General features: G+C 41.6%; 2 protein-coding genes across 2 annotated transcripts; both read right to left on the reverse strand.

Annotated features, from left to right (window-relative positions):
* Window positions 1-209: 209 nt before the first annotated feature.
* ROPN1L (rhophilin associated tail protein 1 like) lies at window positions 210-6,901 on the reverse strand. The gene is made up of 6 exons (XM_081919207.1): window positions 6,749-6,901; window positions 5,300-5,466; window positions 3,252-3,375; window positions 2,997-3,158; window positions 1,957-2,132; window positions 210-340 (listed from the first exon to the last, which is right to left on the reverse strand). The coding sequence occupies exons 2-6, from the start codon at window positions 5,428-5,430 to the stop codon at window positions 283-285; spliced, it is 651 nt and encodes a 216-aa protein (XP_081775333.1). The 5' UTR covers window positions 5,431-5,466; window positions 6,749-6,901; the 3' UTR covers window positions 210-282.
* Window positions 6,902-8,522: 1,621 nt separating this feature from the next.
* Window positions 8,523-53,912, reverse strand: MARCHF6 (membrane associated ring-CH-type finger 6). Its single transcript, XM_081920032.1, has 26 exons — window positions 53,717-53,912; window positions 43,918-44,014; window positions 40,984-41,057; window positions 40,270-40,413; window positions 38,756-38,828; window positions 37,443-37,611; window positions 35,652-35,844; window positions 35,167-35,228; window positions 33,852-33,884; window positions 33,376-33,427; window positions 32,245-32,303; window positions 31,396-31,476; window positions 30,410-30,478; window positions 30,240-30,314; window positions 29,192-29,326; window positions 27,578-27,697; window positions 24,947-25,047; window positions 23,665-23,802; window positions 21,573-21,774; window positions 19,813-19,882; window positions 18,118-18,299; window positions 17,143-17,277; window positions 16,404-16,493; window positions 13,610-13,742; window positions 11,400-11,535; window positions 8,523-10,862 (listed from the first exon to the last, which is right to left on the reverse strand). The coding sequence occupies exons 1-26, from the start codon at window positions 53,733-53,735 to the stop codon at window positions 10,772-10,774; spliced, it is 2,733 nt and encodes a 910-aa protein (XP_081776158.1). The 5' UTR covers window positions 53,736-53,912; the 3' UTR covers window positions 8,523-10,771.
* Between the last annotated feature and the right edge of the window lie 3,098 nt (window positions 53,913-57,010).

The following is a 57,010-nucleotide window of genomic DNA, read 5'->3' on the forward strand; positions in this document are numbered from 1 at the left end:
ACTCGTAATCTGGGGAACTGGGTTCACGTCTCCGCTCCTCCAAATGCAGCTGCTGGGTGACCTTGGGCTAGTCACACTTCTCTGAAGTCTCTCAGCCCCACTCACCTCACAGAGTGTTTGTTGTGGGGGAGGAAGGGAAAGGAGAATGTTAGCCGCTTTGAGACTCCTTCACAATTTCATGAACGTAAAGGACACTACTACAGGTAGCATATTATTAACTTAAAAAATCTGTACTTTATGTCAGATAATGTTATGTTATTCCACATTCTCTTAAGTCCTGATTTAAGGTTTCTTTAGAGGACGGAAATCTGCAACTCCAACCATATCGTCCTTGCGTGACCTAAATTACAAGAAAACGTATTACTTTTCATTATTAATGCCCAAAGAAACTTAATTTCAGTTTACATTCATTCTGTGGTACTTCCTCTCATCCCATTTGGATGCAATTCTAAGATGAAAACATTTGCATAAAATAAGAGGAACTCACGGTAATATTTTCAGAGATGTGTATAGTTATATTTCTATTCCACAAGCTAGATCCTCAAATCTCTATATGTATGTACCTTCTTGTTTACATTGTGTACATCATCCATAAGCTTGGATACCAGCATTATAATATAACAGCCAAAATAATATATTAATATTACCCTATTAATAAGGTGGGTTATAATGTAGCGAACTGTTAAGGTCGTATCATATCCAGCCTTTACTAAAAGAAAGTGTGTATTTGGAGGTGAAAAGTAGTTTGAATATATTTCTCTAAGCATGGCCATCCCCATAATTATATGCTAGATACCACAGTACTGCATAGATGTAATAGTCTAACATCTTGACCCATTGCAAATGTAACGGCCTGCCCCTGGGCTCACACATGGACTCAATTTTCTCTGACATGAGTTTAGAAACTTTCACTATTTTAGATTAACTGTGGCTAGCCATATCATCCAAATCCAGACAAACTGGTTAAACTGAACTACAGCAAGGGGAAATGAGCCAACTTCAAGCCATAGTTTGTGAAGCTGGCTTGTTTTCATTAACCATAGTTAAAATTAACCACACAAGCGTTTGGACCACACGCTACACTATGGTTAATCTAAAAGGGAAGCAGGAGGGCTGGGGAAGGACAGCAACAGTTTCTGCTTTGCGTTAGAAGGCTCCAGGTTCAATTCCTGGCATACCCAAGTAGGGAAAGACTCCCTGCCTGAAGTGTTTGAGACAATGCCAAACAGTATAGGCAATACTAGATGAACCAGTAGGACCCAGCTTTCTATGAACCTAAACTTCCAGTGTCCTAATTACCGCCATGCTGGAGGGGGGTGCAAAGAACATACACAAGCATGGGGGAGGCTAGGCACATTTTCATTACACTGAACCACTGCTTACTGTTAGATCTGACCGCAGCCAGTTTCCCAATCTCTTAACCATGGTTAAAAGATCAGGACAAAAGCACATTTTCTCCTATTGACTGCCACAATAATCTCCTTATCCCTTCATTTTTCAGCCTAAAGTATTGAGTAGAATTACGTTTGCAGCAACCCTAACCGTAGCTGACTTTAAACAGAATTTGAAACTGGTTTGCAAGCTAGGATTAAAAGTAACCATGGTTAGCATAAGCCTCAGTGCAGATTAATATTTTCCACTCTAATTTAATTCTCAATTTAAAACAGGCAAATATGATTAATATTTTTTAAATATTGTTGTTTTTGTTATTGTTGTTTTATTTTTTTTCTTTTGGTAACCAAGTTCTCAACCTACACTGTAAGAAGCTGCAAGAAGCAACTATAGGGGAAACTTCAAAGAGCAATTCTCCTTCAAAACTGGTGAAAAAATAATATGTTAATCTGCTCGTGAGAACCATAGCTTCAGGAGAACAAATAAAAAGAGCCTGCTTGACTAAAATGCCGTTCCAAGCCAAATCTGGATTGTATTACATTCAGACATCCAATTAATACTTACACTTGTTCTTTAAGAGCCTTGAGGAATTTCTCAGTAGATTCCTCTGTTATCTCCTCATCTAAGCTAGCCAAGTAGCTATAGATAAATGCAAAAGTGTCATATGGAATGCGAGCTGCTCCACCTTCTGGATCATTTGTAAGAATTTCACAGGCATATTTCATAGAACTGAGTAAGGACTGAAAAAGATAAAAAGCAAGCATACATTAGCAGCCATGCGCTACAATAAAGTGAAGTGATGAAAGTACATAGTGATCTGTGCATCGCCACTGCAAGAGCCACATCAAACACCAATGATATATTAGCAAAAAGTATGGAAATTGTGTAGAAATTATCACGTGTGATGATGCTGCATGTTTCTAATTTATTGCATCTGCCAGGAAGTCATGGCTAATTGCACAGAGATGTACTGGAAAACTGCACAGAAGCATGTGCCATCACCAGGCTGTAACAATCTACTAGGATTCACATGCTTTTTTCTACATGTTTTCTGATTAATGCATTCATAAAATCTGAAGCACTCCTCAGTTTACTAGTCTAATCCTAAAAGGTGATAGGTAATCTGTTTATAAGCCAAAAAAGAAACTCAGTATAACATTAAAAAAAAGAATGCCATCCAGTGCTACTATACAGGCATAATTGAATGGCACCATGGAATGAATCTGCAATTCAGGTACATATTACTCCTAATTTCTGCTATGACATGGTCTCTTAACTTCTACTCAAACTGAAAATTTCAGATAATTTGCTCTTGGTGAATATTAGGAACCAAATAAATGATACTGTTAAGGAAGAAACATGTCACCTCTGTAATGAATGATGAATGTGAAACTGTTTCCAAATTTTGAAAAGCAGATTTACAATACAAAATTTAAAAGTTGAAAAACTGTGAGCCAAGGGATGTCTCAAAATCCAGAGAGAGAGAGAGAGAGAGAGAGAGAGAGAGAGAGAGAGAGAGAGAGAACATAAATATAGGAATCTTGATCTTTCAAAATTCTAAACACTGCCAACAGGTACACATTATGTTTGACAGGCCTACATACCCCACCAAGAGCGCTACATGCAAGGGCAAAGAACTTCATCCATTCCACTCCTTCTGCAAAATTGCCCAGTCGAAGAAGGTTGCGGAGCTGTTCCATTGGCAAGCACAAGTTCTTCCACTTTCTCTGAAGGTCCGATATTTCCACAGTTTCCTTTTCAGAGAGCTTTAAAAACACATGTACATCATAAATAAACCATACGTAAACAGCATGAAAAGTTAAGTTACTTCTAAAAGAACATTCTGCAAAGACTTTTACCTGTTTATGCAAAATTTTAAGGAGTCCTGGAGTCAGACCAGTGTCATTTTTCTGTGTGGCTACTGGCCTTTCAAGACGGTCCTTCACAGGAAGAGGTTCTCCATTTGACAAAGCATAGAAATACCTATGATAGCACAAATGCAAAAATATGGTTCATGTCAAATAAATAAATATTCAAAATCAGTACATGAATTTAATGGTCAAATGTGTATAATGGTGGCCCAATAGGCCCTTTCAGGGAGAAAAAGCCATTTCCTGTTAGGGTGGAAGGGAGTAGGGAGACTTTTCCTCCCATAACGCAGGGAAACATGGATTTAAAATCCCATGGGATGAGACCCTGCAGGTGGAAAACTACTAACCCCTTGCCCAGATTGTCCGGAGCTTTGGGCTGGGTTGTCACCAATATGCTGATGACACTCAGCTCTATCTGCTGATGGATGGCCATTCCAACTTGGCCCCGGACACACTGATCAGATGTCTGGAAACTGTGGCTGGATGGTTTCGTTGGAGCCGATTGAAACTAAATCCTTCGAAGACAAAGGTCCTCTGGCTTGGTCGGGATGGTATGGGGATGAGGGACCAACTCCCTTTTCTTGCAGGGGCCCAATTAGTGCCATTGCCTTCCGTTAAGAGTTTGAGTTTAATCCTCGACGCCTCCCTTTCCACGGAGGCACAGGTTACAGCAACAGCCAAGGCGACATTTTTCCACCTTCGCCACATCAAGCAGTTGGCCCTTTACCTTTCCCACCTCACCTGGCCACAGTGATCTATGTGACGGTCACCTCCAGGCTTGACTACTGTAATTCGCTCTACGCGGGGCTGCCCTTGAAGCTGTCCCAGAAACTCCAGCGGGTGCAGAATGCTGCAGCGAGGCTCCTCACGGGGTCTCTGCCATGGGAGCATATTGACCCAGTGCTTTTCCAGCTGCACTGGCTCCCAGTGGAGTACAGGGTCAGATTTAAGGTGCTGCTTTTGACCTTTAAAGCCCTTCACGGCCTATGACCCTCTTACCTACGGGACCGCCTCTCCTGGTATGCCCCACGGAGGACCTTAAGGTCCATAAATAGCAACACCCTAGAGGTCCCGGGCCCTAAGGAAGTTAGATTAGCCTCAACCAGAGCCCATGGCCTTTTCAACACTGGCTCCGGCCTGGTGGAACGCTCAGTCTCATGAGACCAGGGCCCTGCGGGATCTGATTTCTTTCCGCAGGGCCTGTAAGACAGAGTTGTTCCGCTTGGCCTTTGGCTTAGAATCAGTTTGATCCCCTTCCCCTCTTTCTTTTTCCTTTCTCCTCCTGTGAAAAGGCTGCATCTTAATGTTTTAATGTTGTGTTTTAATATTGTTTTTTAAATTGTATTTTAATCAACTTGTTTTTATTATTGGTTGTTAGCCACCCTGAGCCCGGTCTTGGCTGGGGAGGGTGGGGTATAAATAAAATTTAGTAGTAGTAGTAGTAGTAGTAGTAGTAAAATAACTAAGTATCTCTCTCTGCCACAATTCTGCTACCCATTGGGAAACATTTATTTTCTCATTCTTAGAGGCTGTTCAGCTGCCATTGCACACCAATGCATTAATGTTGTTTAGGCCAAAATGCTCAAGACTGCCAATTTGGTTAGGACTTTGAGTGGGCTGCCATTTCTCCATCCTCAGGGACCGTCTTTTTTCAACTCACTGTTTTTATTATCATTTTGTCTAAGCGAGACAGTAACATTCATGAGCCAAACCTGCCAAATTGGCTCATAACCTGCTAAACTGAGCAGGTTTCTGTACACACAAGAATCAGGCAATGCATGGGGAGGTCAGTTCTGATTAGTGCTGGGTTCAGGTGAGTGAGAGTTCTCTGCAGGAAACATTCTTATGCACCTGGACCAAGCAAGACTGACAAAATCTTGTTCCTGACAACCAGTTGGCTGTTGGGCACTTTGGAAGTTGTGCAAGGGGGCTTTGCCTGTGCTGCCAGTTGGCCACTCCCACAGATATGCCATCCAATAGTGATTGTTATGTGAAGACATCTGGATCAGGGCCATTAGTTTCAGTTTTCTACTCACGCATAAGACCACTGAAGTACATCACGCGGTTGGGTCCTGATAGCAGCCTTGGTAAATTGTTTCATAATATCTGGCAGTTCAGGAGGAACATGGATCTGCTGCGCACAGAACATAACATCTGGAACAGGCATGGTTGTACTAGGTCCAAAACCAGAAAGCTAAGAGAACTAAAAAGAACATTATTCCTAAACAGATGATCCTCAGGACCCCTTTCAACTCTACAATTCTATGAAGCTATTTCAAGCTGTCTTACTTTGGATAACGAAAATTTACCTGGATAACTCAAAAGACATGTACTGGTCTTGCCACACCGCGTGATCTTCTTGAACATGGTAGCATTATCATCGCTGTTTGTCGATCCTCCCTCCCCGGTCAAATTTCCCCACACATACGTAATGATTTCCCTTTCTAGAACATTTCCTTCAGATTTGTTCTCAGCGCAAAATTTGTATATTACAGCATCAATACTAACACAAAAAGAGAGCAAAAGTCACAAAACATAGCTAATCAAGTAGATGCTTGTCTTAAAAGGCTGCAATCCTACATATAAAACTCAATCACGTGCCCACCTACTTGGAAGTAAATCCCACTGAGTTCAATGAAGTGTTAGGCTTGTTGCCATCATTTCTTAGGAATAAATACTATTGAATTCACTGGGAATTGCTTTCAAGCAAACATACTGGAAGACTGAATTGAAGTGTGTGTGTGTGTGTGTGTGTGTGTGTGTAAGAGAGAGAGAGAGAGAGAGACGCATTGTGTCTATGGGGTACCAGTGAGTGTCAACTACAGGAGCCTAAAGCGGACGGCTGATCCTGAAAATGTCCCTTCTTGTTCTCACGTCCAGCAGGCTTTTAAAAATAAGAATTTATGTGTGTAGGTTACGGACTGTTCTCTGCACCTATCATCTACTGCTTTCAACAAGAAAAAAGTGGCAAAAGGAGCTGACCCGTGTACAACTGTCCACTGTACACGATTAGGGGGGAGGGCTGTGATCGCACAGGATTAATCCTGGCTGTGCACACGGGCGTAGCCAGGATTTATGTTGGAGGCGGGCAGAACCTCAGTTAGGTAGGCATTTCTATTGATTTATTTGATTGGGAGGAGGGTCGCTGCCCCCCTTCGCTACTTCCGTGCATATATATATATATATACATATATATAAATATTCACACACACACACTTATATATACATATATATACCCACACACCAACAAACTGTGCCCTCAGAGTTTGGGAAAGAGACGGCAGGATTAATATCACAGTGACTTATCACAAATGGATACACACACACACACACACACACATATGTGTATTACATACACACACATACACACACATGTGTATTATACAGTTTTTTGCCTCGCGAATGTCTCCCCCCCCCCCCGCCCTCCGGAGTTGAAACGGCCCCCGGCGACTTGAGGAGAAGCGGCCGAAGCAGAAGCTATTTACCTCGCCGGGGCTTTTAAACGCCTCGCCCTCCCTCGCGCTCTTTCTCGAAAGGGACGAGGCGGCCCGCCGCCTCAGCCGCCGTTGAGTTGCTATGGCAGCGGGCTCGCGCCTCGCCGTCTCGTAGCAACCGCGAGAACCATAGAGAAGCGCGTGTGGGTGGGGAGGGGATGGTTGTTCGGCGGAACGCCTAGAGCGACACTTGAAAAGACGCGTTCCGCGAGGACGCGAAAGGAGCGGGAGAGAAGGGGGGAAAAACTCTATGGTGGAAACCCCTCAGGTGCTTCGCTTTGGGAGCTGGGATAGAAAAGGCCTTCGAGGTTCGGGCCGGAACTGCAGTCTCTGTGTTGATTCTGTGGGCGTCGGGGACGCAGGCGCAGTAGGAAGGGAAAGGAAGGTGCGTTTAGGTTGCTGAACTACCAAGGTGGGTCCTTTTTTTTGGGGGGGGGGTTGTGCATAGAAGCCGCCTCGAGTCTTGTCAGGGGAAAAAAGGCGGGGTATAAATATCATATAATATAAATACATATATATTAAATATAGCATATTTTATATATTTATAAATAATGTACTATATTATACATTCTCGTATACAGTATATGGCTTTTTTCAAAATAATGGGGTGCATTGGGGCGACTTCAAAAGCATCAATCAGCGCTCTCCCCATTCCTTGGAAGTAAGACAGAGATTCAAGCAATTGTTCACGTTTTCAATACTGCTTTGATCTTTAAGGAGGGCCAGTATTTTGTTTTAAAAAGTAAATAAAACATATTATAGAATCATAGAACTGTTGAGTTGGAAGGGATCCTGAGGATCATCTATTAAGTCCAACCTCCTGCAATGCAGAATTATTATTATTCCAATTATTATTGGAACTGAACATTGCACTTTGATGTGTGTAACCTTCACATTAATGGTGTTCACAGCAGAGACTTGCACACTTTTAAGGATCCCAGAACGGTGCCAGGAGAGATTACTGGAGCAAGCCTATGACAGGGCACATAAGTTTCCACACCTCGTAAATCCTGGTTTGCTGTCGCTTTTAGGTATGGAATTCTCTGAGGTGCTCACAAAACTCATCCATCCACAAGGATCCCTTGCTTCAAGGAATGGAAAAACTCAGAGAAAGGGAGACATAGGCAGGCGTCTCCACTGAAACGAATGGGGATAGCTACTTGCACAGAAGAGACCTGCATTCAGTCAGAATGCAGTGTGTCTCAAAATTATGCACTGTGTCTCAAAATTAATCTATACAGCCTTGAAGACTGGAAATTCACTCATGGCACCACAGAAAGTTACCATCCTACTAGCACTTGGCATATATATATATAGCTGAACAGCTTAATCTGAACACTGTTTTGTTCCTACAGTATTACCTTATATTTTGATTTACTGATGTCAAGCCCATGCCATTGTTTATGGTTATATAAAACCCCCCTGCAAATATCACCTTCCTTTGGCAAGTATTCTTGGGCTTGCAAACTTGGGCTTTTCTTCTTTTTCATTTTAAAGTACGTTTCTAGTCCTTGGAGGCAACAGCGAAACATATAGGAAATGGGTGGTGAGATATGGATAACGAGTATGAAGCACCCACCATACTTCCTTTCCCAGAAGCACAATACATAAACGTGGAGTAAGTGCACTTAATTTGTGGAATTGATACAAGTAAACAGAATCCAGTTTCATGTTGGCAGCCTTTGGTTCTACCCGCTCCACTCCCTTTAGAATAGAAAACACACAGCCCTGCTTTGTGCTGCAATAAGATAGCAAGTGCCAAGGCTTTTTCTTAATAAACTTTAATAATCTTTGCAGATCAGGTTGTCCGGGATAAAAACAAAAATTACAGGATACTGCATTTCTGCAAAATGCTACAGGAAAAAGCACAGCATCGCTGGCAATATCCCAGTGGTAAGACTGCTTGGATATTAAAAACAAAAACAAAGACCACCAATGACAGATAATTGTGCAACCAAACACATGTATTACCAGAAAATGCAGTATTTGGGGGTAAAATATGCTCCTGTACAGAAAAGTACACCGTTATAAATATTGAAATGTGTAATATTTGCATGTCCCAGAGGATCAGGCACAAAAGACTCAAAATTAAGATCTTTGTACAGTGAATTAGAAGTGTTTTTGGCCATCTCTCATTACTATGCTCTTTTTATTTCGAATTTTGTGAAATATTTATTTAGAAATAAACCTCAAGTGTATCAACACATTTTATAGCCCAGAATGTCTAAAATGAGGTAATGCTGCAAAATACCAACGATGGACCTCTTGTTAGATAGTCCAGTTGGATAGTCCAGTTCCACTTCTATTACACAATTCTACTATTCTACTGGGCATGAGCATAGATTGTCAGAAATCTTGACTCCAACCACCACCTCTGCCCCCCAAACATGGAACCAGAACAGCTCTCGACATATTTCTGCTTTTTCATTCAAGCACAAAGACATATCCTGAAGACAGTAGACAAATTCCTTGGTAATCTATTCAATACACATAATTAAATATACATGATGTTCAAGGACACAGTCCTGAGTGGCCACACAACTGCATAGCATTAATGTTTCTCAATACAATAAACCTAAATCAATTTCTCACTGTTTTTGAATAGGATGTTGTGTGTTTTAAGCACACAACTGAACTGTACTTAAAGCTTCGGCATAGTTCCTTTTGTCTGTCTCAGAACTATTTACACTAAAAATGCATGTCTACCTGCAGAAAATAAGTACACGTATAAAAATATGAGAACTGGTGAACTTGATTGGGGGGGCTCTTCCTTAGCGCTATCACTGTAAAGATCAGCTCTTTATTTTATTTTTGGTTCTCTTTCTGCTGTTGTTAATACTATAAAGGTTTTCTCCCATAGAATCTACTAATTTCCCCCCAAAACCTCTAGCATTACTGCCATGCAAAATTAATGCTAACCATTTCTAGAATTACAGATGTTCATTTTTAATATGATATGGTACAAAGTCCATAGTACAAATTGCAACTTTGGTTGTAAGGAGGTTTCAGGCCACTCAAGAAAAAAGGAGGGTCTTTCACAGCAATGTTCCAGCCTTTATGTTCTCTGTGCTCTTGAATAAACTTGTCAGATAACCTTCTGCACTATTCTCTAGAGAGTAAATAAATCCTTGTAAGCATTTAAACTGTATAGCTTCAAAGATGTAAAAAGGAAATATTGGCTTATGCATTGGAAATGCATTCTTCCACAAACCTCTCAATTAGCAGATTTAAGTATTCCTGCCACTTAGCTCTAATGAACTTTGATTTAAGTGCTTAGAAATTCATTAAAATTCTGTCTTTCAGTGCCAAGGAATTAATGCCTTCCAGCCAAACAAGCAATGCCAAAAACTGCTTGAAGGAGAAAAATTCATCTTGATTTACCAGTTACTGTACAGTATTATAAACTTACACATGGAAAAAGATAATCAGGCAATAGAAAATTTACATCAGCTTTGATGTTATATAAAATGATAAAAAAAATGAAGCTTATGTGTTCTTGCCACAGCCACTTCACTGCTGAATGTCATGGTCATTTTGTTTTTATATTGATGAGCCCCCAGCTTTGCAAAAATTACATTTGGGAAATGGCCAGAGCCACCATAAAAATGCAACTGTTGTTGTTTTTTTCTTCCCCAAAAAAGTGTCTTGCCTCTTGCAGTATTGCTTTGTGGCACATATGTCAACAGAACAGCAGTCCAAAACAAAGTGGCAACTAGATTTAATAAATTAATATTCTTTTAAAGATGTACAATGAACATTCATTTTTTAATTCAGGGTATTAGGGTATTGCTATTTACACATTTACAGATCTCAGCGCTGATAACTTCAGAAGTTGCAGGTAAAAGGTGCACAGCCTTGACTGCTTTCTGAACGCCATGAAAAAAAGTAAGCCAAAATTAAAAGATAAAAACCCAGCTGAGAGGATTGTTGGGACAGACACCCAAAGAATGAAGACCAGCCAATGAAAAAGGACACAAAGGCAAGGGAAGATCAAGTAATTCCATGTGAGCGTTTCTATTCTTGTGAAGACTGAGGGGGTGGGGCTGGTGTCCCTTGTTTTCCAGTTTTCCTTTCGTAATTCACAAGTCGCTGCCCAACAAGGTACCTATGATTTAAAAAACAAACGCACCATTATGTTTGGTCATCACAAATAGTGGGCAGAGTAAATGGGGAAGTATTTTATTTAAAATACTTTGCTGATGGAAAATTTGCTTGCAGTCATTAAGATCCCAATAGCAAGTATATAGAATACATTTTTAAAGCTTCTTATATAAAAGGAATGGACATTCAAAGTACAGATAGTTACGAATATTTTTATTTTGAACACCTGCTTGATCCCCTTTGCAAATTCCAAATGGGCAGGCCATGGCATACCAACATGAATAGCTTCACAGAATTTCTGGTTTTGAAGAAAAGCTTTCAGTGTTTCCAGCGACAGTGACATTATCATCTCTATTTAGACTCAGTAAATCTGATCTAGTATTCTGTCACCTCACTCTTCATCCCAGATACTTCAGAAAAGGTTTAAAATAACACTTTCACAATGCTCCAACATCTATCCATCACTTCTAGCTTCCTAAAACTTTAGCATACCAGTATTACTGCCCCAGAACTGATGAACTTTACTAATGTAGGTACTCACTTGTCATTTTTAATGTGTTCATAAAGGCGCTTGAACTGACGGACCTGGAAAGATAAGATCCCCATCAAAACCACCACCATGAGCAGAAAAGGATAAATTCGACGTTGCACTAGGTTTTGCATTTCAGGAGTGACACCTGCAAAAAAAGTTAACAAGAGCAAATGAGCTAAAGGTTAAAAGAAAGGCTTTACATTTCAAATATTGGAACTGGAGCAACCAACAAGCAAAACTACCAATATCAACCTCTTGATTCTTGCCTTTCATCCCACCAAGTGATACTGCATTATGCTGCAGGGCTTGTCTCTTTGCTATGGGTGCTCAGCGGCTGCTGGTTTATGTGAACAGAGAAGAATTTTTCCTGAAACCTCTTCTGCTTACTGGTATTTGGATTTTCATTAGCAAATAGGCTGCCAGAGTATCAGAACATTCCTGTCTTTGCAAAGCTGAATTCATAGAAGCTGGAGCTAATAAAATTTTGGCCTGTTTAATATCCAGTTTCATGTTTGGTTTATTACCGTGTCACACACCCCACATATTCTGTAGGAACAACCATATTTTATAATGGAAGCTCAGAACATGAACACATTTGTTGTTGCTCAATAAGCCATTCTCCACTGCGCCCTAGAAAGTTATTGCCACATACAGAACAAAGTAATGCAGTGTTTTCTGGGGAAGGGCACATTACTTATCACATTACTGACTACAGCCACACTGCAAATGCTGTAAAGTCTTCCAACTAGTATTTGTAATTTAGTTCTATGATTCACCTGAACAGCTCTGAAATGGAGAATACAAATACAAATAATTCTGAATCAACAATTCAATCTTGAATGCTGCAGCCATGTTTTTATTTGAGTGATTTTAAGTTCATTATGCATGGGATGCGGGGGGCGCTGTGTGTTAAACCACAGAGCCTAGGACTTGCCAATCAGAAGGTCGGTGGTTCGAATCCCCGCAACGGAGTGAGCTCCCGTTGCTCAGTCCCTGCTCCTGCCAACCTAGCAGTTCGAAAGCACGTCAAAGTGCAAGTAGATAAATAGGTACTGCTCTGGCGGGAAGGTAAACGGCGTTTCCGTGCGCTGCTCTGGTTCGCCAGAAGCAGCTTAGTCATGCTGGCCACATGACCCGGAAGCTCTATGCCGGCTCCCTCGGCCAATAAAGCAAGATGAGCGCCGCAACCCCAGAGTCAGTAACGACTGGACCTAATGGTCAGGGGTCCCTTTACCTTCAAGCTCATTATGTCCTAGATATACCATATTTTTCCGTGTTTCCCCCAAATTTTTAAAGTTTAAAATTGGGGGTTGTCTTATACATGGAATGTATACATGGAAAAAAATATTTCTTAATTTAGGGCTCAAAAAATAGAGGTTGTCTTATACATGGGGGCATCTTATAGATGAAAAATACGGTACTTCCAAGGTGACAAATGACAATGGGTGGAATTCAACATCACATTCTTCCAGTTCTTCCAGATGGAACAATCTCCCCTCTCCTCCCCCCATGTGTGGTTCAGGGGTTCTCCTGATGCCACCACCCCAAGCCCATTTCAGATATGCACACGGTGAGGGGAAAGGAGCCCAGTTGCACAAGCGGAAGCCCTTGTGCAGAGTTTCCACCAAAGATGCTGGTTTGGTGAATCCCATTCATTAGGTCTTTCTTCTGAGTAGGGCTGCCCAATATTGTGTTGACTCTGAACTCTAAAATACTAGCTATTTTGTGGTAGTAGCCCTACACCCCATCTGATTGTTGTTTATGTATTTTGTACAATTTCTGTATAAATATTCACATATTTAATAGGCTATCTTTGTTTACCTGAAATGATTCTTTTTAGGGCGATATTTTAGCCACCACCTTCAAATTTAGCACATATTTCTATTTCATTTTTAATGACCTAGAAGTACATTTCTTTGAAAACAAAAGCTGGGAATCTCTAAATTTCAGCTAAAGCCTACCAGCTGCTAAACAGCTTCAGGATCTATGTGTTGGCCAAAACTCTCCAAATGATGTAACATGATGGTTTTCACTGAAGCTAGCAAACAAAATACTTCTTGAACCTTTGGGCAAGATACAAAATGTGGTAAGTGAAGTACAGCTACCTAATGGACATGCTTGACAGAACACTCATTTGACATTCTCACAAAAGATTTCCCCCGATTCGTATCTTAAGCTGGGACCCACACAATGAAATCTGTATGCCCATCTGCACTTACCTAGTAAAGGTACAATACCAGAAGCTATGATGTAAGGTACACAAAGAGAAAGCAACAGAACTGAGATAACAGGCGCTGCAAGCTTCCGTATTATAAAGTGTAAATCAATATTCCTAATTCCATTTGCATAAACCTGAAAAAATAAGACCACAGTCAAGATGCATGAAGGACGGCTGCCCGGCCCCTGCCATTAAACGTATTACATACAAAAATCTCCATATTTATGATTAAGAAGGAATGACAGCATTATAGCATTAAAATATTAGCATTAAATGTGGCAGTTAATATTTTAATATCAGCATTAGCATGTAAACGATGGTTTAGTGCTATCTAGATGAGCTGCAGGCTGAAGCAAGCCCAAACAAATTACTGAGCCTGCATATCTCCCCCTCCATGCACAGCCAGGAGCAGTTCTGCAGAAAGTAGTTTCACTTACAAATTAAGGTTGGCTTGCTGCCTCCTACAAACCAGGAATCCTGGCTTACAACAAACTCTATTAGTTTATGAAGCCAGTTTCATAACCCATGAGTTGAAGTTAACTTGTTTTGAAACTTAATACAGTTTGCTGCAAGCCAGGAACTGTATCCCTGGTTCATAGGACTCAGCATTCTTCATTCTTTAAAAGCAAGGCTATTGTTTGCAGACACTTTGCTTGGGCACAATGTATCTCATCCACATAGAGCTAAACCACAGTTGAGTTTCCACGTTCGGTGGTACCTCTGGATGCGAACGGGATCCGTTCCGGAGCCCCATTTGCATCCTGAAGCGAACGTAAGACGCATCTGCGTGGATCACGATTCGCCGCTTCCATGCATGCACGTGACATCATTTTGAGCGTCTGTGCATGTGCGAGTGGCGAAACCTAGAAGTAACATGCTCCGTTACATCCGGGTCGCCGCGGAACGCAACCCAAAAATATGTAAGCTGAAGCGTATTCATCCCGAAGTATGACTGTATCACTAAACAGGTGTTTTAGTATATAAATCAACTAAAGCAGATTTGGGAAGGAGAGGGAGAGTTTTTGTGGCACAGGCAGAAACCTCTGTGCAAATGGGACAACTTGGTTGGACACAACCCATTATTTATGTCCTAATAATCAAGATCATTTTTTCTCCCAATATATAGAAATAAAAATATACAGTAATTAAACAAAAAGCTCAACACAGATAGAAACCCAAAATTGGGGGAGTGGGGACACCTGGGAACAGGGTATGTGTTAGTTGCTGCCTCATTTGTTTATATAAACAGGAGAAAAAATGTACAAGGAAACAAGCATGTGTCTCCAAGGAGCTGTGCATTCTGTATTATGGGCCCAATTCTGTGGCACTCCCAGTTGAAGTCAGACAGCTCCTCTTCCTATTGATCATCCAACACCAACTGAAGACTTTTTTTATTCCAGCAGGCATTTTAAATGAAGTCTTATTTTATAGTTTTAACTGACTTTTACCCTTCTGCATTGCACACCATTCAGAGATGACTGTAGTTAAGTAGTATATAAATTGTTCAAATAAAATAAATACACTTTAATAATTTCAAGTTGTTTTTAAGTCTATAATACGTGCTTCTTGGTACTGTAGATGCCTCCATTATAGTGCATATGTAAAAAAAAAAAAGGAAAGTATGTTTTGTACTGTGTGTGCAAGGTTTGGTTATGGCTTATACCATGTGGCCATTACAAAACCATTGTAAAATTACAATACAGTTGGATTTAACACATACTGGCATTTCAGTTTTTAAAATGATACAACCAAGGGTATTATATGTTGAAGATGCTATAATAAGGGTGATATTTTTCACATTTGCCATGTTCAGATGATAATGGCTTAACAGAGGTGTGAATAAACCTTCCCATAACCAAACCACGAAATCTACAGATATTTAGTTTCCTGTTATATCTGAAGAAGGAAACTGTGGCTAATGACTCTGCAGCAAGGCAGAATATGAAGTCATGGTTTCAAGTGGGCTTCTAGCTTATTCCAAAATTGTTTGTCAAAGTTTCCCAGTTCAGACAAAACTGAAATTATAGGTAATTTAAGACTTCCTCAGTTGTTTGCTAGGTTATACTGGGGAACAAAGCATCTAATTGAGCCAGGATATGATCATCTGAACAAGGTAACAGTAAAAGCAGAAATAAAACTTAGAAGGTATAGAGACAAGGCATGTTCAACTTATGGAATCAATAAGAAACATCCTTTGGGGAAAATATTTGATAAAAGTGTGCCTTATATAACGAGAAAGGTTTCTATAGTGTTAGTTGTTGCAATTGGTTTAACACTTAATTTGTTTGTTATATTTGCTTTGGAAAAAACCGAACCAAAGTAAAATTTACTTATATTTTCTCCCTGCTTTTTCCCTTAACACTAGTGACATCCCTTCTGTGAAAAACCTTTGTCAACTTTTGTCACATTCTCCTCTGAGTGGTAACCCATTGTAATGTTATGCTTTTGGAGAGTGGGGAGAGACGAGAGCTATTTTGCAGCTTCTTGGTCAGGAAAACACAGTTCCAAACTGAAAATTCAGTAATACTTTATGGGTATCAAGCCAAAGTCTCCCAAGCGAGAGAACAGATGCTAAGTTTTAGAGGTAGCTAAGGAAGAAGTAAACAGAATAAACCAGGGATAAGGGACCTAGAGTCCTCCAGATGTCATCAGCCACAGCCAATATAGCCAAAATGTAAGGGACGGTGCAAGTTGCAGACCAACAAGCTCTGAAAGGCCACAGGTTCCCTAGTATGGGCAATTTAATGGTCTGTATGTTTTGTTTGCCTCCCTTGCACCAAAGAAGCAGTTCTTACCTGTTCAATAACAGTTTTCAGCCACCACTGAGGGCCCATCAGAGTTATGGCAGCAATTATTTTGGCATGCAGAACACCAAGTGCCCAGTCCTAAGTCAAAACAAAAACAATTATTATTTCTATACCATCGTCCATATGCACAGTGATTATAGAGTAAAAGTGGGCAGGCTCTTACATACACACCCAAAACTGTTGCCTATAATTTGCTGATGTAGGGAATTTGCTAATACAGAGGAAGGGCTGGAAAATAGATGCAGGGACATATATGAAATGAATGTGTGTTATTTTCATCACACATACTTAAGAGTTAAGTTACAAATGTGAATGTCGCTTGATTTTTTTATCTTATTTGTATTGTACTGATTTTATGTAAATCACCTTGAATAATTTTTTGTGAAAAGGCAGGGAATATATAAAAATAACCCTATGTTCGCTTTGTTTGCTTTCAGTTACAATGAAGCTCACAGTAATCATAATAATGATTATGATAATAAATAATAATAATAATAATAATAATAATAATAATAATAATAATAATAGAAGATTATTTATACCCCGCTTCTGGCTGAGTTTCCCCAGCCAGTTCTAAAGCCATATTCATTAGTTTAATTTACTGCAAAAGACAACAGTTGAAACTATTGAAGTTTTATTCATTCATTCATTCTCCGCTTTTTTCCCTGGCGGAGCTCAGAAGCCTAATTTCTACAACAGCAATTAAAACGAAAAGTACAGAGCTAACCTGCCATGGGTAGAATAGCGGTGTCTGGTCCAGGGGAACTCTCAAAGGAGCAACAATAACCAGCTCAAACAAAAGTCCAAGCAAAAGCGGAACTACACCTGCCAGCAATATAGCAACTATTAATGTCTTCATTATCTAAAAAGTAAAAGAAAAAAGAGAAAACTTAATTTAGTGACACTTCAAAACCTTGTGTCTGTACTTACACAACATCACAATAAAACAGAGTGCAAAGAGAAACAAATACGCAGAACCAGATTTAGAAAGGATTTAGTGGTTCCCCTCTAGAGCAGTAATTTCTAAGGCAGCTGCCTCTGACAAAATGTATCAGAGAAAGCGCAGAGAGAGTAATGAAGGAAAGGAAGTCTACTTTCCTTCAGCTAGCACATATGAACGAGAGCTCACTAGGGTTCATACCCGGGGTCAGTTGTCAATGCTACAACTCTTCCCCAAAATATGTGAAGGCAAAGTAAGGAAGTTTGTGCTACCAGGTGCTGAGCGAGGTTCAGCACTAAACAGCCTTTGCCAAAGTCTCCACTCCAGCTTATGCTCAGAGGACAAGAGTTCAAAGGCAGGATTGAGAGACCTAGGCTCTCTCCTTCAAGAAATTAAAGAGTGGCTCTGGTCTTTCATTACCCTCCAACCTTTGTTGCCCAGATCTGGTGAATAACTGAAGGCCATAAAGTCTATGGCAGTTTGGGGGGTGAAATGCTACAACTAATTATTTCTTTGATTTCCTCTTTCTAGAGGAGGCCCATAGTGGAGGAAACATATTTGTCACAGTTGCTTCTTGAATAGTTAGAAAAACACTCACTCCACATCAATTAAGTAATAATAATAATAATAATTTATTTGCACCCTGCCCATCTGGCTGGGTTTCCCCAGCCACTCTGGGCGGCTTCCACAAAGACCAAAAATACACTAAGATGTAAGTGCTCCCCGAAACTTAAAAGAAATGCATTTTTTCAGATGACTTACCATGAGGGACCATTCCTTAACTTTCTGAAAAATCACTTGGCGGCCCTGTGGCATCCAAGCAACGAGCACCGTCACCGCCCGAATGGTAAGCCAGCAAACGTAGAGCCCACAAGCAGCTGTGTACAGTTCATGGATTTTGGCGGTCCCTGTCCAAAAGGACATCAGCCAACGGCCAGCGAATACTAAAACCAGAAACATTAATGAATATTTAAAAGAAACACACACTGCCAGACAGCCATAAAATGGTATGAGCCCCGAGAATTCATAAGCAAAGTAGCTTCAGAGTTTTCTCTCACTCAATTGCAGCCCCCCGGGGTGCATGACAGCCGCTTTTGAATGGAGGGCAGTTTAAAAAGCAATTTATAATATTGAATGGGAACTACTTGTTCAAAGAAAGGAAAGTAAAAAGTTACATTACGTTTTCACAAGCTGATTAAATCCCAGCCACTAATTTGAACAGATCCAATTTTGTTTTAACCCCAATATTAAATTTATTAACCACCTTGCACAAAGAAAAACCAAGTCAACTAAAATCTGTAAAGCATTTGCCCCATTTTTCAGGAGCTAACAGAAGTCAGGTCCAAAACACTCCCTGCTGTAAGATAATGATAACTGTTAAAATGATGTGTACCAAACAAATAGTGCCTGAATTCATTTTTCTTTAGAAAAGACATGTGGATGGTAGTTATTTGGTGCTTGCATCAGGAGATCTGGGTTCAAATTCCTGACCAGCCACAAAGCCTACTGTGTGGCCTAGGGCTAGTCACAGTGTCTCAGCCTACAGCCTCTTTCTCAGAGTTGTTGTGAAAACAGTTGGAAGGGGGGGGTAGAGAGGAGTACCATGTATGCCACCACAAACTCTTTATAGGAACGGCAGAATAAAAATATGAGATTTCCAGACAAAGAAACTACACAAGTTTAGCCCCCTTAAGGTATTATTATCCCCTGTGAAGTTGTATATAGGAGTAAATAGCAGGGCCATACTGAATAGCCCCATCCTCAGTATCTGAACGTACAGATATTTTGATTAAATCACCTATGGTTAGAGCAGAGGTCGGGGGCCAATCTTGGGCCACAAGGCCATTTCACCCAAACTACACCCACCTGTCAATCAGCTAATGTCACTCTGAAGGGTGGTGAGGTCAACAGATGGGCAGAGTTGGCAAGTAAAAGAGTTTTATCTTCTAATAGGCTATTTAATTTTTCAGCTGTGCTACAAGATTTAAGGCACTGGGTGGTCAGGAAGCCCAATCTTACATATATTTACTTGGATGTTAAATCTGCCCATGTTAAATGGGACTTACTTCCAAGTAAATATACCTAGGACTGTAGCTTTAAATTAACTAGCTGGCCCAATAAAAATTCATATTTACATTACATGAAGTCAGCAAGTTGAAGCAATTTCTAAAAGCTTTTAGGCGTCAATATGGTATTTTAGTAAGCACACATCGTAACAGCCAAATAGAAATATGAAAGATGCCAAAATGACTATTTACTTTCGTTTTTACTGAAATAACACTGGTCTAGATATTGATTTATGAAAAAAGATCAGCATATTCAAAGTCCACACAACAGAAGATATGCTGTTTTCTGCATTACATTTTCCTATTTTATTTTTCCATTCAAGCAATTTAAAATTAAATAAACAAGGACATGTTAATAAGCAGCAGCAACTTGCTAGTGGGAAATACATACCTGGTAACGTTAGGCAGATAAGACTTGCTATCAGTAGTGTTATACACATGAAAATGATTAACAAAAATATCTGAAAAACACAAAAATGAAGTGGAAAAATTGTAAAATCTATTTACAAAGAAAAAAGCAATAAAAAGGACATTTGGAAGACACCTTAAAATTTAGCAATTGTATGAGAGCCTGCAGTCAAAAGTAGAAAATATATGCCTGAAATACCCTGTGTGCCTAGAAGTCACTGAAAGAATTTTGACAAAGCAACAGGCTCTGTGTCTGAATGTAAGTAATTAACATTTCTGATTCTCCTAATGCCCAGATCTTAAGCATTTATTTTTATACTCAAAAACTACTATATGTAGTCTTCAGAGAATCATGTTAGCTTTCTCTCCATGAGATACAGAATTTTAGACCTCCACATATACATTCAACCTGGAGAGGCGGACCTCAAGGCTAACTGAACATAAAGTGGCTTCCTCTGCAACTGGGTCTGACAGCCACACAGTGAAGGATCATAGCCAATACCTACAATTACACATTTTGTTTTCAGACTGCTTCCATAATATACTTCCTGAAATAAAAGTCACACATCCCTTTTATCGTTGTTCCTTTATGTGATGCCAATAAGCCCCAGAGTGCTGGAAAGCCATTCCTTCCTGTAAGAACTGAATGGGCAAACGAAGGGAATGAGATACTGAACACTCACAAAAATACTGCCTTTAGAATTACTTGTTCCAGATACAGTGGTGCCGCGCAAGACGAAATTAATCCGTTCCGTGAGGCTCTTCGTATAGCGGTTTTTTCGTCTTGCGAAGCAAGCCCATTGACAGCTTAGCGGATTAGCGCTACAGCTGTCAAGCGGCTTCCAGCGATCAGCTGTTAAGCGGCTTATCAGCGGAACAGCTGATAAGCGGCTTAGCGGCTTAAGAAAAGGGCGGAAAAAGCGGAAAAAACCCGCGGGGGGATGCAAGATTTTTTTCGTCTTGCAAAGCAACCTTATAGGGGAATTCGTTTTGCGAAGCGCCTCCAAAACGGAAAACCCTTTCGTCTAGCGGGTTTTTCGTCTTGCGAGGCGTTCGTCTTGCGGGGCACCACTGTATTGAAAAGAAATGAAGAATTAATTAACCAGATGCCAGTGAACTAAATTACATACAGTGGTACCTCGAGTTACGAACTGAATTCGTTCCGGAGGTCCGTTCTTAACCTGAAACTGTTCTTAACTAGAGGTGTGCTTTTGCTAATGGGGCCTCTTGCTGCCGCTGCACTGCTAGCACACGATTTCTGTTCTCATCCTGGGGCAAAGTTCTCAACCCGAGGTAACTCTTCCAGCTTAGTGGAGCTTGTAACCTGAAGCGTTTGTAAGCTGAGGCGTTTTTAACTCGAGGTACCACTGTATTAAAGCAGAGTTGGCTAATCTGTGCCCCCATCAGATGTTGCTAGACTACAACTCCCATCATGCCTAACTACCAACCATGTGAGCTGGGACTGATGGCTGCTGAGTCCAACATCTAGAGCAGAGCTTTCCAAACGTTTCATGCTGGTGACACACTTTTGAGACGTGCATCATTTCGTGACACAGTAATTCAGTTTTACTTGCAAACCAGAGGTTAAACTAACCGCTTTCCAGCCTCGGAAGCATTCACAAGATACACCTACACATTGCAGCCGACACACTAACACGTCATGACACACAGTTTGGAAAGCTCTGATCTAGAGGGCCACAGGTTAGCCATCCCTGCTTTAAATGGACAGTTAGAACAACTCACCCTGAGTGGAAATTTTAAAGGCCGACGGTAAGGTTGAAAGCCAACAGGTCCTCCTTGTTGTAGTATGGCTTGGTGGGCTGCATGAAGACCTTCTCCCACAACTGGAATGGCATTATTATTGCGAGCAGGTTGGTTATTAGGCTGTTGGTTTGCATTGTTCTCATTCTCTTCCTGGTCTCCAAGTAAGTAAGAATGCAGATCCCTGAAAAAAACATTTTTTTAAAAAAAATGTGAACCAACTTGGCTACCATAAATGTTCCTATTAGTGTTTAATGAATGTATAGGTATGATGATTAAAAGCACGATAATACAGTGGTACCTCTACTTACGTGCCCCTCTTGTTATATATTCTTCGGGATACGCACGCAGCAAACCCGGAAGTATATTTCCGGGTTTCGCCGCACGCACATGCGCAGTAGCAGTCTATCAAGCCATGGGCATGCGCAGAACAGGCACCTCTGGTTGCGGAAACCTCAGGATCCTACTGGAGCTCTGGAACGGATCCCGTCCGCAACCAGAGGTACCACTGTAATGACACAGAATAGCTATCAAAGGCCACTGAAATCTGTTGTGCTTTCACAACTGTTTTTAACATGCTACATGGTTCTGAAACCAAACGTCTCATTACTAACTGATTGGAACATCAAAAGAAAAACAACAGCCCTAAATGCAGCACCACAGATCTGGAATGAAGATGATCACACACCCTACATGGAATAGGATTCAAATAAGCAATGTGAGTGACATCTCTAATTCCAAGCATTACAGGGCAGGATAACTAGTGTATTGTCCTACCTAATTATTAGTATTTTAAGCATTTTTTAAATTCTTCTTCAACCGAAAAGGAGCCTAGAGTGGCTAGCAAATCAGTAAGAAACAAAAGAGTTCCCGTCCTCAGGCTTACAATATAAAAGGTAAAAAATACAGAAACAAAAGGTAAAAGCGATGGGGAGGTCAGAAGGAAAACAAACTCAAGCACCAGTTCTTTAAGGTACAGTGGACCCTCTGGATACAAACTTAATTCGTTCCAGGGGTCCATGCGCACCCTGAAAAATCCATATCCAGAAGCGCTGCTTCTGCGCATGCACAAGCAGCAAAACCTGGAAAAATACTTCCAGGTTTGCCGCTTTCGCAACCCAAAGTTTACATTACTTGAGAGTAACGTAACCCGAGGGTCTACTGTACAGTTCTTACAGCAGGGAGGGAACCTGTTCTGGTAGCCTGATGGAATAGCCATTGATAGATGGTGAAAGAAAGAGTAAAAGAGCCAAAGATGAAATAGTCCTATTCTTCCTCTGCTTCAGCCCGATGGAATGAAGTCTTAAAATAATTAGTAGTAGTAGTAGTAGTACCATTCGCATAAAATAATTAAGATTCAGCAAATCTTAGGATCAGATGATCATTTTCCCTGTCATCTGTATGTGTGCATGCTAAGTTTCTTCAGGAGTTGGTTAGCTTTCACACCAAGCCCTGACATCGAACATCCTATAAACATAAATTACTAGTCATTCCTACCCTCAAAGATTGCAGAAAGCAGCTAAAAGCCTCATCTTACCATATATCAGAATTTTGATATATATTTATGAATTTTTTTATATTGCTTCCCCCTTCCCTGCCTGAGAAAAACAGGTCCCTTCAAAGTGTCATGAAGTTCCATGGAAGTGAGATTTATAATTGACACTACTGAGCACCCCCAAAAATGGACTTCTGAAGAGCAAGACACCTAGAAGAGCTTAGCCTCTTATACCTGGGGTTATCACATCGGAAGCTGCGCCCAGGCTAACTGAGGCATTATAGGTAAGAGTAGAGAACACAAAAAGAAAATTATTATGGTTTTTAATTAACGAAACTATTTCCCCTCTTGCATAACCATCAAACAGATAAATATTAGTAAAGCTGCACAACAATTTCCATTGGTACACTTATACAGACTAGCTTTTTAAAATATAGGTCATCATTAAAACCTCTGAATTTTTGCTATAAACACTTATTCTGCAGTATCTAAATATTCCATTTTTATTGTCTAGTCAACAAAAAAGTCAACATTAAAGACATGTGGATTATTTGTGCTTTATGGGTCCTTTACACTTACAGTAAGTACCCGGCAGTAACAGTCCATGCTCGTACAAGACCCTTCAACCACTGCCTTGTGTGTCCTTGTTCAAGCAAAGCTGGAAGCACCACCTGAAGCAAAAGTAGTTCTAGGGAAAGTTCACTCACAGGAGCATCACTGGGAAACAAATAAAGCAGCGATGTCATTAACAAATACAGTACCTGTTACATAGATATAAAACTGGTATTTTCTAAGGCATTGAACAACCTGCAGCCTAGGGCCGCTGTTGGTTTATATCCTACCTTTCCCTCAAGTTGGTCCCCAACCCCATTTTGTGCAGCCCCAACAACCCCCCAAAGTTGCCCCATTCTTCCATCCCATTAGAGTTCCTTTCTTCCTGTTTGTTTTCTCATTTCCCCCTTGTCTTTTCCCTTTACTAGTTTCAGGAAAATGGTAAAGGACAGTATTTTATTTGAATAAAAATAAATTGATGGTTTCCCCTGGTTTTATTACTTGGAGGGAAAGGTGGTGGGGTAGCACACTAGAATCAGAAAGGCATTACTTACTTTCCAAAACAGTAGCTATTGTATTTTTAAAATCATCAGCATACTTATTGAGAGTAACCCCATCAAACCAAGTAGAGATTACTTCTGAGTAGGACTGGAAATTCTAATTTGACATGGCCATAGTGAAAACTGAAACATGGTGGTTTTTATTCCATATTAGTTAATCCAAAGCACTTTGGTGGCTTCACCACCATCTGAATGCATGCCCTCAACAGAAAAAAGGTCGTCCACCTGTTTTATAGCTAGGATTCTTGCCTGGTTTGAAAGCAATACTGAACTATGATTTGCTGTTATGTGCAGAAGCTTTGTGCTCTCCATATTCTCTTCTACCACCACTGATCTGGCCACTAGGAGATCAGAAGCTATCATCTGTTTTCATCTGGTTCATCATTATGTCCAAATTCAAAACTATGGTTAATCCTAATGGTAATTTAGAAAACAGGCTAGGATTGTAAACTATGGTCTGTTTAGTTAAAGTACAGTTAAGACTAATAACAGTTTGTCCTGATTCAGACATAACAAACAGTGGTTAGTTATGTCCATGCCGGAGGAGTGGAAAGAAAGCTTGCAAACCTAAGAACCATTCATGTAATGAAAAACCAAGGTTTAGCATTATGTCTGAACAAGATCCTTGTATAGTTGGTATACTGGAACACAGTTTACTGAACAAACACAGCCAACGGTTTGTTTAAAATATGCACATATACATTTGCAGTAAAAGAACAGTAAAAGAAAATATTCCAAAAATAAATTACCTGTAGAGCATTACATTATATGGAAGAAAATGAGGCAGCAGATATTTAATAATTCGTATAGGAAGCCAAAGCATGAGCAAGACGATCGACCCGAAGACAATCTGCAACAAGGAAGATACTCTGTGTGACAGCCTTAATTTAAAGTCTATTTATACACTAGCAAAATGCATGGACTGGACAATCACAAACAAGTTATGAGGTTGTGCACTTCCTCCTCTGCTCTGTGCATTTTCTGTTCCTATCTGCTGCTAATCATAGTTTGCCATGACACTGAAATCAGAACAATCTGGTCAGGACTGAACTTAACAGTAAGACTCAGCAACCATTTTCAAGCCATGATTTCCAACTCTTGTTGTGAACAAGTGCTAGCTAGCCACAGGCCACATTTGCACATCGTGCTAGGCCAAACCATAGCAGAGTGAATGTGTTGGTTCCTGAGGAGCAGATCAAAACTGCTTTGTTCCTCCGTGAGGTTTTTAGGTAACAGCTAAGCAAAGGTTTGGCTTAGTGTGTTGTCCAAACCTGGCAAGATGGTTAAGGCCTTTCCTCCTTATCCAAAACCTGTAACCATAGAACAAATCTTGGCCACAGATGGTGCTTAGGAAGGAGAGACCTTAACCACAATCCCTTGGCTTAACTGTTGCCCCAAGATGACCTAAAAAGCCTAAGCAGGAGCAAAGCAAGTATGAGCTCCTGTCTGAGAGCCAGCACAGCAACACATTCACAGTAAGCCATACTCTAGCTTAGTATGTCTTAATTTCTGGATGCCATGGTAAACCATGGTTAGCACAAGACATGGAAGCTAGGAGAAGAGGGAGCATACTAGTTAACTGATTGTTTCTAGTCTTGCAAACTATGGTTTTGATAACTCTCTGCATCAAAAAACTGTTTTGTTTCTTCTTCTTTTCTTTTCAGTTTGCACAAGTTGTTCACACACCTAAGCAACATAATCTATGAATCAATAAATCAGAGCTCCATTGCAACAACCTGAAAGTACATTTTGGAATTTTCCGGCTCACAAGTTACATTATGGGCCTGCTACTAATACGAGATGTCAAAGAGAAAAAGAACCAGCTAAATATAATGTCTGCATTGGCACTTGGATAATTTACCTGTAGATGTGGGTTATCAAAGGGAAAAACCTATTTACGTCAAAATCTGGATACACAATTATTGGAAAATGAATCAGGAATGTTTACTATTTAGGCTGGGTTGTCACTTCAGCCTGGGATATGTACACACTAAATTTTAGACAATCTACAAAACTGAAGCGACTGGATTTATTTCTGACTCTTCTCCTGGCATCAATTTTTGGGGAAGCAAGCTGAAAAGGACTGGATATTTTGCCGTGTCTGCTTAGAATATAATATCTTGTTGTAACAAAACATTATTCTGTGCAATTGTATGCTTCCTAGTAATCTAAGTGACTTGAAGATTAGACATTTTCCACACTTACTTACTTATCAAACCTTTATTAGGCATTATGCAAATAAAACCATAAAAGAGAAAATAACATATAAAGGCCTTGAAATATATATAAAAAGGCAGCAGTTGGCTACATACATATATATATATATATACATATAGAGTCAATGGTTTTCTGTGTTAACCTGCTCCTTGGAGGACTGCTACCAAAAACTCGGCTACCCCCGCCGTTACCCTTTGGTCAACGTCGGATAGGTAGAGTCCCACACATTCACCTTGCTGGGGCTCCAGACCACCCGAAAGAGGGGACAGCACGCGTTGACGGAGCGTACTGTACAATGGGCAATGAAAGAGAATATGCTCTACAGTGTCCGGGACATTCATAGAACATCTGCAGAATCTCTTGTTTCTAGGAATGTTTTGATATCTTCCCCTGACAAATGCTGAGGGAAAAACATTCAAACGGGCCAGCATAAAGGCCCTACGTTGGGCTGGGATTATTAATTTAGTGACGTAGTTGGCTCTGCTATCTAAGATATTTAAATCATAGAATATGGGGGAGCAAATTTTGTTTACAGCTGCCATAATATTTTGTCTCTCGACGTCCTTTAGTCTAGTTAGGATATTATGGAAAATGTATTGCTCATTAGAATTGTACAGGGGCTCCAGCTCGATGCCTAAAGATTCAATCTTTTTTTCGAGGTGCTGATACCATTTTCCACACAGGAAGCCCCATGTACTTGCTTTTAAGTAACATTTACATTATTTTCCTGTAATATGATCTACTTTTCCTTGGCACTGCTGAAAAGTCTAAGCTGGTTCTTGCTGAATCATCATACTTCTGTATTTTATTGATACAAGTGAAACTTATTTCAGCAGTAAGTTACACAGAAGAAAACTATGATACCAGCAAATATTTATAGAAAGGAAAAGAGACTTCTGGCCCCCATGGGTTGTATTCAACTAACTTTAACTCAGAATAGATTAACTGAAATTAGTTACCAAGATTTAGGCCTATTTCAATGTGTCTACTCTATGTAAACATGAACTGAACACAACCCAATATCTTTACATACAGTTAGTTATTTTGTTTGCTAATAAACAGAGAAACAAACATTAAAATTCTAAATAGAAACTGAATAGAAAAAACATTAGTTGCTATAAAAATAACAACTTTTTGAAGAGAAAATGGAAACATGTCTTTACCACTGATAAAATAAACCTCCTGAGATGTCTATAAATAGGCAGGTGAATCATTTCTTGAACTGGATTAAAGTCTGGATCATTTAAGTTCCTCAAAAACCAGAGGACGCCAGGTCTCAGTACCTGAAAAGAGAATATTAACATTTGAAAGAAAAATAAGTATAAGAAGGTTGATATTTGAAGGATTACAAGTTTTGACATTTCCCCCCAATAAATTATTATTATTATTAATGATAATAATAATAATTTATTATTTATACCCCGGCCATCTGGCTGGGTTTTCCCAGCCACTCTGGGCGGCTTCCAAAAAAATATTAAAATACTGTAATATATCAAATATTAAAAGCTTCCCTAAACAGGGCTGCCTTCAGATGTCTTCTAAAAGTCTGGTAGTTGTTCTCTTTGACATCTATAATTAACATTATTGAGACCCTAAAGACTCCTTATTTATGTTCAATATGGTCTGCAGATTAACCAAAACACTACCTCCCTCCCCTCAAACTGGTTTAAAACAACTGAGCCAGTTGTTACCTGAGGAGGTAACAGCTGAGTTATGTCCAAGAGAATTACACGGCTGAATTTTGTCGAACATGGCTCTCATGCTCCCTCTGTTCATGTCAATTCCCCCCTCTCTTCCATGGCTTCCTGTCCTTCAGCCAATGGCACATGGACCACAAGGTGCAGAGGTTCTATGCATGGGTGAGGGAAAACCTTGAGGGTTCCCAGTTCTCACATTCAGTTCCCAGAAGCAATGTCTGCAAGGAATACCCCCTACCCCTTCAGCTATACAATGCATGTTCTTACGCAGCAGGCCATGGCTCAGCAAGAGATGGTTCCCTGCAGTTCCCCACCTAGCAGCCAACTCTGCTGCCTGCCCTTACAAACAATTTGTGCAATTTTTGATCAAACATAGAATCTGCAAGCAGCAGCCGTTGGACTGCTCTTGTTCCACTGCAGAATAGCAAGCATATCCACGACTGACACTCTTTATTAAACCAGTACAGTGGTGCCTCGCAAGACTAAAAGAATCCGTTCCGCAAGTCTTTTTGTCCTGTGGTTTTTTGGTCTTGCGAAGCAAGCCCATTAGCGGCTTAGCGGGCTTAGCGGATCAGCTGATAAGCGGCTTAGCGGATCAGCTAATAAGCGGCTTAGTGGATCAGCTGATAAGCGGCTTAGCGGATCAGCTGATAAGCAGCTTAGCGGATCAGCTGATAAGCGGCTTAACAGATCAGCTGATAAGTGGCTTAGCGGATCAGCTGATAAGCAGCTTAGCGGCTTGGGAAAAAGGGGGGGGGAGGAAAAAAACCCCGCAGGAACTCGCAAGACATTTTTGTCTTGCAAAGCAAGCCCATAGGAAATTCGTTTTGCGAAGCACCTCCAAAACGGAAAACCCTTTCGTCTAGCGGGTTTTCCGTCTTGCGAGGCATTCGTCTTGCGGGGCACCACTGTACAAGTTGTAGGGCAACACCTTGTCCCACCCTACCAATTATTTCCTGTCAGCAAAGGCTGGTGAACAGAGGTGAACACAAAACTAGAAATGTGGATGACATTAGCCATTCCAGAGCCACACTCTTTCAACATATGGTTTTAGAAAATCACACTTCAGTCAAACCATACCTCTCTCAGCAAGAGAATGAAGGAAGCAAAGTAGAAGACATACACCATTCCCACTAGCCAGTGTAGGAACATTGTAGTGCCAGGGGCTGACTGAAAGCTCAATTCTCTGTCCTTCAAAGTAGCATCAAACATTTCCTATGGAAAAGTTAAAAGAGGCAAGTAATTCTTTTTAACTCTCAGCAACTAGTAAAATGGCATCATCTTTTATTTATACATAACAGCGAAGTTCTAAATATATATTTGTAGACAGCATTTAGCAATGGCGAAAAAACAATGCAGCCCTCGCACAACAAATCTTAACAGATCTTAACAAATCTTACTATAAGATTTTCTATAGCATATATATGTCAGTTTTCAGCACAGAACTGTAGCCTTTTAAAATGAATCACCTTTGGTATAAAATCACTAAGAAAACCATTGGAGATGGAGGATTCGTAGTCTTTGGAGATGGTCGACCACATTTGCAGCAAAACTAGCTAACGATTAAGGTGCAGCAACCTTATGGAGATGGTAGGGGGAGATGGAGAATCTGTGATGGGGCTACTGCCACTTCCTATGTCTTGCAGGCTCAATGAGGCCAGGCCAGGAGATGGGGATAAGATTCCTCACTGTCATATTCCATTTTCTTCCACCCCTCCTCCTCCACCCAATTGAATGCAATGGGAGGGGATTAACTACCTCGATTCCAGCGTCCTTCCTGGGAAGCACAGGATTGTTCCTTTAATCTCATAATAGTCATAATAACCTGTTTGAACTATGCCTGGAGAACAAAGAGGCTTAGGATCCTGTGGACCCACCAACTCCCTTTACACAGCTGGTTTTTGCTTCCATCACTAGCAGGACAGCAGTGGACCCTTTAACCCTCTCTTCTCCACCAGCAGAACAGCACTTCCGCTGCAAAAAGATGGGTCCAATAATTTCTTAATAGTCGTAACTTCCTTTTGCATTACTGGTCCTATTTAACAGACACAACCTACATAAGCAACCCTCCTCCTGACTACCCCGTAGAATGCAGTGATAAATGTCTTCTAATATATGCTAATCTTACCAGAGAGCATATGTCCAGCCACCAGCCACAGATGAGGGGGAAAACACCAATTTCTACCACCACTAACAATGACACCTGCAGAGGGAGAAAGACAGTTTTTTTTTATTTGGACCAACTACTGAATATTGATTTGTTATATTAAATAGACCTGCTTTTTAAGGCTAGAATACCTTGACAACTATATAGCACACTCCAAGCAAGCGACGTGATCTTTGAAATTTTACAAGTGCTGCCAAGCCCTGTATAAATATGGTCAAGGAAAGTGAAATACTGGTTTGTGAAGCAGAGGGCAGAAGAAGTTCATAGGAATGAGTACTGGGCAACTAGAAGCCTGGAAATAGGTAACTGGTTGAAGGGGAAAGTATTCACTTAAATATAGATTTAAACAATGTTTGAAAACCGTAAGATATTCCTCACAAACACATATGGTCACTGTGGACCCAACACTTGGTACCCCTTAACTACAGTTCGGTGATCTGAAATGGACCACAGGAATGCACACTTCCTTTGCCCAGACCTTCCTCTCTCTGCAGCAAATGTCCTGCTCTTAATTCTTACATCAACCCCAACATTGTCAATGATAAAAGTTATCAAGAGTTCCTTCTTAACTAAAACTTGGAATCAGGTTTTGGAGTACGAAAGCCTTCTTAAGAAGGAACCCTGGTAAGCTTGACAGTGGTTAACATTGCTACTGATGTAAGAAATCAGGGCAAGAGTAGAAGGAATTTGTGCCTCAACAGGAATGAGGTTGCTCCAATCCTACAGCGTGATCCTAATATCTTACTTGCAATTATGAGTTTCCCAATGGTGCGCCCACACTGCTCCCATAAAGAGATAAAGACCAAAAATCATTGTTTCTTAGGCAAAGGTCGTGATTCACCTACCCAGCCCCATCAGAAGAGGCCCTGAATGAGGACTTCCACTTATGCAATGGGGCTTTCTCCCCTCTCCTCCCACGCACCTGAGACTGTCTCTGGGGGTTGGGGGAACCCAAAGAATAGCACACGAGGGACTGCACCATCTAGCAAGCTGAAATGCTTGTGGAGACAAAATGTTCATCATAGTGCGACACTGAATTCCACCTTGTATACTTAGCAATGACCATCCATAGATCAAACACTGAAAACATGTGCAGTCAGTACTTATGAAAGGATACATGACAAACTATTAGTGATACTGCCAGCAGTACATAGCCAACTATTGTCGTGATTAGGCCTTCAAAGTGAGATGCTTGAACCTAAAGAAAACAAAAACATGTTTATACTGTGAACTCCTTGGAGTAAAAATCTGTCATTTTTGCTTTCAAAGGTTTGTAAAGCACCAAGTACACTGATAGGGTAGAATAAAATATTTCAATACCACTTGTGACTACCAAAATGTGTTGATATTTTCAAGTTATCATTATTTTATACTTCCAACCTCATCATCCCCAGCCAGCTACCATGGATCAATCACAAATTTTAACTGTTATCTATGAAGGAGTCACATATTACCAACATAACAAGATCACTGTTAATGGGGAGCAGGAAATATTACTGTGAACGAGATAGAATCAGAAGTCTCAGAAATAAAGCTTGGTTTAAAATACAGGTTCACACATGAAGAAGAATTTAATATTCCATGTACAATTCCACAAATTTTGGCCTGGTTTACTGGCTAAGCCATACTTTGTGGTTGCCACCAATTCTTCCTCTTTCCCAAGTCCTATAGTATACGCAGAGAACTTGAGTAAGGGAGGCTTTGGGTTGGACTTTTGCAAAAGGTGGAAGCACCTTGCTGTGGTTGCCTTCCGTATAAGTCTCATTGGGAGGGAAATAAACTACTCCTTTCAACAAGGGGTGATTTCTATCCCTTCCTGCTGAGCTTTTGTGGGCAATGACAGCAGCAGCAGCAAAACCCTGCAAAAGTCACGTTGTGGGACAAACTGTGTAGTTTGTCTCCCGCATGTTGAGTTTTAAATAAATGCTTAAATAAATAAATAAATAATATAATATAATATACTTACATATTCTTCAAAGCCTAGCCCAACAATAGAGAAGTGACCAATATGATAGGGACAAAACGCTAGGAGGGAGAAGGGAGAAAAAAAAACTTAATGGAGTTTACTCTTTTTATCAATTCTCTGATGTGTGGCTTAAAATAATTTTTAATGAGCTAGCAAAAGGATAGAAATCTTTATGTGTTATCCGTTCAGCCAGCTACACAAAAGCAACACAAAAAGTTTTCCATCATTCTACCCCTAGAGCCCACAAGACAGCTGAAATTACTGAGATCCCCACCAGTCACAAAATGATGGCAGACTGACATAATCAGCAGGCCATTACTGAAATCATCTTCTACCGTTATCTAATCCATCTATAGGTAAAAGGTAAAGGTACCCCTGCCCGTTCGGGCCAGTCTTGCCAGACTCTAGGGTTGTGCGCTCATCTCACTCTATAGGCCGGGAGCCAGCGCTGTCCGCAGACACTTCTGGGTCACGTGGCCAGCGTGACAAGCTGCATCTGGCGAGCCAGCACAGCACACGGAACGCCGTTTACCTTCCCGCTGGTAAGCGGTCCCTATTTATCTACTTGCACCCAGAGGTGCTTTCGAACTGCTAGGTTGGCAGGCGCTGGAACCGAACGATGGGAGCGCACCCCGCCGCGGGGATTCGAACCGCCGACCATGCGATTGGCAAGTCCTAGGCGCTGAGGTTTTACCCACAGCGCCACCCGCGTCCCTCAATCAATCTATAAAACACTACAAAAGCATTCCATGCTTCAGTTGTGCAGCTAAGGGATAGGGGAGGGAACAGAAATAAACCTCTGGTAAAAAAAATAAAAAACAATTCTAAGATGTTAGGGCTGTGATGTCAAATTGATACCATTGTGTACTGTCATTTACACAGACTTACACATTTTTAAACAAAAGAAATTTGAAATACTTCAAGTGCTTTTTTAATGCTTTTCACAGGCAACCAAACTTTTAGTTTGATTACTGGAAACATTGCACATTGGGAAAGGCATGCAAAGAAAATCAGAATTTCGTCTCTTGAGAATATTACAGAACTGCTGCTTAAAACTAATTGAGCTCTACTCTAATTTGGGCCCATATGCACAGCAATTATCCTGAAAGAACTGTAAATGCAGTTACTTACCAAAGACAAGAATGAACAGTGTGTTTAATGACACCACCCAGAATACATGTTCCTAAGAGAGAAAGAAGGGAACATTTCAGAAATGGCAATATCAAAGTATTTGAGAAGTAACTTAAATTTCTTATTTTGTGTTCTCATCAATCACTCCATTTTGCCACTAATTTGTAGGTAATGAAATGTTAAAGATTTTCTCAAATAAAAATTAGTAATATCAGTTTTCCTCCTAACAGGACAAAGGATATTGCAGGTTCAAATTTTCACAGAGACACAATATAAAGCACATTTTTTTTCAAAAATGCCTAGCATAATCACACGGGAATAAAGGTGCTATTACTTCTTCTGATTCAGTAATAAAATGAACTGAAAGTATCTGATATAGTAAGAAAATATACTGAAGATTATAGATCAAGAAGACAAACAGATGATGCGAGACACAATCCAACTACAGAGTTTTAGTGCAATAAAGCTTCACTTACTAAAAAAACTAGGGATCCATCAAGTCCAAGCATCTAGAAGTAAGAGATGATTTTGCTGTCAATAACCAGAATCATCTACATTCACATAAGATTCAGCAGGCTCTGAAGTGTCAAGGACCTGTTATCCCCCATCATTTTTTACAATACGTGGGAGAGGCTGCAGAGAACCACAAAGTCCTCTAGGCTCTCTTCCACTTTTTCACATTTTTGGAAAGAGGATTTAGTGAAGAGCAGGTTGGCACGGTCTGTTTAGCCCTGCCCTTATTCCATTCCTCACTACATGGCTATCTAGCCAATTCATCCAACTGGGACAATTAGGCAGCAGCTTTTCAAACTTGACAATGTCAGGCTGGATCTGTTGCCAGGCAATACTGTGGCAAAGAACAGATAAGAAGAATGAGTCAAACTCATATAAGAATAAGCTTTAAGATCCGCCCGTCAGATGTTACATGAACCTGCACACACCTGCCAAACAGCTGGTGCTTAGGGGATTCCCTAAATATATAACTAGCTTAAAACTGTGGATCAAGTTCAAAGAATTTAGCACATATAGGAAATGTGTTATTTTTATGTTCTTTGCAGTGCAACAGAATAAAATGTTAAGTGGTAGGTGTAACAGCTCACACAAATGAGGGTGGGTGGGTGGGTGGGTGTTTGTGTCAAAGCTCACGAGTTTCTAGATGTCTAACAAAAATCATTCATGATTGCCGGCTTAGAAATCTCTCTCACGATAACCTTGACAATATTTTTTCTATATTCTCCAAGGACGGCCATGTGCCTTAAGAAACTGTATTAAGCAGTGATACACAGGAACTAGGAACACAGTTGCCTAGTTACGCAAGAAAAATGAATTTTACTCTGACAAAGCATGCCATGCCACCTCTGAAACCTCTTTTTCTTCTTCTTTTGTAACTTCAAGAGGTAACTGGGATCAGAGAAGCAGCATGAGGGAAGGGGACACTCAATTTTGTCATTGTTCACCACTTCCCAATTCCCAATTTGTCTTCACAAGCAGCTTTTTCACACTATATATTTCTCCTCTCAAACACCCCCTTTTCACTCATTTCAATCACATCCACCCCAGAGAACACTTTCTTTGTTAAAAAGGAGCCATCATCCTATCATTTGACAACCATGGTTTCCTGCTATGAGGAAAGGCCACGGTGGAGGATGCTGGTTCAGATATATCTATCCAAGGTCAAAGTACGGAAAAGCATCCTGAACTGGTTCCAAGATTATGGGCATTATTAAAGCCATACCATGTCTGAATGACTCAAAGCAAACAGCATTTCCAAAATATATAGTCCTTACTCACTCTCTCCCATGTAAGCTCTTCTGCTGCTCGATCCCATTCCAAAGCATTCCAGTTCATATCATCTAAATAGATAATTAAATTTTAAAATAGCTAAAAGTAAAGCTCAACCAGGATAGTAACACTGAATAACTGGACAGGCCTCTTACGGCCAATTTAAGGTACACAAGTGTTCTAACAATAAAATAAAATATGTTCTGCATGTTCAGATAAAATGGTTGCCAAGTTTGTTACTTGTAGTAGATTAAGTGTAACCAACCGCCCTGAAAACCTGATGCATTGTTACCACAATTCACCAAATTACAATGGATTGGTTTTTTAAGGTTCACATAAAAAAACCTAAGGCCAAGTTTGTGTTTTACTGATGTTTGGCAGGTTTTACAAATTCTTATGAAAATTTCCAGGAAGCAAGTCATGAAATCAAATAGCCAAAAAACAACCCTATTATCCTGGGTACAAATATGGTCATTAAAAAGTAAGTAATATACCTTGCCCTCCGTTGTTGGCATCTGCAGCATCTTCTACTACAACATCTTCTTCATCTTCATTGTCTTCCTCTTCTTCGTCTGGTTGTTCTTCCTGGATTTCTGGATTTTCACCTACAACAGCATTCTCAGCTGGCTGGTCTGCAGGCTGGTCAAGGGCAGCATTTTCAGCACCTCCATTTCCTACACCCTGAACCTGGCACAGAAGGGGAAAAAACCACACAATTTAAAGAGTTCTGCTATACTATGGTTAGTTCCTGCATCATTAGAAATGTCAGGCAACACAGTTGAGTGTTAAGAAAATTCATTTGAATTGTTTTTATCATAGATTTGCAAAAATAATAATAATAATAGAAGGCCAGAATGATACAACTCTTCAGAATTTAAAGAAATATTTTAATAAAGCATGTAAGCATCAGCTTCATGTGCATGAAAATTGTTAGATAAAACAAAGATGGTTGAGTGTGTGGCAGGTCTCTACTGCCATGGAGTGAAAACTAATGTCCATTAAAAATTATGATTTCCTTCTTGTCCAACTTTATCCTATCTAGAAAGATGGCTACAAGGAATCTAGTAAAGACTGTAAAGATGCCTTGCCCCAGAGCAAGATGCTTATTAAAATATCAACACATTGTGGTATCTTCTGCTTGTCAGAAACATCTGCAGCTTGGTCTCCCTGATATACACAAATCCATACTAGTATGAGACATTAGCTACAGCAAATAAAGTCCATTTCTCAAGCTGTACCTGAGTGACTTCCCTGGGGAACAGTATCTTAAACTGAGAGGTGAAGAGGAGCAATTGGAATAAATCTATTCTCAAAAATTCAGAGGAAGCCAGTTTCTTCAATCTGATCAAGACTGGGCAGGTACAGTCTCAAATAGGAAAATTATTCTGGATGTTTAAAGAAAGATGATGCAAGCTGAAGGGGGAGGGACCCCATTTCACTGTGATAATTGAGAAGAACCATGTTTTAGATTAGCTTCCAGATGCTACTTTAGATGTTGATCTCAGATTTTGAGGCTATAACAAGGAGTTTAACATGTTCCCTCTTTGCTCTCATATCCTTACTGTGAAAACAGGACAGGGAACAGAACTTGTAACATATGCACATTTAGAAGTAAAACAATGGAGACTACACTACACAACTTTCTACAGACACCTCTGTAATATCAGCTTCCAAAGCTAGGATCTTTCTTGTAGAAATAAGGCACATTATCTCCTGTTGCAAGTATCCCACTAAATATTTCTGGTATTACAGCTGCTATGTCAGTTTCACAGTTTTGCACAGCTTAATGATCTATCTGAATGAAGTCATTCAAAGACTCTTAAGATATTTGATAAAAGTACAGATCAAAACACTATACAGTGGTACCTCGGGTTACAAACACTTCGGGTTACAAACTCCGCTAACCCGGAAGTAGTTGCCTCGGGTGGCGAACTTTGCCCCAGGAGGAGAACGGAAATCATGCGGCGGTGGCACAGCGGGAGGCCCCATTAGCGAAAGCACACCTCAAGTTAAGAACAGTTTCGGGTTAAGAATGGACCTCTGGAGCAAATTAAGTTCGTAACCCGAGGTACCACTGCAGTAGGAAAGTTGCTGGTACTAAGTGCAATCCACAAGTCAATGAAGCTTCTGCCAGAAGAATGCATTATGCAACAGGATATGTGTATTTATCTACCTAGTGTTAGACAATTCTATATTGGGGGGGCGGGGAGGAGAGAAAGAGCTAATGTGCAATAGAGAGGAATTCAAGCTGAAAGTTACAACTGAAAAACTGAAGGACATATTACCTCATTCTGTTGCCCAACACCATTGATGGCTTGCTGCTGATTTTGTTCCAGCCACTGTGGTGCTCCTCCATGGACAATTTGTTCACGTAACCATACAAGGCTGATAAATGCACAGAGTGTGCACGTCACCACAAAACAACCTTGCAAACAGTCTGCCAGTAAATTCTCTCTATTGAAGAGACAACCAACACATTCTTTACACCCATTATCACAACTGTTACGTTCCAGATGCAAAATCATTGTCGACTCACTCTGCAATCAGTCACCCACGCTTAAGTAAGACCTCCTTAATGGTACCAAATTTACCTGATTTTGAACAAAAGAACAAGTCAAGATCTCCAGTAGAAGATCTCTTTCAATTTAAATCTATTCAATCTGTCATGTTGATCTCAAGCTGCTTGCTATCTGCACAAAATTATTACTTAGAAGTTTCTCCAGTATCTTCATTTACCTGACGATACTAATCTGATCCTTTATTTTGTTGATGAATCGTTTAAAATAAAGCAGTGTAAGACATTTACTTTCTTTTATTTTATTATTTATTACCTCCTAGAGGTTTTGAGCTGAACAGAAAAGTGCACTGAGTAAGATATCAGAGGTTGGTGAGATGTTGTAGGAATTAACACTGGGGATCATTACCAGGCCATAGATAGCTTCCCTGTATATTTTTGCATTAAGCTCAATTATTTAATACACTGATAAATAAATGCATCTCATTTTATTTCTACATTATAAATTTTTGCATGAATTTTCTATTCCATTCCAATATACTATTTATTTTTAATTAAAAAGGTTGCCTTTCTGCTACGGGCTCTCAAACAATTAAAATAAACAATACTTCTAAAATGTACATAATAATGTAGTGTGTTTTGCAAGCATAAGCTGAATAACTGCTGTCCTGGCCAGGCAGAGAAGCAGACAGTCTCATCTTAAGACAAGTTAGGTTGGGATCCTACATGTGAATACTTACATTTTCACAAAACAAAAGTGGTATCTTTTCACACAGATAGATTAAAGCAGAGGCTATATACAAAAACATATTTCATTCATACTAAAACTGGGAAATATTTATTTTGTACAGTGATCGCTTTCTCTATTACTGAATTACCCAGAAGCGCTATTCCCAGGCTAGTTATTAAATTCTGTTCACTTACAGTATATTAAAACACACAGACCGGACCATTAAGAGGAATAAATAATAACAATGCTACATTCTTTAATTTTCTATCCTATCTCTTTCATTGTAAGAGAAAAACAGCAAGCTGTTTAGAACACAATGTGTAGAAATATCTATAGTATTAGCTGATACTTACGTTGACAGCATATCTAATGGCAGTGTCAGTAGTGAGCTCACAGAGCCAGTAAACAAGCACTTGTAGATACGGCCTAAAGGAGTAAAAATTGACAATAAATGCAATTTCCACCAATTAAACCTGGGTTATTTGGGGGAATTAGGAGCATCCTAAAGTTCATTTTAACAGGCTAACCATGCTTCAATAACAAGCCTAGTAAGATGAGGGAATTCAAACCAGGTTTGGGGTGGAGAGGAGTGTGTTCTTGCAGACCAATCCCTCATCCCTTAAGTCTGGAAAAAGTTCCATTTGCTTCAGACCTTGATTTCAAATATCGCGTTAAGATAATTTTTAGGGGAAAGGCATCAAAAGCTCCAAACTTCCTTGTATCAGGTTCTTAAGCAGTGAATATTTTAGAATCTGTGAGCATTTGCATCTATGTGTGATTTCAAAGGAAGAGAATCATATTCGACCCAATTACCCAAACTATTCTTAACTATAACAAGTTGTTACAGATGTTTCTTGTATAACCTGGGAACATATGCAAATACCACACCTGGAGTACTGTGTCCAGTTCTGGGCAACACATTTTAAGAAAGATATTGACAAGCTGGAACGTGGTCAGATATAGGATCTGGAAACCAAGGCTTATGAGGAACAATTGAGGGAGTTGGGTATGTCTGAGAACAGATATGATTCCCATCTAAACATATCTAAAGGGCTGTCACATGGAAAATGGAGCAAGCTTGTTTTTCCTACTCTGGAGGGTACGACTTGAACCAATGGATTCAAGTTACAAGAAAGGCAATTCTGACTAAACACCAGGGAAAACTTTCTGAGAGTAAGAGCTGTTCAGTGGTGGAATGGATTCCCTTGGGAGGTTTTTAAGCAAAGGTTGGGTGGCCATCTGTCATGTATGGCTTAGTTGAGATTCCTGCATCAAAAGGGGTTGGACTAGATGACCATTGGGGTCCCTTCAAACTCTATGATTCTAAGAGATGCAGGCAAACAGACCACAGGAGAAGAAACTGTTAAAGCTGTGAGGATTAAAAGGCACATGCAAGCCAGAGAATAACCTTTACCATCTTTTCGCCAATTAACATCTAAGACTGCGGTCTATAAGAATTTTAACACAGGCAAGAGGAAATCCAGCTCTTGCCATTCTGTCAGCATCTATAATACCAACATGGCTAAGCTAGAAGAAAAGCAAACTTACTGTGAACTCCTACACAAAGTGCCTCAGAAGGCAGCTTAAAAGGTCCAGGTGAAGCATTGTTCTCTGTGCAAACACTAGTGATGTTTGTGTTTTCCAATCACCTTTGAAGAATTATGCACACAGCATTCATAGCTGCTTTTTCTGAAATTCAGTGATTAAGAACCGGATATGATGTAGGTTGGAGCTTCTAATACTTTCCCCCTTAACTAGCTTACTGTTAACCATGGTTCTGAGAGCCCCCTGACAATAAAACGTTTCCCCTCCCTCTTGTACTGCTCAGCCATATGCATATTATACGTCCACAAAATGAGATACTTACATGCTGTAAGAGGTACAACTCCTAACCATGCAAAGGCCACAAGTGTATAGTGAAACCAGTATCGTATTGCTGTGCCAATACTTGTAACCAGTCCAGCACATATGTCTTGGATTGGAAGCCGAGAAGGCATATCTGGGGAATAAACTAAGAAAAGAAAGAACAGAAAGGATTGCAATTTTACTTCTACCACTCTGAATTGTTTTTATGAGAAACATCATAGTATTCCTGCAAAATTTCCCATGACAATGAACTGAAAATACTACATGGTCATCTATCAATATAGGTTAAAAGCAAAATAATGACAGAGACCAATTTAGATAAATCCAATCTGCCATGTGCCTTGCTTATGAAAGTGTTGCTGTGTCAGGTGCACATCCATAAACTCCAAAATGCTCACTAGCAGTATGGGTGTTATTTTAAAATGCAACCAATGGGGTATCATATGGGGTGCTATTTACATGAAGGATTTTCTAGTGCTGTTGTCGGATTTCAACCAAACCAGCCAAACCATTGTTTCAGAAGGGGTTACAATGACTTGGCCATATCTCAGATACACAGCTTATAGACAGTGCAGTGCCTATAATATTTAGTTTACTGGAGGCAAGCACACTGCTGGTGAACCTGCAAATTCCCATGAAGACTCTCTGTAGCCTAAAACCACCATAAAGAAAAGTCTTTGTTTAAACACATCACAAAATCTCACCATATACTTACTTGGTGTGAAAGCAAATCTATGTTTACATAATTCACAGTATTCTTTTCTGCTGTGTTTGAGCCACTGAACTAAGCTGCAATTAAAAAGAAACACGAGTACAGTTTATCTACAGTTTAAAATCTACAAGTTATTTTTTGAGTGTCAGAAATTAAGAAAATGCAGCAAAATAATCAGTAAAATATACTTTTAAGAAAAACATTAATAATCCAAATTCAGAGGGATAGAAAAACAGATATAATGCCTTTCTTTAAATACTCTTGTTTTGTTGATAGTGAACATGTCTTAAGAGCATAGGCATACAGTTCAAGAGCACTGCTCTCCAGAAACCGCAAATACAGCTACTCGGCTACAGTTATGAAAGGCATTCTTAAATGCCAACTAGAGCAGAAAGGTAGCATGTAAGTTTTCAAATCAAAAAAGACTAATGCAAAGGGCAAAGGACCATGTGCTACACGTGCAAGGCTTTCTTCAGCAACCCCTTTCTAGAAGCAGGCTTCTGTTCCACATTTCTCTGTTCTCAAATGTGAAGGGACCCTCTGTAGAGGCTTCCTATATTATTTAAGGGGCTATGCCATCAAGGGAGAAACTGACATATCTCCTTGGATTGAATACAAAGTAAATTTACAGGGCAGAAGCTAGCACCGCATTACATGTCTTCTACTATTGAAGTTGGCCTTTCACCTTCCTCTTCTCATCCCTGTAGCACCTTGAAAGCCCCCCTAAATCTGCACGAGAGGGTCCCCCAACACTTCAGAACAGATTTTAAGGGCTCATGGGAAGCAATGAGGAAAGTTAAAGTCTCACACAAACAGCTATGGATACAACCACAGAAATGACAAAAAGGAGCAAGCATTTAAAACACTAAACACTATTAATACATAGATCTAACCCTTCTAATAAAAAACAACATACCCTTAATATCTTGCAATTCTATAAAGGGGTTTCAGATACAGTGGTGCCTCGCAAGACGAAATTAATTCGTTCCGCAAGTTTTTTCGTCTTGCGAGTTTTTCGTCTTGCGAAGCACGGTTTCCCATAGGAATGCATTAAAAATCAATTAATGCGTTCCTATGGAGACCGCTTGCCAGGCTGGCGGTGCGGAGAAGGGCTTTTCTCCCCACCGCAAGCCTTCAGGACAGGTCCGGGAACAGAGGGGAAGGCGCGCAGCACTTCTCCTCTGTTCCCGGGACTTGCGGTGGGAGGAGGGTTTTTCCTCCCCACCGCCAACATTCAGAACAGCATTCTGAATGTTGGCAGTGGGGAGGAAAGCCCTCCTCCCACCGCAAGCCTTCAGGACAGGTCCGGGAACAGAGGGGAAGGCGCGCAGCGCTTCTCCTCTGTTCCCGGGACTTGCGGTGGGAGGAGGGTTTTTCCTCCCCACCGCCAACATTCAGAACAGCATTCTGAATGTTGGCAGTGGGGAGGAAAGCCCTCCTCCCACCGCAAGCCTTCAGGACAGGTCCGGGAACAGAGGGGAAGGCGCGCAGCGCTTCTCCTCTGTTCCCGGGACTTGCGGTGGGAGGAGGGTTTTTCCTCCCCACCGCCAACATTCAGAACAGCATTCTGAATGTTGGCAGTGGGGAGGAAAGCCCTCCTCCCACCGCAAGCCTTCAGGACAGGTCCGGGAACAGAGGGGAAGGCGCGCAGCGCTTCTCCTCTGTTCCCGGGACTTGCGGTGGGAGGAGGGTTTTTCCTCCCCACCGCCAACATTCAGAACAGCATTCTGAATGTTGGCAGTGGGGAGGAAAGCCCTCCTCCCACCGCAAGCCTTCAGGACAGGTCCGGGAACAGAGGGGAAGGCGCGCAGCGCTTCTCCTCTGTTCCCGGGACTTGCGGTGGGAGGAGGGTTTTTCCTCCCCACCGCCAACATTCAGAACAGCATTCTGAATGTTGGCAGTGGGGAGGAAAGCCCTCCTCCCACCGCAAGCCTTCGGAGGAGGCTGGCGATGGGGCGGAGAGCCCTCCTCCCCCCGCCAGGCTTCGGAGGGCTTCTCCGAAGTCTGGCGGGGGGAGGAGGGCTCTCCGCCCCATCGCCAGCCTTCGGAGGAGCCCTCCGAAGCCTGGCGGGGGGAGGAGGGCTCTCCGCCCCATCGCCAGGCTTCGGAGAAGCCCTCCGAAGCCTGGCGGGGGGAGGAGGGCTCTCCGCCCCATCGCCAGGCTTCGGAGAAGCCCTCCGAAGCCTGGCGGGGGGAGGAGGGCTCTCCGCCCCATCGCCAGGCTTCGGAGAAGCCCTCCGAAGCCTGGCGGGGGGAGGAGGGCTCTCCGCCCCATCGCCAGGCTTCGGAGAAGCCCTCCGAAGCCTGGCGGGGGGAGGAGGGCTCTCCGCCCCATCGCCAGGCTTCGGAGAAGCCCTCCGAAGCCTGGCGGGGGGAGGAGGGCTCTCCGCCCCATCGCCAGGCTTCGGAGAAGCCCTCCGAAGCCTGGCGGGGGGAGGAGGGCTCTCCGCCCCATCGCCAGGCTACGGAGAAGCCCTCCGAAGCCTGGCGGGGGGAGGAGGGCTCTCCGCCCCATCGCCAGGCTTCGGAGGAGGTCCGAGGACAGTGGGGAAGACGCGCTGCACTTCCCCGCTGTCCCTGGAGATTTCCCTATGGGCTTTCGTCTTGCGAAGGAAGCCCATAGGGAAATTCGTTTTGCGAAGCGCCTCCAAAACGGAAAACCCTTTCGTCTAGCGGGTTTTTCGTCTTGCGAGGCGTTCGTCTTGCAGGGCACCACTGTACTTCTTGTGTAATCCCATTAATTACACAGGGATTAAAAATAATATATGCAGTTTTTCTTCTCCACACCTCAATTCTTCCTTAACCTATGCTTATGGGTTCGTGGTCCACCAATTGGGAACCACAGAGCATTATTTATCTGCCAGATTCCCAAAATGTTCATAGCAATTTCATGCCGTAAGCATATATGAATAAGCATTGACATATTTTGAAACTTACCATTCTTGATGAATGAATTTAATACTGCCAGTGCATACACACGGATGATAGAGAGGTTTCTCAGGAGTTCCTTCAGATCGACATACTCTGCATATGTCTGTTAAACACAAATAGAATACAGAATAAAACTAATAGAAATGCTTTCCATTATAATAAGATACTACTTTAAGTTTCCTGGTGTATCAACTTTTCCTAAATCGTTAAAAAAAAAGGAAGATCAATAAGTGTCAGCTTTTATCCCCTGAATCTGTCATTGGTGCATTGTTATTATTTTAAGATAACAAAAACAGGTGAAATATTATATTTAAAACAGGACCATTAAAAATACTTTTTGGCAGATGTTCTTAAACAAGCAATTTTGCAAGTGTACTCTTCAAATGCAGGATGTTCTAACAAGCCACAAAGGAAGTAACAATAGCAAGTTCTACTCCTGGCTCTTATATTGACCAGTCCAATGTTGAAGCCTAGAAGCTTCATTGGGCATTTTCCTATAATCTGAAAAACACTGCAGCAATTCACATTGCATGGGGCTTCAGTCAAGAACATAGAAAGCTGCCTTCTACTGAGTCAGACCACTGGTCCACCTTGTTTAGCATTCTATGCTGACTAGCAGCTATTCACTAGCATTTCCAGCAGGGCTCATTCCCAGCCCTACCTGAAAATGCCAGGGACTGATCCTAGAACCTTTTGCATGTAAAGAAAATGTTCTACTATTCAGCCATGACCCTGATCTAACAATAACACAGTAAGAATATTAAAATACTCCCAAATACAGCAGTCTCCTCAATGTTGGCAAAAACTGGTATAGATCCAAGTTTCCCTAATAACAGGGTTTAATTTGTAACAGGCATCAATGGAATACAGCCCCAATATCCATTTTCAAGGCTGCAGTCATATTTATGCTAACTTAAGCCATGGTTTAGCATTAGGGTAGACAAGCCAAAGCGAGCCTTAGGTTTACATGCTCCTCACAAAATGTCAAAATGTCAAAGGTCGTAAACTTCAGTTTCACAATAACTGCGGTTTAGCATTATATTCAAACCTTAAATGCAATCTTAGCTACCATTTGTTGAAACAAGCCAGCTTCACAAACAATGCTTTGAAGTTGGCTTGTTTCAGAAAACCATAATTAAGATTAACCAAACTTTGTCCAGGTTCAGGTGTCACAATTTGTAGCTAACCTAAAACAGAAATGAAATCTCCTTAGCTCATCCTCATATGTGACAAGAAAACCTATAACTATTTAAGTGTTTTCAATTCTTGACAGTGCATTGGTTTGTATAATACAGCAGAACCGTAGGAAAACGTGTCCTTTATATGACAGCTCTATGATAGCCTACCAAAAAAATGAAATAATGTGCATGGAAAAGATCTACATGAGAGTGGCAGGGGATAGACATCACTATCACTGCCTTACCTGGCAAGAAATTGAAAAGACTAGAAGCAACAGTTCAGAACTTGACAATGTTGTGAACTACCAAATGCATGCACTAACAGAAAGGTTGACCTATTTGCTGGCATCACACCATGTGGCAGCTCTCCAGAAAAGCCAGTGCACTCTCAGTTCCACACAACACTCTCATACATACAGTGGTACCTCGCAAGACGAAATTAATTCGTTCTGCGAGTTTTTTCGTCTTGCGAATTTTTCGTCTTGCGAATTTTAATTTACCAAAAGTTTAAACTTACCAAATGGCTGCAAAAGAAGTTATGAGTTGCTATGAGTTGCTCCTCGAAGTCAAGTCGCAACTGCACTTCTTCAAGCAATGCACCCTGGGTATTAACGGTTTTAAGAAAAAGGAAACAAACTTGCAAGACGTTTTTGTCTTGCGAAGCAAGCCCATAGGGAAATTCGTCTTGCGAAGCAACTCAAAAACCGAAAAACTCTTTCGTCTTGCGAGTTTTCCGTCTTACGAGGCATTCGTCTTGCGAGGTACCACTGTACTATAACTCTAAAAGGGCACTTTCCCCATGTATCTTTCCTATTCACGTTGTGAACATATATGTGGGGAGAAAGCCAAAGGGTCTATAACCCACCCTGGAATAGCTATGTAATGTAAACCAAGGGAATTTACATTACTAAGAAAAGAAAAAGGGAAAGACAGAAAGGCTGGATTAAATCTAGTTGCCTGTAGGCATTTCATGTATTTTCCTAAGCAGTGACACAAGTGAAAAGGTTAGTCTAACCAGTTTAACTTGTTAATTAATTCAGAATTTAATAGAGCGTTTACACAATCCAGGCCAGTACGCATTGTATAAGACTCATACTTTAAAAAAAAAAAGGCAGCTACTCATTTGCAGCAGCCATGTCTGCTTTGTTGTATGGCAAAGCATGAAAACAGTTGCATTCTTTTCTTTCCAGTGTTATTGTTTCTGGTTTCACTTCTGCTTCTTCTTGTTTACTGCATGACTCCCTGGCCTTGCCTCAATCCCAGTACAGAAATGCAAAGTGGGCCTGACCTTACTCAGCTGTGACCACTTGGATTTTCAATACTGTACCAGACTAGACTAGGGTTGGAATGTTGCTATTGTCTATAAGAATACCATATCCTTGATCAGGAAGCCTCTTGACATCATCATCATCATTTATTATTATATTTATACCCCGCCCATCTAGGGTCTGCACCTGGTATTGGGCCAGAGAGACAGATCAGGGGTGCTGCTGGGCTACTAACCACCCTGTTGCCCAATGGTATCCTTGATCCAGCTTGCCAAGGTAGTCTCTAGGGTATTGTTGGAGGACCCTAAAACAATAATCCTGGGTGACTTCAATAGTCACGCAGAGGCTGTTGTCGGGCCAACCTGAGACAACATGGCCTCCATGACAACTATGGGTCTCTCTCAGATGGCCATTGGTCCAACACAACCCTCTGGAGCACTCAAAGACCCGCTGTGACCAACTGACAACACACTTTGAGGATAAAGTCACTTGTCTTTGGAGTGATCTTCACTCTGCACCTGTTGCAGCTCCAGATGAAGTACCCAGTGTCAGTATTAAGAATGTTTTGTGGGATCAGTTTCACCTTAGGCAATCAGCTCATGTGATCATGGTGGCGGCAGCCATGCATCTAACCACGTGCCCCATCAAATCCTGTTCCTCCTGGCTTATTAAGCTGCACTGAAAAAGGCACTGATGTGACCACTCCTAAAGAAACTGCCTCTGGACCTTTGGATTGGAACTATCAACCAGTGACCAAGGCTGACTCAATTCCATGGCCAGACCTGTACCCAGATTGAAATGGATCTAAATAATCTGGGTCCTCCAAGAATGCTTCCACCACATCCCTCTCCACCTGGGTACAGGTCTGGCCATGGAATTGAGTCAGCCTTGGTCACTCTGATGGATGACCTTTGCAGAGGGCAGGGCGGGGGAGTGCAACTTTCCTCCTGTTTCTTGATCTCTCATTGGCTTTTGATACCACTGACCATGGTATCCTCCTGGAACAGCTCCAGGGATTGGGAATTGGGGGCAACGTATTGCAGTGGATCCCTTCCTATCTTCAAGGGAGTCCAGAGCGTGGCCTGGGGCAAGTGCCTTTAAGCCTCCTGGAAGCTACTATCTCCAGTGATAATATCTACATGAAGCTGCAGGGAGCGGATGTTAGAAGTTTCACCGTGAGGTGCCATCAGTATGCTAATGACACTCGGCTCTGTTTCTCCATAAAATCTTACTCAGGAGAGGCCATTGCCTGGATGCAGTGGAGAAATGGATGAGAGAAAATAAGCTGAGCTTGAATCCTGGCAAGACAGAAGCACTGTGAGTAGCTCCTACAACTGAGAAACTGATCAATTGCCTACTCTGGATGCAGTATGATTTCCGACAGAAGTTAGAAACGTAACACCTATGCACTGGCTGTTGATATGTTACCAGGACAAGTTCAAGGTGTATGAAGTATATGAAGCCCTTAATAACTTGGGACCAGATTACCTACAAGGTTTCCTTACCCCACACATACTCATTTGTGAGAAAGGCATAGATGGTTGGACCTCCTTCCTTCCATGAAACTACTGTGTAAGGTCATAGGGAGATTTGGAGCGCAGTATTAACAGTATGCTGATAACACCCAACTTTGTTTCTCCTCTCTGTTGCTAACGAGAACTAATAAAATGAAAATGAATCTAGATAAGATATTCTTGTAGTGTTTGATTCGCCTCCCAAGTAGGTGATGGCCAGTCTGAGGGAAGCTGTTCCCCATATCAGTCTGTCTGTAATCTGAAATCTAATGGGGAAGCCTTGCTTGTAGCTCCAACTTCAAAGGAAGTTTGGTGCTCCATGACCTGCTGAAGGACCACCTCAGTAATAGCACCCTGGTTCTTGGGTACACTCCTCCTGGAGGTTCTGCTGGCACCAGTTTATTATTTATTTATGTCATTAAATGCATACACTGCTTGAGTGTAAAAAAAAAACTCAAAGCATTTTACAAAAAAAATAAAACAGTAACAATAAAGCAGTGTTGTTTATCTTCAGGCAACTGTAGAAAACCTGTCTCTTCCACCATGCTTTTTAATGTAGAGGGATTCCAAAATCACAGAAAATTCCCAGAATGAAACGGATCTCGATAATTAGTATTGTACAAAAATGCCTGGTACAGTCACCAACCACTTAAGCCTTTTGCCAAAAAAGGTAAGATTTGCAACTGGTCAAATTTGGCACTACCTTCAGGTTATTGGAGTGTTTCTTTAGGTTTGATCTTGCAAATACCTCCTTCAAGGCAGCTTGGACAATTCCCTTGTGAAACAAGGCCTTAATCATCTCCCAAATCCAAGAGGCCATTCCTCCCTTAGCTGCTGTGTTGTAAGCCAGAAAGAGCAAGGGTTGCATAAACAGGTAGTCGGCCACACTCCAAGCACCTTGCCTACATCCCCCAGCTGCAATTCAGCCAAAGAAACAAAATGACATAGTACCCCAGATACATTCTGAGACTGATTTGCAAGCCAGATCCTGGTACACAATCCTGCTTTGTAGGAGGCATTCAAACCACAGTAACCAGGTTTGGACATCAAAGCAACAGCAGTTTAATTAAGCTTGGCATGTGAGGAAGCACATGAACACACAACATGTTCCCTCTCTAAGACCTACCTTCTGAATTATCTAAAACTATATTGAAATATTGTCTAAGAATTAAAATACATTCCCCTAAAGGCTTCCAATGTTTGGGAGAGGGGAGAGAATATGTCCATTTGGTAGTGAAAACATCAACAGCAGCTATAAAACATTTACAAATGTCCTACATGGAATCCAAAACAAGAGAAATCAGTCTCTGTCATCTGTTAAAATATACTGTACTGGACTGTGAATCTAAGAGAAGCAGCGAGTATAACAGTCACCACTCTCTTTTCCAGAAGTAACAAATTGTTCTTTGAAACAAGGTTTGTGTTTGTGGTATCTTACAGGTTTCTTGGAGCATTGAAATCTCACAATGCTCTCTGATAAAGGTCCATGTTACTCCTCAGTACAGGAGTGGGAAACCAGAAAACCTAATACAATTCCCCAGGCATTTTTTTCTGAACCCTAAGACCTCACCAATTTTGGCAGCACTAGGGAACATGAAAAAAATGAAGTAGGCAGAAAGGTTTAAATACAGCACCCTAATGAGGATGAGAATCTTAACCTCATAGTCACCAGACATGGGATGATAAGCCACTTTTTGGCTGATCTGTACTGAAGAAGAGAGTTGTGTGTCCCAAGCATGTGAATGTATGAGACAGGATTTGTGGAAAAGTGGGTGGCATATAACCCCTCCAGGCAGATAAACAAATGTGAAGGTGGGCAAAAACAATTAACTACCCCAGCTCTAATAACTCCTTTAACACTGTGGTGGGAGGGGTTAATTGAATGTTTTTAAAATTAAAATTTAATACAGTTTAAATGAGGAAATCATTAAATGGGGGAAATGTTAACTTTATGGCTCTGGGTTAACGTACAGGTTAAAATAGTTATTTAACTATTATTGCTAAAATACACAAGAACAATTCTAACCTAGTAATCCTAGTCAGAAAATACAACTGAATATACATTAAAAAATTTATGAAAGGGGCATGAAGTGAAGCAATTGTGGCTAACATATGCTAAGAATGGACTATCATGCCTGAGTTTACTAAGCAAAGATATACACGGGCCTTTCCCTCACACACATAGCTGCTTTGCTTGAGTTGCAGTTAAACCAATAAATGTCTCAATTAACCATACAGTCCCATTCCATCTGAACTGAGGAAGTATGGTAACCAGCTCTGAAACAAGCCAGAATATAAAAACAAAAAATGGTTTAATATCCTGGCTTATTCCAAACCTGGTAACAGCTGGTTGAAATGTGTCCAAAATAACTGCTAGCCTATACAGCAACTCTGAAACTGAAAAATTATTATAGGCCACAATGTTCCTGTAGAGCTAAGATCTAAGATTTAAGATGGAAAATTATTAAGATTTGAAGTCTTACAACCACAAGTACGCACAATAATTACAGGGACTATTCCACTGCGCATGGAGCAAATCAGGATTCATTTTATCTCCTTCATTCTCCAAGGCCAGTGACAAGCTCTCTAGGTCCAATCTATCAGTAAAGTGTACACTGAGTTCTTTTAACAGCTGAACCCGTTTCAAGGTGGTGATTTGCCAGACCAAGTTGCAGAGACCCAAAATCTACATATTTGGTTTTTATATACGAGTCAGCATATTAGGCCTCTGTTTTTAATATTATAGTAGAGTGATATTAGAGTCTCATCCTGTGGACCCCCATTCAGTTAGTGAGACAGCAAGGAAAACAATCTGGCCAAACCTTGTTGAAGAAAGGGTTCGGCATACATGACTTTCTACTTGTCCAGGGACACTGTGAAAGTGCAGATTAGGCCTTCAGCTAAGTTTTCAAGTCACCACACTCCTTTTTGTCCATTCTTGTCTTCACTATGCTGCAATGTTAAACACTAACTTTGCAGTTTCTTCTACCCTCCTCAGCACCTCAGTAATTAAATGAAGTTAGGTCATAATGACCAATAACTGGGACACAATCTCTCAGATTCACTTGGGTTACAATCTTTACAATGTTAGGATGAACTCCTGGCACAGACTTGCAGAATCATCAGAAGACTGCAGTGTTCAAGCTTTTTAAGAAGACTTTATGCTGTGTTTTTTTATTATTGTTGTTACATAAATTTAAAAACAATAAAATATTTTTAAACAGACAACAACTTTAAGGAAAGCAGACCTATCTATCAAGATTTTTGGGTGTCCAATTTTAGCACTGTGGCTCCTGGAGGGCTGTTGTAGCAGCTTACATTTTCAAATGGGGTTAGGAACCTATACACCATAGGTGCCAACACTACCAGTTCATTTGCGCTTCATTCCGGTCTCTGCTTAACATCAACCTCAAGGTAAGCATAACCCCTCCTAAGCCCAAAAATAAATCAGACATCAAGAATAAATTATCTAAGCAATGATACAGCAAGTTAAGCAGTTCTGGGGATACATGTCCCCAAAAAGCTCACTTGCCAGCAATCCAATTTAATATCTTCTAAATCAGGAACTACTCAATTGGCTTATGAGCAAATGTTGATGTATTTTACACAGAATGAATTGTATTTAAAAACATATACAACTTCAGTACTCTTTTTTTCCAATTAAAGGAAATCTCATCTGAGCAAAACATGTTTCTGTGACACCATAAAATGTTCTTAATTTCTTGATCACTTTTGGGTGGTGACATGGATATGGATTAGAAAGTTGTTTTTTAGAGGACGTGTGCAGCTTGTCTAACTTTTACCTAAATAAGCATTTCTCTTCCAATTACCCTTGTGACTGTTAAGCTTTTTACATAAGCAGGTATAGCATATGACATTTTTAATTCAGAACTAGTTTAGCAGGAAGAAAGGGAGAAGAGAAATCAATAGGAAAAAAGAAAAGTTATATGGTGAGACTATCATTTTTCTATCACGACAAGCTGAACAATGCAAAGATGCACAATTTACCCAGGAGTGCAAACATTATTAAAAGTAAGCAACAAACATCTCACCAGGTGAATCCACTACATTTTCTGAATCATATTTTGAAACAGAAGATGGGAAATAACGCCATGCTTTCAACACAGAGTTATGCCTCTTATTTCCCATTACGAAGTGAAAGAAGACAAGTTTACGAAAAGCCTATAGCTGTAGCAGCAAAGGAATTACTGTGGCACAAACGTTCTGATGCAATAGGCTCCTACTTACAAAACCTAATGCCATTTAGTCTTCTAAGGGACCACAGGACCCTGTTACCATTTCGACAAGAAAATGCTTAGCACACCTACTCATAGCTGTCAACTTCTCCCTTTTTTTAAGGGAAATTCCCTTATTCCGAATAGGATTCCTCACAAGAAAAGGGAAAAGTTGACAGCTATGCACCTACTATTTTGGAACATGTCCCACCCAGCAGCTTTTGGAGGGTGAGCTGTAAAAAAACATGCCCTACTTTGCAGTGGAAAAAGAAAACAAAAACCAAGCAGCTGTCAAAGCTCACTGCAGCTGCCTACAACTGTAGCCTCACCTCTCTGAAAGGTTACCTAAGATCCACACTACCATGGGGGAAGGGGAGGGGACTGTAGCCAGCTCACACACATCACCCCAATCATAGAATCAGGGAACTGTAGAGTCGGAAGGGACCATGAGGGTCATCTAGTCCAACCCCTGCAATGCAGCGATCTACTTGCCCCTGAGATTAAGAGTCTCAAAATCTACCGACTGAGCTATCCCAGAGGACTGACACCTAGTTCAATCCAACCCTATTGGACATTGCCTTTCCCTCCCTACCAAGGAGGGGATGCAGGACAAGGAGGTATTGATTTGTTCTTGTTTTTATGTATTTTGTGGTTGGTTTGTTTTTTTAATATTATATTTTTGTGCTGTGAAGTGACCCGAGATCTGCAGAGGGGGGGGGGATACAAATGTCAACAATCACAACCACCTTCCACACACACACACACACACACACACACACACACTTCAACACAACACACACACGGACAGCGTTCCGTTTCTGATGGGGTGTTTATTGGGTCTTTTTTGTTCTTGTTTTTATGTATTTTGTGGTTGGTTGGTTGGTTGGTTGGTTGTTTCTAATATTATGTTTTTGCGCTGTGAAGGGACCCGAGATCTGCAGACGGGAGGTAGGCATACAAATGTCAACAATCACAACCACCTTTCACACTCTCACATACACACAGAGCGTTCCGTTTCTGATGGGGTGTTTGCTGGGTCTTTTGTGAGAATCCCGAACCAGCATCCCCCCCCCCGTCCTCCAACAACAACAACAACACACAGCTGTCAGTAAACACACACAAACACCCCCGTGCCGCATCTGCTCGCCCCTCGCGTGCTAAGTTCCCACACCCCACCCCAGAGCAACAACATGCCTCCCTCCCCCCCAAAAAAACCCACAACAACCCACAACCAGCGGCACCCCGATGTTCAGTTGTAAGGTTTTGCCAACCACGACCACACACAATTGCCATGCACACCGCCGACACACACAAATCACACAGCGACCGACAACAACACACCTCCACACGCATACCAAATATATAAATACAGAGAGCCCCCCCCCCCCGCGACGCCAACCGTCCCCGAAGCGGCACCTGAGGCGCCCCGGCGGGCCAAGGGAGGGAAGCTCAGGTGAGGCGCGCCGAACCCCCCACGGGACGCCTCCCCGGCGCAGGCCAGGCTATTCCCCACCCCCACCCGCGACCCTCAGGCCGACGGCCCGGGCTCCTCCCCGCCCCTCCGCTCGCCGCCCCCCTCACACAAGCCGCCCGAGGCTCCAGGCCGTTACCTTCCTCGGCGGTCTCCATCTTGTCCGGGTGACGCAGGCGGGGCGTGACGCAAGCCAGAGAACGTGGGGGCGGAGGGAGAGAGCGATAGAGAGGAAGAGAGAAGGAACGGGCCCAGCGGGCTCCCGGTAGCCAGGGCCCGCTGCGGCCTTGCCGCGGGCTCCCCCTGGAGGTTTCTTCGCGTCACAGCCCGCCTCCCTCGCCAGGGGAGCGTCACAAGAGAAGAGTTCTCCCCGAGCGGGGCGCGGCGCGTCACAAGCGCGGCGTAAGGCCGCGCGTGCGTCGTTGGGGAGCGCGGCGTACAATAAGCGCGGCCAAGCCTGTCTTGGCTGGGTAGTGAAGGAAGGGGTTAAGGACCACAGAGCGGTGGGTTGCTAGAGAAGGCACGGCTAGGCCACGCCCCCCTCAGCTTCCGGGGAAGGGGGGGAATGTTTTCTGTGGTCCTCCCCCCCCCTTCTGCTGTTTGAACCGTGTAGGTAGCTGCATGCTCTAGCCAAGACTCTGTACTTCTAGAATCATAACATTGTAGAGTTGGAAGGGTCCCCCAAAGGTCATCTAGTCCAACCCCCAGCAATGCAGGAATCTCAACTGAAGCTTGAAGATATTATTATTACTATTATTATTATTATTATCTGAAGATTTTTAGGGTAGTGTGGGCGCAGAAAGAATAAATGCCATGGCACGCCTGTGTCACCCCAGCTGGATGCCTTTCTCAGCCCCAGCTGCAACAAAACATGTCTCTCCTGTATCAGTCTCTTCAACCACAGCAGAAATGGGGAAGTCCGGTGTTGGGAATTGAATTCTGCAGGCAGCAAAGAACAAAGGCAGCTAGCAGTTAACTTGTTTTATGGAACTATTTTTCCAACTCCCATGTTTCATAATTGAAATAAAGCTATGGTATCAGTTGTCCATTGATTATTTTACAGCAAGCTTCACATGACCACATCTGTCACACACAAGTGACATAGTGGCCAAGTTCACATGAGAGTGCAGGCTTTGGGAGAGGAGATTGCAGCCACTTCACACACACACACACACACACACACACACACACAAGTTATGGCACAAACTGACTTGGCTCAGCAGAGCAGAGCTGGGACTTTCTTTTTTCTTAGGCAGCAAATGGCAAACGTAAGCACCTGCTGGCAGGTGGATTAGTAACTTAGGAGACTTTTTGGCAGGCCTGATTCTAAGCTAAATGTCACACTCACTGCAGATACTGAGGCAGACCAGACATTAAACAGGGTGAGGCCACTGCCTCAGGCGACAGAAGTGCCCCAGGAAGAACATCCATGCTTACCCTGCCTGCCCTCCACCTCAGCAAGATCACATCCATTTGGGGCGAGATCTAGCGGAGCGCACGAGACCTGAAATTTGGGGCGAGATCTCACCCCAAATCAGTGCAGTCTTGCCTCAAATTGCCACCAATGGCAACGGCGCTACTCTGCCAGCGGTGAATGTGGCAGGGTAGGTGGAGGTGGAAGGAGACGATAGGTGGCAGCGGGAGCAGTGGTAGGGTAAAGTAGCATTTTCCATTTCACCTCACACGGCAAAATGGGATGGACCCAAGTGCCTTGTCCGCATCTCAGGCCTCCAGATCTGAAAGTGATCCTGCAACAGTGGACTAGATAAAACGGACCCATTTCAACTATGGCGTCACATCTCCACAGAGCAAGCAACTTTATCTTTGAAGTCCTTGGCTAATATGTAATAGCAGGCATTACATATTACTAATATGTAATAGCAGGGCAGATCAGCTGATGTCAAATGCTTCACTGCTGGAAGTATTGTGTTCACTGCAACACAATAACGATTTTAATACTTCAAAACATCCCGGAAAAAGAGCACGGAGTAACAAGCAGGTATAATTATACCATTGCCTCATAGCTAAGTAGTAATCACAGTGGCACCTAATTAAAATTTATAATGGTTGGCTACACCCATTTTCTGATATTCCCAAATGGCCTTCCTCTAAAGAAGAGATGACTAAACACATATTTTATTAGAGTTAACCTAGTACATTAGAAAGAACCATGTCAACCTTATCTCACCTAAATAGAAGGAAATTGTAACAAAATAATAGTATTTCCTTATTTTTCCTTTTAATACTGGAAAAAAAACCACAGAATTCTTTTGCAAAAGGCAGGCAACTGGAGATTCTTATATTCTAAATGTAGACACTGGGAGCAAGTAAACTAGACATTGGGAGGGAAGTAAAGAGTCATCACTGTTCAGTATTGCCAGATCCATAAACCAAGAAAAGACCTTTCACATTTATTTAGCACCACTGGCTAAATCACCAGAGGTCATTTTTCATCATTTAGGCATACCTGTGATGTTGCACTTAATCATACCGCTTAAGCCACCCTGAAGGTTTGTGGTGACCATCACGGCCTTGGGTAACATAGCAGGGCTTCCAGCAAATCCTATTATCTTTTCAATGGTTCAGTAGGAGTATTACGCCACAAGTGACACACAGAAACACTTCAGTTGCACCATGCTAAGACCAGAATTGGAGAGCTACTTTTACAGAGCTTATACCAGGCATAGGCAACCTAAGGCCCATGGGCCGGAAGTGGCCAATGGGGGCCATTTAACTGGTCCATGGACCCCCACCGCCCGCTCGGGTTGGCTCCTGTGCACCATGCTAAACCGGCATGGAGTTGAGCAGGGACCGCCTTCCACGACGCTGGGTGGCTTCCCATTGGCTGCAGGAAGCTCTTGCAGCCAATGGGAAGCTGCGCATGCTTCCTCTGCACCGGAAATAGCGTTTGCATGTGTATGCGCACTCTGGCCTACTACAGCATCTGCAGGATCGCGAACCGGCCCATGCCCAAAAAACTTTTCTGACCCCTGGCTTATGCGGCTGAACAACCCCTTCCTCTGTTGTTTACTCGTGTCTATTTTAGATCTGTTTTAGATTCTTAAGTCCCTTTGGATAGGAACCTGTCATATCTGTCTTGGGCAAAAATGTTATTTTTCTAGGAAAAGGTGGCAGAACTCCCTTGTTCTCTTTTAATGGCAATGGCGCCTACCTGAGAAGTGCCGGAACTTAGTTCCAGTGAGTTCTGGCTGGGAAACAACAACAACAACAATATTTATTACGGCCATAGGCCCATACAAGTAAAAACAACACATAAATAACAGCTTGTGTATGTGGGAAGAAAAAAACAAAAACAGCCGCTAAAACACCACAATAACACTAAAATACTATAAAATAGAATGGTAGGGCTGGGAAAAAATAAAGCCCTGGCGAAGATCAACTGTGTTCTTTAATGTTGACATAGGTGGCAAAA

Source organism: Podarcis melisellensis, assembly GCF_964234715.1.
Source record: "Podarcis melisellensis genome assembly, chromosome: 7".
NCBI classification, from domain to species: domain Eukaryota; kingdom Metazoa; phylum Chordata; class Lepidosauria; order Squamata; family Lacertidae; genus Podarcis; species Podarcis melisellensis.

Coding starts and splice junctions, on each gene's coding strand:
- ROPN1L (XM_081919207.1), bottom strand. CDS start 5,430: ATGCCTGTTCCAGATGTTATGTTCTGTGCGCAGCAGATCCATGTTCCT. Junction 2,133..2,996: donor CATGTAGCGCTCTTGGTGGG/GTATGTAGGCCT, acceptor TATCTTTTTCAG/TCCTTACTCAGTTCTATGAA. Junction 341..1,956: donor AAGGCTCTTAAAGAACAAGT/GTAAGTATTAAT, acceptor CTTGTAATTTAG/GTCACGCAAGGACGATATGG.
- MARCHF6 (XM_081920032.1), bottom strand. Junction 41,058..43,917: donor AAATTCATTCATCAAGAATG/GTAAGTTTCAAA, acceptor TTTTAATTGCAG/CTTAGTTCAGTGGCTCAAAC. Junction 25,048..27,577: donor GGAGGTTTATTTTATCAGTG/GTAAAGACATGT, acceptor TCCTTGTTGCAG/ATTGTCTTCGGGTCGATCGT.